The 72,089-nt window shown below is 32.8% G+C and overlaps 4 protein-coding genes across 6 annotated transcripts; 3 read left to right on the forward strand and 1 right to left on the reverse strand.

The window, feature by feature from the left end:
* The first annotated feature begins 16,526 nt into the window (after nucleotides 1-16,526).
* Nucleotides 16,527-20,214, forward strand: LOC139871570 (mitochondrial carrier protein CoAc2). The gene is made up of 7 exons (XM_071859274.1): nucleotides 16,527-16,871; nucleotides 17,692-17,774; nucleotides 17,869-18,076; nucleotides 18,356-18,482; nucleotides 18,977-19,161; nucleotides 19,280-19,402; nucleotides 19,765-20,214. The coding sequence occupies exons 1-7, from the start codon at nucleotides 16,737-16,739 to the stop codon at nucleotides 19,921-19,923; spliced, it is 1,020 nt and encodes a 339-aa protein (XP_071715375.1). The 5' UTR covers nucleotides 16,527-16,736; the 3' UTR covers nucleotides 19,924-20,214.
* LOC139871569 (pentatricopeptide repeat-containing protein At2g15690, mitochondrial-like) lies at nucleotides 20,199-21,723 on the reverse strand. The gene has a single exon (XM_071859272.1). The coding sequence runs from the start codon at nucleotides 21,679-21,681 to the stop codon at nucleotides 20,341-20,343; it is 1,341 nt and encodes a 446-aa protein (XP_071715373.1). The 5' UTR covers nucleotides 21,682-21,723; the 3' UTR covers nucleotides 20,199-20,340.
* Nucleotides 21,724-21,904: 181 nt separating this feature from the next.
* On the forward strand, nucleotides 21,905-26,333 carry LOC139872108 (probable acyl-[acyl-carrier-protein]--UDP-N-acetylglucosamine O-acyltransferase, mitochondrial). 3 transcript variants are annotated; one of them, XM_071859918.1, is made up of 12 exons: nucleotides 21,905-21,992; nucleotides 22,074-22,162; nucleotides 22,386-22,510; nucleotides 22,823-22,931; nucleotides 23,009-23,101; nucleotides 23,181-23,297; nucleotides 23,361-23,444; nucleotides 23,547-23,651; nucleotides 23,841-23,927; nucleotides 24,065-24,217; nucleotides 25,944-25,979; nucleotides 26,070-26,333. In XM_071859918.1, exons 1-10 carry the CDS (start codon nucleotides 21,905-21,907, stop codon nucleotides 24,182-24,184), a joined length of 1,017 nt encoding a protein of 338 aa, XP_071716019.1. In that variant the 3' UTR covers nucleotides 24,185-24,217; nucleotides 25,944-25,979; nucleotides 26,070-26,333. The 3 variants fall into 3 exon arrangements, with proteins under 3 accessions (XP_071716019.1, XP_071716020.1, XP_071716021.1); XM_071859919.1 differs by having other exon boundaries at nucleotides 21,953-21,992; nucleotides 22,379-22,510; XM_071859920.1 differs by having other exon boundaries at nucleotides 21,975-21,992; nucleotides 22,074-22,157.
* Nucleotides 26,334-28,167: 1,834 nt separating this feature from the next.
* Nucleotides 28,168-30,120, forward strand: LOC139872634 (transcription factor MYBS3-like). The gene is made up of 3 exons (XM_071860547.1): nucleotides 28,168-28,861; nucleotides 29,187-29,383; nucleotides 29,563-30,120. Exons 1-3 carry the CDS (start codon nucleotides 28,513-28,515, stop codon nucleotides 29,902-29,904), a joined length of 888 nt encoding a protein of 295 aa, XP_071716648.1. The 5' UTR covers nucleotides 28,168-28,512; the 3' UTR covers nucleotides 29,905-30,120.
* Nucleotides 30,121-72,089: the final 41,969 nt, after the last annotated feature.

The raw sequence follows: 72,089 nt of genomic DNA on the forward strand, positions 1-72,089 counted from the left end.
AAAAAAAAATCTCAGATCATTACGGTTGCTGATAAGTTTACAGCTAATGTGGTGAGATATGAAAGGTTCCCCGGTAACAATGGTGAAAGGGCAACATTTTTATCAAGATTATGATAAGGCTACTCCGATTGAAAAATCGAAGTTGTCTTGCCGGAGCTATGATAGAATTTGTTACTTTGAAAAAGGAATTGCAAAGTTATTTTTGCTAATAAATACCAAAGGATCTGACACAGATATGTGTTGAATTATGACTTTGGTTTCGAGAGCTTTTTAAGTACATAACTATGGGTAATATGTGGTTGGATCATCATCTCGATTGCTCATTAATTGAAGTGTCTTCAGAAATTTTTGAAGGGTTTGAACACAGATTGTAATCGTTAATATACATTTGATGTTCTAACACAGTTTTAAAGTCAAAGTATCGCTTCGAAAGATGTAGGAATCAAAAAGTGATGGTACCGGTTATATCTCGAATTGAATTCTGAGGTTTCAAAATCAAAATATGTAATTGGGTTTGAATGAGTATGGTTGTTTTGATTTCTATGAAAGAATGTATATTCTTGTGAAAGTAGGAAGTATAGTTGATAATTTGCTTAATCTGATTTGAAGAATGTAACATATCAATTGTGAATATATATATATATATATATATATATATATATATATATATATATATATATATATATATATATATATATATATATATATATATATATCTCTCTCTCTCTCTCTCTCGGGTATTACCTACCCGTTAAAAAAAATTTCACAATTAATATTTTGTACATAAGAATTTTATTACAGTCTTTATGAAAATATATATGTATATATTCTCTTCAGATGTAACATAGATTTTAATGAGTTAATACTAAATTAAACTCATTCGATTTACGGTTGGAACTAGAATTGAATAATCCCTTGAAGGCTTTAGAGATTACATAAGTATTTCTTCAATAATATTGAAATTATGAATCAATACTTCGTTATTTGTTGAGGCGTGATGTTGGTTTTTGTTAAATTCTTGTGAACTTCGCAAAGTACGAATGATGTTATCTGAAAAGTTTCGGTTACATCAATGATGAAGTGTAAAATCAAATATATACTTGATTTATTAGGAATTGGAATTTGTTGAATTGAGACAGAGATTGTAGTTAACGCTGGTTAAGTTGCGGCCGAAGGACGTACATTATTGCATATTTGTAATATGAATTAACCGATTAGTTAAGATTCACACACAATAGCTTAGCACGGAAAGATTTATTATTATTTTTTTAAAAATATATATATAAAATATACATATAATTTCTTCAGAAGGAATGAGTTAATTCTTCATAACTCGTTGATACAATATACGCGTTATTGATTCGTAATGATGTCCATAGTGATTCTTGAACTGACGGAGTTTGTGATGTTATAGGTGTTGTTGATTCTGATGTTAACTGTACTGGCGATGCTGGTGAGGTTGACGGTACTGTTGATGCTGTTGGTAAAATAAGTTTAACTTGTTAATCACACACCATTTTTGTCAGGATTTCTACTCTTCCTTCTATCATTTTGGTTCGCTTAAATGATTTATGGTTAGGGCTAGATTAGATAATCTCTAAGACTTTAGAGATTATATAACCGCTGCGGAATGTTTCTCCAATGAAGTTATGAATTAATATTTCATCAGTTATTGTTGTTGGTACTCCTTGGTATCTATGGTGCGTATGACGTTGATGCTCGTGGGACAGATTGTGAAGTTGAGGTTTACGACACGGTTGTGGTTAGAGGGGGTAATGGTACTGTTGGCATTGATGATGATGGTACTGGTTATGCTGCTGGTGCTGCTGCTGGTGTTTGTAACCTTTGCACCATATTCTCCAAAGCCACTACCCTAGCGCGAAGCTCGTTGACTTCTTCTATTATACCGGGGTAATTTTCGGTTCGGACGAGCGGATAAATAAAATCTAGAATTTGATGTAGTATATAATCGTGGCGAGATACTCTGGAAATGAGAGAGAAAATGGTGTTTCAGACAGGTTCGCCGGTAAGAGCTTCAGGTTCTTCGTCAAGAGGGCAATGTGGTGGATGGAAAGGATCGCCTTCTTCTTGTTTCCAATGATTGAGGAGGCTACGAACCCATCCCCAATTCATCCAGAATAGGTGATGACTGATTGGTTTATCCATTCCGGTCACACTGCTTTCGGAGCTTGAGTGAGATTCTATTTCGGAATCCGAGTGACTTGAACTAACGACGAATTCCATTTCGTACGATTGGATAAAGGATTTTTTGATATAAAGTGATTTTTCTGGCTATCGGGTGGTATTCTATTTACATAGGATATCTATATATATAGATCAAAAGATTTTGTAGATTACGGAGGAATTTGCGGGATATGTCAGGCAAAGTTTAAAGTAACAGATACGATAAGATATGATTTAGCAGATACGCTAAGATATGAATTTTTGTCTGTACACTACTCATGCAATTAATGTAGCAATACGTGTCTAGACTAATAATGATAAATAGGTAATTTTCTAAGGATGATAAGCAGATAATTTCCGACTAGAAATGATAAGCAAAACTTTTGACATGCAGACACGGTCGAAGTCCAGACTCACTAATGCATCCTATCGACTTATCAGTTAGACACACTAATGCAGGTCTGGTTTGCTAAGATCACCTCTCTGATACCAACTAAAAGGAACCGTTCATATACATTATAAACGATTCACAATAGTTGATTACATTGCGAGGTATTTGACCTCTATATGATACATTTTACAAACATTGCATTCGTTTTTAAAAGACAAACTTCATTTTCATCAAAATTTGACAGGCATGCATACCATTTCTTAATATCCACTATCCAACTATAAGTTGACTTAATAATAATCTTTGATGAACTCAATGACTCGAATGCAACGTTCTTCAAAATATGCCATGAAAGACTCCAAGTAATATCTTTAAAATGAGCAAATGCACAGCGGAAGATTTCTTTAACACCTGAGAATAAACATGCTTTAAAGTGTCAACCAAAAGGTTGGTGAGTTCATTAGTTTAACATAAATAATCATTTCCATCATTTTAATAGATCACAAGATTTTCATTTTCATTTCTCATAAATATACGTCCCATGCATAGAGACAAAAATCATTCATATGAATTGAACACCTGGTAATCGACATTAACAAGATGCATATAAGAATATCCCCTATCATTCCGGGAAATCCTTCGGACATGATAAAAACAACATCGAAATACTAAAGCATCTGGTACTTTGGATGGGGTTCGTTAGGCCCAATAGATCTATCTTTAGGATTCGCGTTAATTAGTAGATCGGTTTACTAATTCTTAGGTTACCAAGCAAAAAGGGGCATATTTGGCTTCGATCATTCAACCATATAATGTAGTTTTGATTACTTGTGCCTATTTCGTAAAACAGTTATAAAAGTAGCGCATATATTCTCAGTCCCAAAAATATATATTGCAAAAGCATTTAAAAAGGGAGTAATGAAACTCACCTAATGTATTTCGTAGTAAAAATACATATAACATCATTGAACAAGTGCAAGGTTGGCCTCAGATTCACGAACCTAAATTAATTATATATATTTATATGTTGGTCAATATTTGTCTAACAAATTAAGTCAAGTCATAGTGTACCACAATCCTAATGCTCGAGACTAATATGCAAAAGTCAACAAAAATCAATTTGACCCAAAATGATTTCCAAAATCCATACATGATTATTATTTAACTTAAATATATTAAACTTATATATATTTAAATATATTTATTAGATTTTGTTAAAGTAATTAAGAAAAGTCATTTATTAATAAAAGTTTATATTAAAATAAGAATATACTTTTATTTATTTTAAGTAAATAAATTTATAAAGTTCATTTAATATCATAGAAATATAATGATAGGTTTTATTCAAGTAATTATATTACGTGTAATAAAATATCTTTGTATTATATATTTATTTGATAAAATAATATCGATAATAACAATAATAATTATAAGTTGTATTATTTTGTAATAATAGTTATTATTGTTCTGCTAATAAAATATTTATATTTATATTTACTAAAAATGATATTAAAATGATAATTTTTATTAATAACAGTACTAAGCTGATAATAATAATGAGTTAATACTAAATTAAACTCATTCGATTTACGGTTGGAACTAGAATTGAATAATCCCTTGAAGGCTTTAGAGATTACATAAGTATTTCTTCAATAATATTGAAATTATGAATCAATACTTCGTTATTTGTTGAGGCGTGATGTTGGTTTTTGTTAAATTCTTGTGAACTTCGCAAAGTACGAATGATGTTATCTGAAAAGTTTCGGTTACATCAATGATGAAGTGTAAAATCAAATATATACTTGATTTATTAGGAATTGGAATTTGTTGAATTGAGACAGAGATTGTAGTTAACGCTGTTTAAGTTGCGGCCGAAGGACGTACATTATTGCATATTTGTAATATGAATTAACCGATTAGTTAAGATTCACACACAATAGCTTAGCACGGAAAGATTTATTATTATTTTTTTTAAAATATATATATAAAATATACATATAATTTCTTCAGAAGGAATGAGTTAATTCTTCATAACTCGTTGATACAATATACGCGTTATTGATTCGTAATGATGTCCATAGTGATTCTTGAACTGACGGAGTTTGTGATGTTATAGGTGTTGTTGATTCTGATGTTAACTGTACTGGCGATGCTGGTGAGGTTGACGGTACTGTTGATGCTGTTGGTAAAATAAGTTTAACTTGTTAATCACACACCATTTTTGTCAGGATTTCTACTCTTCCTTCTATCATTTTGGTTCGCTTAAATGATTTATGGTTAGGGCTAGATTAGATAATCTCTAAGACTTTAGAGATTATATAACCGCTGCGGAATGTTTCTCCAATGAAGTTATGAATTAATATTTCGTCAGTTATTATTGTTGGTACTCCTTGGTATCTATGGTGCGTATGACGTTGATGCTCGTGGGACAGATTGTGAAGTTGAGGTTTACGACACGGTTGTGGTTAGAGGGGGTAATGGTACTGTTGGCATTGATGATGATGGTACTGGTTATGCTGCTGGTGCTGCTGCTGGTGTTTGTAACCTTTGCACCATATTCTCCAAAGCCACTACCCTAGCGCGAAGCTCGTTGACTTCTTCTATTATACCGGGGTAATTTTCGGTTCGGACGAGCGGATAAATAAAATCTAGAATTTGATGTAGTATATAATCGTGGCGAGATACTCTGGAAATGAGAGAGAAAATGGTGTTTCAGACAGGTTCGCCGGTAAGTGCTTCAGGTTCTTCGTCAAGAGGGCAATGTGGTGGATGGAAAGGATCGCCTTCTTCTTGTTTCCAATGATTGAGGAGGCTACGAACCCATCCCCAATTCATCCAGAATAGGTGATGACTGATTGGTTTATCCATTCCGGTCACACTGCTTTCGGAGCTTGAGTGAGATTCTATTTCGGAATCCGAGTGACTTGAACTAACGACGAATTCCATTTCGTACGATTGGATAAAGGATTTTTTGATATAAAGTGATTTTTCCGGCTATCGGGTGGTATTCTATTTACATAGGATATCTATATATATAGATCAAAAGATTTTGTAGATTACGGAGGAATTTGCGGGATATGTCAGGCAAAGTTTAAAGTAACAGATACGATAAGATATGATTTAGCAGATACGCTAAGATATGAATTTTTGTCTGTACACTACTCATGCAATTAATGTAGCAATACGTGTCTAGACTAATAATGATAAATAGGTAATTTTCTAAGGATGATAAGCAGATGATTTCCGACTAGAAATGATACGCAAAACTTTTGACATGCAGACACGGTCGAAGTCCAGACTCACTAATGCATCCTATCGACTTATCAGTTAGACACACTAATGCAGGCCTGGTTTGCTAAGATCACCTCTCTGATACCAACTGAAAGGAACCATTCATATACATTATAAACGATTCACAATAGTTGATTACATTGCGAGGTATTTGACCTCTATATGATATATTTTACAAACATTGCATTCGTTTTTAAAAGACAAACTTCATTTTCATCGAAATTTGACAGGCATGCATACCATTTCTTAATATCCACTATCCAACTATAAGTTGACTTAATAATAATCTTTGATGAACTCAATGACTCGAATGCAACGTTCTTCAAAATATGCCATGAAAGACTCCAAGTAATATCTTTAAAATGAGCAAATGCACAGCGGAAGATTTCTTTAACACCTGAGAATAAACATGCTTTAAAGTGTCAACCAAAAGGTTGGTGAGTTCATTAGTTTAACATAAATAATCATTTCCATCATTTTAATAGATCACAAGATTTTCATTTTCATTTCTCATAAATATACGGCCCATGCATAGAGACAAAAATCATTCATATGAATTGAACACCTGGTAATCGACATTAACAAGATGCATATAAGAATATCCCCTATCATTCCGGAAAATCCTTCGGACATGATAAAAACAACATCGAAATACTAAAGCATCTGGTACTTTGGATGGGGTTCGTTAGGCCCAATAGATCTATCTTTAGGATTCGCGTTAATTAGTAGATCGGTTTACTAATTCTTAGGTTACCAAGCAAAAAGGGGCATATTCGGCTTCGATCATTCAACCATATAATGTAGTTTTGATTACTTGTGCTTATTTCGTAAAACAGTTATAAAAGTAGCGCATATATTCTCAGTCCCAAAAATATATATTGCAAAAGCATTTAAAAAGGGAGTAATGAAACTCACATAATGTATTTCGTAGTAAAAATACATATAACATCATTGAACAAGTGCAAGGTTGGCCTCAGATTCACGAACCTAAATTAATTATATATATTTATATGTTGTTCAATATTTGTCTAACAAATTAAGTCAAGTCATAGTGTACCACAATCCTAATGCTCGAGACTAATATGCAAAAGTCAACAAAAATCAATTTGACCCAAAATGATTTCCAAAATCCATACATGATTATTATTTAACTTAAATATATTAAACTTATATATATTTAAATATATTTATTAGATTTTGTTAAAGTAATTAAGAAAAGTCATTTATTAATAAAAGTTTATATTAAAATAAGAATATACTTTTATTTATTTTAAGTAAATAAATTTATAAAGTTCATTTAATATCATAGAAATATAATGATAGGTTTTATTCAAGTAATTATATTACGTGTAATAAAATATCTTTGTATTATATATTTATTTGATAAAATAATATCGATAATAACAATAATAATTATAAGTTGTATTATTTTGTAATAATAGTTATTATTGTTCTGCTAATAAAATATTTATATTTATATTTACTAAAAATGATATTAAAATGATAATTTTTATTAATAACAGTACTAAGCTGATAATAATAATGATATTTTATAATAACAATGATATTTCTATTAAAAATGATAATTTTAGTAAAAATGATAGTTTTAATATTAATAATTCTTTTAATGAATTGATAAAAATAATAAGAACGATAATTTTATCTAATTCAATATCTTATAATATTTTAATTTCATCATGATACTCATAATCATTATTTCCTAATCAATTTGTAAAATATCTTTTAGTCATCTTTTATATCGCATTCATAATAATGATAATAATATTAGTCATAATGGTTAGATGATACTAATATCAATTTTTAATGATAATAATACTAATAATAATTATTATCATAATGATAATACTAATAACTATTTAAATTTTTTTTTAATCATAATGATAATATTAATAATGATAATAATAATAATAATAACAAAAAAAAAATTCTTTTACTAATTATACTTAAAAATGATAATATTATTAATCATAATAATAATAATAATTACTAGATAAAAAATAGTAACGACGATAATAGCGACGATAGTAATAATAATCATTTTAACAATAATACTAAAATTCAATTGACTATAATTTCTAATCTGTTCATCGAAATCATTCGAGTTCTAAATGAAAAGTTCTTAATTTTTCGCTAGTTTTCCAATGACATGCATATCTTATACCTTACCTCAACCGCATACTTAACTAATTCAAGATTCAACATATTATATCTAATGGAAATATCAAAAGTACAAGTATGCATAATCCTATATTTTCGAGCACTAGTCAGGGATACCCTATTAATATATAAAAGTTAATTTATGAGTACTCACGTATCAATATTGAGATTCAATATTGCAGGAAAGGTACGTAGACGCAACGGAGATGAATTGACCTTGCGAGCATACCTATGAACCATACTCATCACCTCCATAGCTATAACCCATAATTCCCTTAGCCCTATCCCACTCACAAAACATGTTTTGAGCTAACTCGCGCGTACCTCTTGTCGTAGTATTTTATGTATAATACTAAAAATATCGCTCCTAATAATATTAATACTAATAATAATAAGATTAATATTAATAATCTTAATATTAATAATAATAATAATATTAATAATTCATATAATTATGTATAGAGAGATATCGAGAGAGGTAGAGTGCACCAGAGAGCCAGGAATCAAGTTAGTTTTATAGATGAAATTTGGCACTGACACCCATGCGTAATTGTATCCAGCTTTCAATTACTCAAATACACGTAACACATGTTTTTATTAATATAATCTATTTAATTCTTCTAATTATTTAAATATTATATTATATTTACGAGCAAGGTAAAAATATAATTTTTACTAAAATGAATCGTACGTTGTCACTTGACTCATGTACCACTTTCGGTTTTTCGAGCGCACTTTCGTACGTTTAGAAAAATAGCCTTTTACGTTACGTGTACCCTTATAAATAAATTAACTTACTCATCAATAAATTACCTTATAAAAATGTAACTTTATAAAATTGAGCGTTGTGGTCATTTGCTTCTATAAATCAGTGGCTCGTTATTTGTCAAAATATTTTATTTTAAATCAGGACGTTTTATGACTAAGTTTATATATATATATATATATATATATATATATATATATATATATATATATATATATATATATATATATATATATATATATATATATATATTTAAAATTGTAAATTTGTACATAATATATATGTTCGAAATACTTATCTAATGATATAATATTTAGTCTTTCAAAACCAATTATATTTCAAAGTTCATTTTATATAATTTAACTCTTTTTAAATATTAGTAGTTATTCTACTAAACAATATTTTTAATATGAAAAACTAAATGGTTGGTTTATCAAGAGACACTAGTTAATCAAAGTAAAGTACACTTTTGAAATTTAAACGGAAATGATTACTAACTTTTGACTAACTCTTGTAAATGACACTTTTGTAAATCATTTTTACCAACAATTCCGGATACCGTTAAAAAGGAAAGGTTTTCTAAATCAAAGTGGACCTCTCAATAGGGACTCGTAATCATAATTCAATGTATCTGATAAATCAATTATTTGATATTATCTTCTAATTCCATCGCTAATCATATTGAAACAAATACGTTCATTTAAAGTATTATACGTTTAATATTTTGTTAACATTCTCAAACTGTTATATATACATAAACCTATACATATTCATATTCAATTAAATAATAGTTCGTGAATTGTCGTAATTTGGTCGAGGTTAAATGAATGTATGAACACCGTTTAAAAATCTTGAGATTCAACTTACAAACTTTGCTTATCGTGTCGGGAATATATAAAGATTAAAGTTTAAATTTGGTCGGAAATTTCCGGGTTGTCACAAATAAGATACATGGTGATGATTTTGTGAATGCAAAGTTTTCTCGAATAAAGCATGTATGACTACATGCACATAGCTTGTATAACGTATAAGCAAACAGTGGAAGACTTCTAGGAACCTGAGAATAAACATGCTTAAAAGTGTCAACAAAAAGGTTGGTGAGTTCATAGTTTTAATGTTGCGCATAATCTGTATATAAAGGTGGATCACAAGATTTCAGTTGTTTCATCCGAAACGTTTATCAAATTATTCTACAAGATTGAGCACCCTGGTAACTAAACTTTAACGTTATAATAAGTGCCCCTGTTTTAACATACATGCAACCAACATGTACAATACACGCAATCCAACGTGTATTAAACTCAAATAGCATACGTCTCTTTTATAGTTCAAGCTAGGGTTTCTAAACCTGGAACAGACGGGGATGTCAAGCCCTATGGATCCATATATAACTACTCGCGCCCACCAGTTCTTATAACTGGCAGTTACTAGTTACCAAAGCTAAGGGATTTTTGGTTCAAACTCGGTGTAGAATTTAGTATGTACTTGTATCCATTGCGTTTAAAATAAATTGCATGTATTCTCAACCCAAAAATATTTAAAGCATTTTAAAAGGGATCTATAAAGTTACCTTAGCAGCACATAAGGTCATTCACCGAAATGTGACCGAAACTCAGAATGCAAAATAACCGTAGATCTCAACCTAGAGAACATATGTTGGTCAATACATGTCTAACAAGCTAGGTCGGGTCATAGTGTATCACAATCCTAATGCTCGAGACCGACATACAAAAGTTAACAAAAGTCATCTCAAAAGTTAACCTGACCCAATATGATCTTTAAATCTCTACATGTTTATTAACATAGTATAAGTCTTGATAATTGAACGAATTTATAGTTTATCAAACTCAAAATATTATTTATTTCAGGAGCTGTATTATATTTGAATTATCATGGCAATAGAAAATATTTTATTATTTCACATAGTTTTCCAATACTTGTAAAATCAGATTATAGTGTTTATAAAACTTTAAAACATGATAAGACAGTAAACCTTGACAATTGTTCAACAAAACGAGACGTGCTTTATATAGAAATTCATTTACTCGATTAGTAATATTTGAAAATCCAATTTATCAATCTCATAGACAAGTTGTTTAAATATTAATTTACAGTTTCAAACACTATTTCAATTAACGTTAACCATAATTCAGTTGACCATATCTTTTAATCCGTTCATCGAAATCACGCGATTTCTAAATGAAAAGTTAATAATTTTTCGCCAGCTTTTCAAAAACATGCATATCATATACTTTATATCAGTAGCATATGTATCAAATTCGCGATTCATCATAAACTATCTAACGAAAAATTAAAGCATACAAGCATGCATAAACATATATACTCGAGCACTATACATGGATACACTATTAATATATAAAAGATAAGATGTGAATGCTCACGTATCAATATTGTGATTCAATATTGTAGGAAAGTACGTAGACGCAACGGAGATGATAAACATTAGTTTGATCTCACGAGCAATACCCCCAAACCATACCCATCACCTCCTTAGCTATAACCCATAATTTCCTTAGTTCTATCCCGCTCGAAAAAACCCGTTTTGAAATAATACGCTCATGACCTCGTCGTAGTATTTTATGTATAATACTAATAATAACGGCAACGATATATGATAATACTAATACTAATAATAATAAGATTAATATTATTAATCTTAATAATAATAATAATAATAATAATAATAATAATAATAATAATAATCATAATAATAATAATAATAATAATAATAATAATAATAATATAAATAATATAAATAATAATAATACAGAGAGAATGAGATAAGAATATGTGTGTGTGCCTGCAACCAGAAATCGACGAGCTTTATAGACTTGTCCTGAAAATCAACCCCATGCGATCGCATGGGTTTCATGCCCATTTGCCATGCGATCGCATGGCCAGCTGGTACGCACCCAATGTGTTTTGTTTTCTTGTTTGTCGACTTATTTTTTCACTGTAGCAAATAGGGTTCCAATGTAGCAAATAGCGTTTACTGTAGCAAATAGTGTTTACTGTAGCAAAGTTGTTTTTAATGTAGTAAAGTCGTTTTTACTGTAGTAAATTAGTGTTTTACTTGTTCATCTTAAACGTTTTAGTTAACTTATCTAAATATCAATCGAATCAATAAACGAATGTTACTATCGTTTACTAAGTAAGTTGAAATTATATATATGTATATATCTTTATTTAATATACATAAATCAGTTTTTAAATACACATTGCAAGTTATTTATGAATAATTAATATTCCAACTTATTATATATATATATATATATATATATATATATATATATATATATATATATATATATATATATATATATATATATATATATATATATATATATATATATATATATATATTTACAAATAGATGTTCGTGAATCGTCGGTCAATAGTCAAAGGTTAACTGAATATATAACATTAGTTCAAAAGTTTGAGAATCAATATTACAGACTTTGCTTATCGTGTCAGAAACATATAAAGATTAAGTTTAATTTAATTAATTTATTTTCATTATTAAAAATTCGGTCAACATATATCCATATATCCGTTACCAAAATATATCGTTACATTTGAATCAGCCAATCTCAAATCTCCACGTTACCTGGCACGCGAGCTTCTTCCCCGTGCCAACATCCAGCACGCCGCAGCTTAAACCCACCAACACGCCGCGTTAGCCACGTGTTGGTGGCGTGTTAGTGGTACCCATCGCCTGAAAACGCCACGTTAGAGATGGTCTAATGGATGATGGGAGTGTTGATGGGTAAAAATGGGATCCTTGATAAGCGTGCTAGTAAACTGATAAATAATGGGTGACGTACTGAGTTGCATGTTAATGGTAGAGGCGGGTATTTTTAATTTTTTTTATTTTTCTTATTATATAAAATGATTTTAGTTTTTATTTTGTTTAATTAATTTAATTATATTATTATTTTATAGTAATAAAAAAGTATATTAATAAAACACACTTAAAATTAAGCAAACAATTACAATAATTTAAAAATTCCTAAATACATTATTAAAAGTCTCATTACTTCGAGGCTCCTGATTCGAAACTACTTCCATAATCGGAAGGGGCCGGATTAATTTTCCACATGCTTAAATCCATAACATACAATTGAATTCAATTACCATTTTCACTGGCTCATTTTAAGCTTATTCCATACGTCATTACACAGGAACATCACTTCCATCTTCTCTTCGTCTAAATACCAAATACTTGAAAATGGGACCGATATTTCTTTTTTGAGTAACTTCTCCAACTCTAAAAATCAAAGTCATTAATGTAGAAGTCGATAAATTCCATTTTCGTTCGGCCAACGTATAACTTCCAGTCGCTCGTTGTACCTCCAAAATGAACGTCGAACGAAGCCCTCATCGGTGCCATTGATGAAGTTGTGTATGTAGCAAAATGTATATGTTTGTGTATGTATCTAGCAGAATGTATATGTATGTGTACATATTAGCAGATCAAGATCAAGGGGGTATATATGTTGGTTATATATTTGAGCTGTTACAATTTAAATTAACATGTATTATATATATATATATATATATATATATATATATATATATATATATATATATATATATATATATATATATATATATATATATATATATATATATATATATATATAATACATGTTAATTTAAATTGTAACAGCTCAAATATATAACCAATATATCATTGCCACGTACACACAACGCCACAACTTTCTCTGTGCCATCTTCCAGCACGTCACCGCCGCAAACCACCAACACCTCGCATTAGCAGCGTGCTTCTGACGTGTTGATGGCACATCACCTCTAACACGGGCGCGTTAATGATGGTCTTAATGGTAGGGCTATAAACAATTTTGGTCAAAAAACATGTTTTAATTTTTATTAACAGCAGTTCGGGATCACACAGGGGAGTAAACCACTCATGCGTTCATCTCCCGAAGATGCACAACCCGCCCCCAACTGCTGCCAGGAGGAAACCTGACCCAATCCGCGAATATGGGCGGTAAAAACCCCCTCCCTCACTGCCTCCGCAACGCGATATACGGAAGACACCCTTGGGTGAAATTCAAGAGTTAAGGGGACAACCTTGTGTGCAATGTTGCACCGCACGGGAGTCGAACTCCCGACCTCTTGTTAAGAGAGGTAGACCACTACCACATGACCTACATCGTTCATGTTTTAAGTAAGATATGAACTCATTATTAACATAAAAGTTTATTCAACCTTTTAGTTATGATCCTTTAAAATGACGAAGAGCTAGAGGAAAAACATGTCAAGTAGATTAGATGATGTACTTCATGATCCATATTGCTATTGAAAATAAGTATAAAATGTGTATAATGCAGTATGAGTATAAATTTTGCCCCCAAAAACTTCACCGCTAAATAAAAGTATTTGAATGTTAGGGACGTAATTAATACAAGATCTATGCATGTCGTACAACCCTTTTTGGCATGCTCAATGTCTACATCATGTAAAAGCATTATTACTCCATATTTTATTTACCCTCACGCCTAGCTGAGTTAAAATAACTATCCAAACATGCCAAGAATCTATAGATCTATAGATTCGATATTTGAGATGAAAAAGGTTAGATCGGCGGGGAACCTCTAACCCCGTGCACCCTTTGGATGCCAACTGCCTACCGGGTCGTGTGCAGTCCCAGGCAAGTGTGGTCGGAACCAACCCCTGTTCCAGCGCCAAGCACAAATGGTGGCCGATTCAAGAATCGAACCTTCGCCTTATTTGAGATGAACAGCCATTTGACTTGGTCAACTGGACGTTTGCGGGGCACCCTGGCCACCCAGGCTATGCCCGGATGGTTATCTATAGATTCGATATAATATAAACTATTTCACAGTCCTTTACATGATGTTCTAAGAGGGCTAGATGTCACTGGGTAATTTGATTATATCACGTACATTTGACCAAAAATAACCGTTTCTTTCCAGATAACCGAAAAGAGAAAAACTTGTTAGGTATTCGGTAATGGACCCTAACAAGAGCTCGTAATTTACAACAATCACACAATTCACAAGCGACAAACGAATATTAGCGTAAACGATAAACATAAAGATAAACGACACGAGTATTATACTTGGTTATATCCCAAATCAAAATACAGAGAAGGCTTTACTCCACAGACGTAAATCAGAGAAAATATTCTTTATTTTGGTGCACGCAATCAGAGGTTACATATGGTTGTATAGAGCAAAACAAAATAAGGATACTAAGAAAATAGACTTCCTGCCTAAGTAAGACCTCGCGTTTCGTGACTAGTCCCCGCGTTTCAAGAGATCATCCAAACTCGAGATTCTGATCTCAAACGCGAGATTTCCAGCTTCCAGAATGTTCGATCCCTGCCAACTTTCTCGCGTCATGGACATGCATCTCGCATTCTGCGAGATTTGATGTTGTTTCTCTTTCACTGTAAATATTATTATTTGTGTTATATAATATTTGATAAAATTATATAATGAAAACACATTTATAACTCAAGTTATTCATATAATCTCTCATCAAATATTATAGAGCACAAATAAAAATATTTAAATTTAAAATTGACAACAAAAACTTCAAAAAGTTAATAATGAATACTAATGGTTGAGGATGACAATGACCACCCGATCAACCCGACTATTAATGGATATAGATGGATTTATATGGATATAGATACAGATATGGATGAACCTAAATTAATATGGATATGGATGAACCAAATGGATATGAATATGGATATAGATGAAAAACTTACATCCATAGATATATCTATTAATACCCAAAATACATATAAAAATACATACATATTGACAGTCAAGTCGCCAATAAATTGACGCTTGAATTTTCATTATATATGATTAATGGAAAATTTAACAAATGGTGCTTTATCTTTGACAAAGTTTACACGTTCTTATAAAAGAAATGTAATAATAGCATGTTAGTTTTGTTGTTATATTATGGTTTGTTTTCATTACTTATCGTTAAATATTATTTCTTCCGTTCTATCATAAGTGTCCACAATTCTTTTTTAGAATGTCCCATTGAAAATGTCCACTTTGTATTTCAACCATTGAAAAGAGCTTATTCTGGAGAGAGAAAATTCTGATTGGTAGAGAATGGAGTTAGTGGAATTTTCTAAAACTGTGTGCAAAATGTAAGTGCACACTTGTAATGAGACGGAAGGAGTATAACATTTCTTGAATATTCAATGGAATCCATTAACCTGTTTAATTCAGCGGATAATTGATAGATCAACTAAAATTAAATAAATATTGATATAAATAGAGATGAACAAAAATTAGATAAATGTAAATATATACTTAACATCATTCGATCCATATCCGATTTATTACTATCCTTAAATTAGATAGGACATACTAAAAAAAAAACCCTACCAACTAATGGAATTATAATGAAATTTGTGACATCTCAAAATAACAACCCAACCAACACGATAAAATTACAAAACAACACCCCAAGATTCACAACCAACTAACTAAATTACAAACCAACATACACGGGCTAAAGATATAGAAAAAAGAAAAACAAAATTGTTGAGTATTCATTAAAAATGATAAATAGTAAATAAAAATTAAATAAATAATAAATAATAAATAATAAATAATAATAATAAATAATAAAATAAAATAATAATAAAATAAAATTATACGCATTCTGACGCCGTCGACTCCACCAAAAGAAAAGGGTCTCGTTTCGTGTCTTTCTTCTTTCTTTCTCTTTTCTGATTCCCTCCAATTTCCGTTTATTTCACGATTACAATTACAATATTGGAGTACGTAATTTAACAAACAATTGTAATAAAAAAAAAGATACGGTACTTTTCTTTTTCTTTCTCTCTCTAGATTCTAGAGAGAGAAAGCTGCGCTCTCCAACGCCATGGCAGGAAATAATGAAACGACGCCGTTTGAAGGTATTCCTTTATTTGCGAAAGAATTAATCGCCGGTGGCGTCGCTGGTGGTGTTGCCAAAACCATTGTTGCTCCTCTTGAACGTGTCAAGATCTTATTTCAGGTCTACCTATTTTTTATTAAGTTTGTTAATTCATTATTATGTTGATTGATTAATGATTAATTAGTTAAATGCAGATAGCCGTTCGTTATGATGATATGATTTTTTTTTATATTTTCTGTTCCTGATTAGGTATTACTGAATTATTCCTATTTTTATTAAGTTAGTAAAATTAGGTATATAGAGCTGTGGAATTAGGTTATGGAGATGAAATTGGGGGTTAAAACTGGTAATTTATAGAATTTGATAGCGAATCTTGACAATGTGATGGATAGAATTTGAGATTTCCCCTTTTAGTCAAACAAATTGCACTAATGCTATATTGCCTTTAAAAAAAAAAAAAAAGAAAAAAAGAAAAAAATGATACATTGCTACCTCCCACATAGATGTATCTTAAACATACAGATTTGGCTGGTTAGTTAGCTGTCGATTAAGGGTGTAATCGAGCTTATTCGAGCTCGAATCTTTTATTTTTAGAGAGCTAGAATTGGAGAACTGGCTCGTTTTGAGCCTTATGTGTAAAGGTAGAGCTCGACTGTCGTTGGATTCGTGTGTGTGTGTGTGTGTGTGTGTGTGTTTATTCTCGACCATGATGGATGCCCCAGTTTATGCTATTCATACTTTTATCTGGAAAAGGTGTATTCGTATCGTTTCAAATGTTTGTTCCTGATGAAACACGAATGATATATAGATAAAAATCAGACGTTCTATGATAAGTCTTTGAATCCAGTTTTCGGCTTTTTTATTCTTGGATCTATATGTACTTCCACCCATTTTATATATCAAGTAACCAATGTGTTCCTTTACTATTATTATATTACAGACCAGAAGTGAATTTCACAGTATTGGATTGTTAGCGTCTTTCAGAAGAATTGCAAAGACGGAAGGACTTATCGGGTTTTACAGGTTGGAGGCTAAACCTCTGCTGCTCAATTTTTACCCTAAGGTTTTTTAATAATAACTAATATGTTTTATTTTTTTGGGTATGCGGCTGACTCAGGGGAAATGGAATTAGTGTTGCTAGAATCGTTCCTTATGCCGCATTACATTACATGGCGTACGAACAATACAGAAGGCATATCAATTACAACTTTCCTGGCATTGGGAATGGTCCAGTTGTTGATCTGTTAGCAGGATCATTATCTGGAGGAACTGCTGTTCTTTTTACCTATCCGCTTGATTTAGTTAGAACTAAATTGGCTTACCAGGTATACAATCATCTTTCACAACTTAATCTGAGTATCGTTCTCTTTTTCACTGTACAAATCTGTATCTAAACGTTGCCCAACACTATGTACTGAGTACAAAAACTGGAGGTTGCAAGATGGTCAGGGCAGGGTAATGAGTCTGCTTGAAATGGGTCACTCTTGCACAGTAAAAATGCATTATGTGACACATTGACTCACAACAAAATCAACCCTTTTGTAAGTAGATTGATTGTAATACTAATACATGCTTGCCAAAATTTGTCTCATCTGATTGCACAGGTTGTGGATAGTCCCAAATTAAATATTAAAGGAATGATGACGAGTGAACAAGCTTATAAAGGAATTAGAGATTGTTTTTCAAGGACTTATAAAGAGGCTGGGATGAGAGGTCTTTATCGTGGTGTAGGTATGAATACTTACTCCTTTTGCTATAGATGTGACAAAATGGGCAGGTGGGCGGGTTGGATTTCGAATGTATTTAGCTCTTGTTGAAACTGGGGGTGGGGGTGTTGTAAACCTCTTTTTGTCCAAATTCTAACGGCGTTTTCTATTTCTTCCAACAATATACGTAAGGTTAATAACAATAGCCATAAGGATTGCATTATTTTTTTATGGAAGATTACAAAACAATAATGTTAAAAGAATATGTGTTGTATTAACAGTAATGTAATATGTCAAAAAGAATGACTAGGGGGTTTTATGAATTAAAATTATACTTTGGGTGACTTTCAACTCGTTTCCTTCTATGCTTTTTCTTCTTTAAGTTGAGGTAAAACGTAATCTGTATCTACATCTGATATAGCCACATCTAGATGTGGGAACTCTCTTTCATCATCTAGCTTAGTTACAATGCATTTAGATATAAATTTTAGTTTTTATTAACTTTGTATCTTTGTTTAGCTCCATCACTATACGGAATCTTTCCTTATGCTGGTTTGAAGTTCTACTTTTATGAAGAAATGAAAAGTCGTGCACCTGATGATTACAGAAAGAACATAATGGTCAAACTTGCTTGTGGCTCTGTTGCTGGTTTACTTGGTCAGACTTTTACATATCCTTTGGATGTTGTGCGTAGGCAAATGCAGGTAATCTTTCATGTTTGGTCTTGTTTGTATTATATATGTGAGTATACATGTATGTATGCTTGCAAACTGTAGTATGAAATAATTAAGAATGAAGATGAATTCTCTTAAATTATCACAGGTTCAGCGGTTACGGGCTTCAAACAGCATACAGTTGAAAGGAACAATGGGAACTCTTATTATGATTGTCCAGAAAGAAGGATGGAAGCATTTATTTTCGGGACTTAGCATCAACTATCTGAAGGTGAGATTTTCCAAATAAACCATACACAATCCAGTTTAGCGGTGACATGTTGGGCAGGTTAGACGGGTTGGGCGACATCGCTCAAAATGATCACTTGAAATGGCTAATCTTTTAGTACACGTCAAGACGATCCGAGTTGGGTTGACTTGGTACACTTTTCTTGTCAAAATTTCTGAATTAGTTTTGGGATGAAGTCCCTAAACTTTGTTCATGCATTCATTACCTTATAAATGAAAGCATTCTGTTTGGCTCGATCAAGTCTTTAAAAATTGATAAATAAAAACCTTTCTAATGAGTTTTGTCAACAATTTATGAATAAATGCATTCTGATCATTCCTTTGGCAATAATTCAATTTTTTCAGGTTGTGCCATCAGTCGCGATTGGATTTACTGTTTACGATGTTATGAAAGCATACTTGAAGGTCCCACCACGAGATAAAGACATCGAAGAAGTGGCGACAACCAAAAGGGAGAGCCAAAGCCAAACATCAACATTGCCTTCTTCACAATCTGTGTCCTAGTATTTTCTATAATATGATATTCTTTTTATCATTAGTAAGTAATTAGTAAGTATTCAAGCCATTAACAATTGTACTGTGGGTTCTTATGTGACCCATAGCCTAGGTTCTATGAGAGTGTACATATTACAGATACAAATTATCTCTCCACTAATTTGGTTGAGGTGAACAAAAATTCTCATTGCTTAGATTGAGAATAATGCAGGGTATATGTTGCATGACAAGATACAAACAATGTACATAACAATAAGATTTGTAAATTACTTTGTAATATCTATTCATCAAGTGTATTTTGATTCGAATGAAGTGTATTTTGAGTTTCATAACAAACATGTACTATACACTACTGCTGATGAAGTAAACATCTGCTGAAGTTTATCTACTAACAATAGCTAAGTTTACAAAATATGAAATAAAAAATTACCAGTAATCTCCACATGAGCATTTACCATTCTTAAAATGATGAAATCTCTTGTTGTCCCTTACAATGAGCTCCCTACCAACAATCTTTGACATAATCTTGATAGCATTATGACAATCACCACATATCCTAAGATTCTTGATGATCCTTAGAGTCGTTCTCGCAGGTGTACTAATTAAACCATATGCAATTGCTAATCGCTCACTATGGTACATCAACGCCTGCTCTTTCGCCTCTTGGTCAATGTCATGAAGCACATAACGTGTGTCTGGCACATACCCAGCATCTCTCAGTTGACCATTTAATCCTTTCAATTTATTATAAGCATCTTCCCTATAAGGATCTGCATTTCTGTATTCATTCACTTTATTCTTCCCTTCAAGCATATTACTTGCAGACTGTATCCCTGCTACTAACCGAATCTTATCAGATATCCCTATCGATGGAATCGAAAATGCTTTCGCACGGTCTTCAAGCTCAATATCACCATGGATTCTAGCAGAATTTATCAAAGATTCCCAAATTTCAGCTGAAGGTTCAAATGGCATACTTTCAATGAACTCCACAGCTTCGTTCAAATGCCCTGCTTCCCCTAAAACATCTATAACCCTTGAATAATGTTCAATCCCAGGAACTATATTATACTCTTTCTTCATCGATTTGAAGTGTTTTAAACATTCTTGAACTGAATTAATACCAGCACAAGCCAATAAAACTAATTTAAAAGTCTCCCCAATGGGAGTCAAACCTATTTCTTTCATTTTCTTATATAACAATAAACTCTCATTGGCTTCATTATTCTCTACATACCCTTTTATCATCAAATGCCATAAGGTTATATCCTGTCGTTCACGCATTCGATCAAACACCCTGCGTGCATCCCTCATACTGTTACATTTTACATACATTGCCACTAGCTTAGAGTTCAAATTCACATCACCATAGTATGGTGATCGAATTAGAAGTTGCTGAATTTTCTTTCCTAATTCAAGATCATCACACAAATCCAAAACAACCTCAAAAACATCGTATCCTGCGGGCACACCTCGAGACATGAACTCAACTGTTTCTTTAATCAATCCATCTTTACATAAAGTCGATAAATTTACATCTGGGGATGGAGATTTGGTATTGGGTGTTTGGTTTAGGTCGTTCTTTTTGCGAATAAATGGTGGTTTTGTTGATGAGGTAAGGCGGCGATTGGAAGTTCGTGTGGTGGCGTCATTTTGTGATGCGGTGCAGAGGTGTTTGGTGGCAGGTTTTGGAAGGTGAAATGAGGATTTGGGTTGTTCTGAAGTTATGCGAAATTTAAATTGGATATAAGAGAGAGATGACGCCATTGGTGAAAGTGTGAGAGCTGATGATAATAAGAGGAAAATATCTATTGGGTGAGTTGCATACTGCCCCCTTGCCCCTGTCCTCTCCCCAAAATATTACCGCACATGTAAAATTCATCAATTTTTAGAGGTTACATAAGTATTTATTAAAAACTTTAGGGGGTAAAAGTGTAACTATTTGTGTAACTTTAAAACTCGTCTCCAACAAATGGCCCAGTTTTGAGAAATGGCAGCTTCGCCCCTCAGAGCACCGCGGGAGGTCGCCGTTGGTCTACTACGGTCAGTTTTCCGACGAAGGATCTCTACCGTCAACTGTAAACTTTAGCTCTCTCTATGTGCTATCGATATATCATATTTTTTGTGGATTTACAGATTAACTTGTAACTGATGTGCAGATGTAAGGAAAGACAATAATGAAAATGAAACAAACCCTAGCTTCATACATACTTCTTCTGTTGTTCATCCTAATGCGATTATAGGTCAGGTATGTTTATATACTAACTATGTAAATAATAAGTAATATATAAATATATAATATACATGAATGTATGATTCGTGCTTGCTTACAGCCATTGAATTTAGCTTTTATTTACTTTGACAAAAGTCAACAAAGTGTACTTGGTAACAATTGTAATTCATATATATCCAGAGTGACAAGAATTAGTAATCATTCATATACATAGTGATAGAAATCTATTAGCTTGTAGGGTGTATCGATTGGCCCGTTTTGTACAGTGGGTTCTTCAGTAGTGTTGGGAAACGATTGCAAACTACATCCTGCAAGTCACATTTGTGGGAACACCGAATTGGGAGATAAATGCACGTTGATGAGGTTATTTACGATCCTTTAGTTACATTGATTCATAAAGACGAGAGTTGGCAAGTGGGTGGGTTGGATAACTGTCAAAATGGGCAACTTATATTGTTTCAGTAATTGAATAAATATTTTGAATAATGTGATTTAGGACAATTCATGCATTTAAAATACACATTATGTGACTTAAAACCCGTTTCCTTTTGAGGTTTTTTTTTCCCGTTTTGCCCGTTAGAGTTAAACATCACTAGCAAATGGGTTTGAATGGCCACCTCTACTAATGATTGTTCTTGTAGCCTTAATTTATATCTGTATGCTATGATCCGACAGTGGGGCGGTCGTTGGAGATAATATTCCTGGGCAAACAATAATCGGTAACAATAACGTTATTGGTCATCATGCTGTGGTTGGGATCAAATGCCAAGACATGAAGTATAAGGTAGATTATTGATGAACAAATATCATATAATCTTATAGACAAGTATTATCGTGGTTCAGTTCAATCATTTTTTTCAGGCAGGTAGCGAATGCTTTCTTCAAATTGGAAATAACAATGAGATCAGAGAACACGTTTCTATCCATCGATCTTCAAAGCCTTGTGACAGAACAGTATGTAAATATCTTATATCTTCTTGATATTTACAAACTTAAGTTTAGCGTGTTTCTGAATTGAAAGATTGATAACTAGGTTATAGGTGATAACAATCTTATTATGGGATCTTGTCATATAGCCCACGATTGCAAAGTGGGTAGCAACAACATCTTTGCAAATAACACTCTTTTAGCAGGCCATGTATTGGTGGAGGTTAGTACTCTGTTTGTGACCCATCAACAAAGTTATAGTCTAACTTTACGAGTCTACATGTAGGACCATGCACACACAGCTGGAGCCATCGTCGTTCATCAATTTTGCCATATAGGTGCCTTCTGTTTCATTGGTGGTGGTTCAGTGGTAATAAATTTTTGTTTTTTTTTTTTCTCTCATGAAAATCATTTTCTTGTACATCTCTTTATCAAAATTTGGTAATGTAAATTCTTTATCTGTATATATAAGGTTTCACAAGATGTTCCCAATTATACGATGGTGGCTGGAGACAGAGCAGAGTTACGTGGTTTGAATTTAGAAGGTCTGCGACGAGGTGGCTTTTCAGTTACTGAGGTTAGCATCTGGTTATAGTCTCATAAACGCATCTATTTTACCACGTCTAACTCTAATGATCTGTAGTCTTTTCAACGTATTGGATTTGATTCTGGTTAAAGATCTATGTAATGGATGTATTTATCTGTTCAGTCATACGATTTGGGCTACTCTTACAATAGTGGTAATTCGTGCCTACTAATCATATAGATCAGGAGCCTGAGAGCAGCTTACAGGAAGATATTCATGCCCACAAATTCGAACATTGGTGGTATTGAAGACCGTCTTGCTGAAGTGGTACTACGTTTTTTTTTTTTTTTTAGCAGCAGCTGCAGCTGCAGCAGCATACATTTCTCTGATGTATTGTTGGCATCCATCAACATAACATATCCGTATCTTTGTACTATATGGAAACAATAATGTAAGTAATGCAGGAATGTCATGAAGACTTGTCACATGTTCCTTGTGTGCTTTCCCTGGTGCAATCCATACGTGAATCTCTTCAAGAAGATCGTCGTGGAATATGCAAATACAGATCTTGGAGTTTTTCCTGACCGTATATTAATCTTCGTCTTTATCATCTTGTGGTAAGTTCTCTTTGGGTTCATGACTCTGTTTTTGTGTATTTGCTGCATTTTTCAAAAATAGTATTATAAATATATACTCCTGTTCACAATTGATGCAGAGACTTCATACATTTGAGATAGTGGCTTCATGTAGTGATTCACGTGTAATATAGTTTAGGAACCTAGGTAATAGTATCCCGATCAAAGAGCTGACGAAGGGGATGAGCGGAACAGGGAGTCTACTGGACGCGGAAACGTTTTATTTATTTCATTATTACTAAAAGTCGACGTTAGTCAACGCCCGACTCGTCCTTGTCTCGTGCCCGACTCGACCAACTATTCCCTCCAAGGTCCCGACTGACTCGTCCCTAACTCGCATCTTTTACAACCTTGGGTAAGATTGATATGTGTAATAGACCCTGTAGCTGGCAAAATAGGATGATCAAATGGTTTTCATAATTGGTCAGAACTTTATTAAGATCTAAAACGTTTTCTTTAATTTAGCTACATTTTTTTATTTTTTCTCTTTTACCATATTAGCCTTTGGAGATCAAATATAAACCTAGTCGGCTTTTTTAACAAGTAAATGGGCTAAAATTACCATTTCTTAGGCATCACCATATAAGTCTTCCAGCTTTCTGTACTCCCAACATCTCAATTTCCGCTCCCAGTCTATACAGATTTGCATCTTTACTTCAATACTTATTTCTAGTTCGTGCTGTATTTGCTTCATATGACTTCTTGCCAATCCCCCATTTTGCTTAGATTTTGTTAGATTTTTAGATTGCAATATTGACAACAATTCTGTAAATACTATTCATTTAAAGTTTGAGACAACTTGCGAGATTTTTCTTGTTCAAGTCCAAATTGTCATTTTCTATTTTACCTTCAACTTGTTACTAATAACATGATATTATAATTTTCTAGATATAAAGTATATATATAAAATGTAGAAATCATTATTTAGTTCGAAGTTTTTGTTCCTTTGGTAACTTGTGGTCCAATTAGCATTTAACTTACATAATCATATCTTTTAGCCTAGTTGCGTATGTTGTGACGCTTATATGTGACCTACACTTACTTTTTTAAAGGCTTCTATAGTTCTATTTCACTACTTGTGTTTTCTTCTCTAAGTGGAAGTGGATGGATATGAGTCATTAAGGCTTTATTTTAATTATATGCAGGATCGTTGAACAGTTGTATTTTGTAATTTTCTATGTGTGATTATATATAGTAAAGATGCATCAAATTACAAAAAGGTTGGAATTTAGTTTAGTTTTAAAATGGTTTTGTACATCGTTAGAACTAATAATAAGATCAAAGTGCTATTTGTTTGTGCTTCATTAAAAAGGTCCTAGTAATCGAGTATTAGTGTGTTTTCGCAGCTGATATGCATGAATCCTAGTAGTATAGTCACAAAAGTACCCGGTTTTAGGCTACCGTATCGTTAGTGCTTAAAGATTGTGTACTTTGTACAGTTGTGTTCAGACATATAACGTCAGTTATCAGTCGTGAATGGTTTTACAGTTGTGTTTGGACATAACGTCGTCATACAAGATATCTTGCTAGCTTTGCGTGGTTGTACTTAATGCATTCATAATGGTACATGTGTTTGAAGACTTAGCATTGTTAGAAGGCACCAAATTGTTAGTTAAAAAAACTGAAGTTGGCAAGTTGCTGTTTAAATTATGTTATTTTCATTATTTCATACGATGTCAACCTCACCCAAACTTTATGATTTGTGCAGAGTGGAGACTATCTTGTTTGGCCAATATGATTTAAGGTAAGAATTATTATATAGTTTTTCGAACACCTAACCAATGTTTTGCATGTTGATATATTTACCTAATAATAAGATATCTTCAACTTGTAGGATAATTATGACAAAATAAAAATATGCAATATTTTGTCATGGAAAGACTTGGTCAAAGAAGGTTAATTGGGTTTCATATCTGATGGTAATGAAGATTCCTTGTTATAGTAAAATGCCAATTGCCATATGCTTTTTCGTAGATCAGCCAATGAAGTGATTTCTATGTGTATGGATCTCAATTGCTGTATGAATGCTTTTTTAAAAATATATATTAGTAGAAGCAAGCTATTATTTTTGTACAGTAATATATATAGGTTTAATACTATGTAGTATATAGTTATATAGTTATTACAATTAGTATTGGTTTCCTTTTGTTAGTACTATCTCCGTCCGATTTAAAAAGCTCACCTTTCTATATTTTGTTCTAATATAAGTGTTTATTTCATATTATAACTATTCAAAAAAGGAAATAAAAAAAAAAAAAAAAAAGTAGAGAATGATATGATATGTAATTGGTGAAGTATTTTTTTGGCAAACTAAATGTCCACCAGTGGAGACTTGAATTCACAGTTAATAATGAAAACATGCATGTCAACATGTGCATACAACTTCAATTAGGTAAATGTAAATATTCTAACTAGGTAATCATTTAGTTTAATTTAGGTTAATTTACATTACATATAACGTAATATATAGACGCCGCCGGCTGTTAGTGCAATATGAGGCTCACGATCCAAACTTGTTTTAATTGTCTATTATATACAATTACAATTCAATATTATATTATAATTATATATGTATGAATATATTGACCAAATACTTGCCAAAAGTTTTAGAAATCAAATATTCCTCCGTCCCAAAAAAAAAACCAACCGCTTTGAATTTTTATTGAATTTAGTAATAATGAATAGTCTAATTTGCCTTTCATGTAGTTATAAAGAGTAACTAATAAATTAATTCATATATTTAAAGTTAAATTTCCAAAATTAAAATGGACATAATTGAAACTTTAATAATATTTAATGGTTATGTAGCAAAAGAGACAATATTTTAGGACAAACAAAAATAAAAAGGTGGACAATCTTCTTTGGGACGAAGGGAGTACATAACTAGGTTTTTTGGAACGGCAAACACACACACCCATTAAATAGTCAATGACAGGACTCAAACTCACAACTTCAAAGTTGAGTTATTTCGATACTGTTAGACAACCCATTAAATAGTCAACGAGGGAACTTTAACTCACAACCTTAAAGTTAATTAAAGTTAATGATGTGCATCGATAATGTTACGCAATAAGCTCTTTGATTATAAGGGGACCCCCATCGGTAGTGTCCTCCTGCCCGCCCAGATCTCCGCCCAGGAAGATGTCGATGGCAGCAAAAGCGCCCAGGTGCTGCCCAGGAAGCCGCCCTAGCTCCAGTTCGTCTCTTCATTCGTGCTTTTTTGACATATTTGAGGACGGAGGAAGGTGTATATTATGTAGTACTATTTGCTTTTAAACTTGTACATTTAATTAATTAATGGAAGGCAGAAGTGTCATGGTTGGAAGTGTTTAGTCCTGAATTTAGTCCTGGGAAGGAAGTGGGAAGGAAGCGCTGATGTGGTGCTGAAGACTTAGATGGAGGAGTGTCTCCATTGGGAGCACTCTAAGGGGACTCCCATCGGTAATGTCCTCCCCCCCCCCCCCCCCCCCCCCCCCCCCAGGAGGATGATGATGGCAGCAAAAGCGCCCAGGTGCCGCCCAGGTGCCGCCCAGGAAGCCGCCCTCCAGTTCGTCTCTTCATTCGTGCTTTTTTGACATATTTGAGGACGGAGAAGGGGTATATTATGTAGTACTATTTGCTTTTAAACTTGTACATTTAATTAATTAATGGAAGGCAGGAGTGTCATGGTTGAAAGTGTTTAGTCCTGAAAAGGAAGTGCTGATGTGACGCTGATGTAGCGCTGAAGACTTAGATGGAGGAGTGTCTCCATTGGGAGCACTCTAACTAGTTACTCAATATTTTAATATGGCATAGTCCCAAAAGGACAATAATAATGTTTTACTCTTTAAACCTATTATGTGTGTGCAAATTAATCACAAACTCACCATATCCTATCTTCTATGATAGCCCTTTTAGATGCCAATATAATGCTTCAAGAATCTTTTTTTTTTTTCTTTCCGTTTAGATAATGATTTTCTAGAAGATAACTGATTCTAGTCATAAAAATGTTATCTTTTTTATGTTTTAGGTAACAACCCAAATTGTTAAAAGGAATATCCATCCAATCATTTATTCTTAAGTTTGCATCCATTTTTGTTAAAAAAAACCCACCTCCCACCACACATATATCATCATCATCATCATCGTCATCATCATGTACAATTTTGCTAAACGTAACACTTCTATATCTATCTCACTTTAGGTGTGCTTTTTAGTTGTTGTTGGGCGATTGTGGGTCACTCTCATTCTTTCTTTTTTTTTTTTTTTTTTTTTTTTCAAAAGAAGTTTGAACACAAATGGGTAGAAAATGCTCACATTGTGGAAACATAGGCCACAATTCAAGAACTTGCACTAGTTATAATAGAGTCAATATGAATAGCACAATTTTGGTAGGAGGCAGTGGTGGAGGAGGATTAAGGCTATTTGGAGTTCAACTTGATGCACCATATTCAATTGCCATGAAAAAATGCCTTAGCATGGATTGTTTTCCTTCTTCTTCACCATTACCGGCTTCAGCTTCAGCTTCACATTCGCCTTCATCTTCTTTATCTCCTTCTCGAGTCTCCTTCAACGACTTCAATTCCAATATGTCGACTGGTTATCTCTCCGACGGCCTCATAGCAAGAGCTCAAGAAAGGAAAAAGGGTATAGCATATATGCGATAATAATTGTCTATTTCGTTAGTTTTTTTTTTTTTTTTTTTTTTAGAAAATCAACTCACAAACCTCAAAACCAGTTTTTTCAAGAATATATACATACCGTCCACCCCCAGACTTGAACCAGTAACCTTGGAGGGGCGTCTCGATAGACCCTTTGGTTATATCATGCAGTAGCTAGTTAATTACTTAGCTATATCATGCAAGAATACATAAAGTTATCTTTATGTTTATGTTACATCGTGTGTGACATGCATGTTTACAAAAAAATGAAGGTTTCAATTATATACTCCATTTAAGTGGTTATTTTATAGGTCAACCATGGTCAGAAGATGAGCACCGACGTTTTCTAGCCGGACTTGAGAAGCTAGGAAAAGGTGATTGGAGAGGGATTTCTAGAAACTTTGTGACAACAAGAACCCCAACACAAGTTGCAAGTCATGCTCAAAAGTACTTCCTCAGGCAAGCGAGTCTCGTCAACAAGAAACGTCGTTCGAGTCTCTTTGATTTGGTAAATCTTATACCATGTGCATTAACAATTGTACTATTCATCGTCGTTAGGTTACATATATGGCCAATGTGTATAAAGTATACAACTTTCACCTGAATGTATTATGGGATTCATTCAATTGGCCTTACAAAATTGAAACATGTGCTTAATTAATTGAATTACTTTATTGGTGTTTACAGATGAGGGGGAGTAACAAGAATGCAGTACAAAACATAGATCATAATTGCAATTTAAGTCAAACAAGCTCAATTGATGAAGACCATCAAGATCACAGTGAGAGTATTTCTTTGATAGATTTCAGTTCATTAAATCAAGAAAAAGTGTATTACAATACAAAGGTGAAATCCTATGAAAGTGCATCATTAATATGTTCACAAGTGCATGCATCTCCAAGTGGTACTATTGGCTCCAAAAGTGGTACTCTTGATTTAGAACTTACACTTGCAGCACCAAAGCCAATTGACCAAAACAAGTCTTCTACTACTTCCCTCCAACTTGGACCAATCATTAGCGTAATTTAGTAGTTAATTGTGAGTATTAAAATTGCAGTGCGTTTAAATGTAATCATCATATATCAAAATGTACCTTGTAGATAGTTTCTTGAATTTAATTTAAAACCTTTGACCTGGGGTACGGTAATTAATTAATTCAGTTAGATTAAGATAGTTTTGTAACTACAAAGATTATTATTATATGTGTATATGTATATATATATGTCCCTATTAATTCATTTAGGACATAGTAATAAATTCTAGCATTTTTACACGTCTACATGCTTTAGAATTATGGATTTATATTGTCTAATCTAAACTCACATATAATTAACATATAGGATGACGTTAATCTTTTTATGATTCTATTTATTTATTTATATATGCTCATTAGAAAATGTTGTTATCCTTAATATAAAGTCATATTGACTAATAAAGTAAACCTTGGTTGATTTTGATGATATGTACACAACCTTTTTTGTTATGTACACAACTAACATACTTTACAGTGTTGTACTGTACAAAACTATAAAGCATATTGATTGTGTACATAACAAAAAAGGTTGTGTATATATATCACTTCCCTTTTATTATACTCGGTGCCCCTGTACATAAAATAAAAAAGACATATTTGCCGTGTTCATTGGATTAAAGTTAATTAAATTACAAATATTATTGTAACTATTGAAAAGTTTAATTGTTTATATGGATCGCTGTTAGATGGTCATAAGTTATGAGTTAGAGATACGGTGTATAAATAATTCCAGATTTGTTAACTAAAAATAATAATAATAAATCTTCCATAATGAAATCCTTATCATGAACCATATTTTAACTGGAAAAGGATCCCATCAGTGTCAATACCTAATTACCTTTCCATTTACACACACAGAAAAGAAAAAAGATTATGCAAAATGATGCTAACTAAAACGTGCATAATAATAATAATAATAAAAACGTCCTATCTTAAGTATTCACGGTTGACTTTTCAAAGTCTTTCTTTGTCAACTTTGACCGTAAATAATTTTATTTGTGCTATATAATATTTGATGGAAATTATATTAACGAATTGAGTTTTAAATGTGTTTTCATTCCATATAACTTTTATCAGATATTATATCACAAATAAAGATATTTACGGTCAAAGTTGACAAAGACAGACTTTGAAAAAGTCAACAGTGGACACTTAAGATGGAATGGAGGGAGGCATTAGTTATTACTGGTACCTAGATAAAGATTTTTAACTTGTACTTTATTGTTCAGTACAATGTGAATAATACCCGAAAATATCACTCAAAGCTTAGAAATTTTTCTGCAATAAACAGTTGTTGAAAAATACAAAATCATGAAAAGATGATACAATGTAACAAACGTACATTTTGAGTCCTTGTATTAGACACGAGTGTTTGGATGTCATTTGCCACAACTTGGACCACGTTCCAACAAGGAGTTGTATACTTTGCATCATAATGTGTACATTAATATCCTGCAAACTATAAGGTATTGAGATTAAGACTTAAAAATTTTAATGTGGACCTTTTTATAGAATGAAGACAAGATGGAAAGATTCAATCAATCTGAGAAAAAATATTAGATAGGTCTAGAGAGCTTTATGATTCAAGGTTTGTCTCCTTATTCTTCAATTCAACCTACAGATGTGCAAGAATTAAAGGAAAGATAGATTTTTGGGAAGATCGATCTTTTTTCTTTTGTTTAAAAACTATGGATGTACCTAATTAACCTAGACAACTTTCTTGATTTGCATCATCTATTTATACCATCTGGGTATTTCAATATTTGATCAGAGGTATCTTAGAGTATAAATATAAATCCCTATTTCTAATCATTTTGATTGTTTAATTCAGTCATTTGTTACCGAACATTATTGTAACCGTACATTGACTTTTGGATAGTGTTTGTTTACGTTATCTTGATAATTGTGCATGATTTGATATTGTTGTAAAGAATTAGGTAACGAGACTGTTAAAGATTTAAATCCAAAGTTAAACTGACTTATTGTCGACCGACAGACAGAGTCTGTCGATTGACTGAAGCCACTGTCGATGGACAGAGCTAAGTCGGTGAAAGTTGATAACGACTGAGGAAGTTAGTCGACATACAGGCAGAGTATGTCGATCGAATGTGTCGATCGAATGTAGCTACAGAGTATGTTAATCGACTAAGAAGTTGCACGAACTCTAGCCTCGATTTCTCTCTGGTTTTCGGTCCCAAACATACCCAACACGAATAACAACTCTAGTTGTCGACCTAATCTTGTTAGATTTGATTCTTCGATCTCAAAAGGTTAAGTATATTCGTTTATAGCATGATCTAGTGATTTCTGAATCTAGATCGAGTCTACGTTTGGTCTAAGATCCTGTTAGTGCATATTTATAATCTCTAGTTCTATGAACGTTATTGTGTATTTTATATATATAACCTTGAATATTATGTTGTGACTATTGAACGTTTGTTATTGTGCGTGAATGTATTAATAAATAGTTAAACTGACTAGACAGTTGATCGACTATCAGAGACAGTCGACCAACTGAAGACACCGTCGGTCGACAGTATAAGGTTGGTGTAAGTTGATCAACGATCGAATAAACCAGATAGTCGAACGACTGACAAGGTCGACTGTCACTGCAGACAGTATATAAACGAGTTTCGATTTTCATTGATTGTTTACACACTCCATCAACCCTAATCGTGCCTAAAAATGAAAAATCCTGAAAATGAGTTGCTTGGTCTATATGTTGGGAGATGATTGCATTACTGAACTAGCCTAATCGTGCCTAACTGGTATGCTATCGTCTCCTACCTCCAACCCACCGAATAACACATTCTAGGTGCAATTCTAATCTAGATTTAGGTCTAGGTTTGACTTATTTGTTATTCACCAAAATAATATATCATGCTATACAACAACACATACACAACTATATGGTTAACCATAAACGCGTCATGGTGCTACCGGCTCCGTGGTTCACACCATACGTAATGCTATGATGCTACCGGCTTCGTGGTTCACGTCACTACGCATTTGAGTCATACCCGTTTATAGTGCTACCTGCTCCGTGGTTCACACTCCGGTGCTACCGGCTCCGTGGTTCACACCTCATTTTATAGTGCTACCGGCTCCATGGTTCACACTTTGATGCTACCGGCTCCGTGGTTCACATCACAACTCGAGTCATACTCTTTTATAGTGCTACCGGCTCCGTGGTTCACACTTTAACGACTCATGCTATAGTGCTACCGGCTCCTGTAGTGACCCGAACTTTTCCATGTTTATATATTAAATGAAAACTATATTTACATGATTAAATGTTTCCAACATGTTAAGCAATCAAACTTGTTAAGACTTGATTAATTGAAATGAGTTTATGTAGACAATTGATCACCCCGTTTGCCTGATGATTCACGAACGTCATAACTTATGATAATTATATAATCATTTTATTTTTTTATGATGTAAGTTTTTATTATATATATATATATATATATATATATATATATATATATATATATATATATATATATATATATATATATATATAAGAAGAAATAGAATTAAATCAAAGATGTACAAGTAAAACACTATTTGCTACAGCAAAAAACTATTTGCTACAGTAAATTTTCGCTTTGCTACGGTAAAATACTATTTACTACAGTAAAATACTATTTGCTATAGTAAAATACTATTTACTCGTATTCGTACTCGTACAATATCCTGCCTCTAGACGTATATACTATTGGTATATACACTCAATGATCAGCTCCTTAGCAGCCTTAATGAGTCATCAAACATGTGGGAACCATCATTTGGCAACTAGCATGAATGATTACACTAAAAATCAAACTAATGGTGCCTATATCTTGACTCCATATTCACGTTTTCTTTCACCCACCACAAACACATTTTTCAATCCAACTTTTCTGCATCAAACACATCTCTCTCAAGTTCTCTCTCATTGTTCTAAGTGTTCTTCATCATCTTCATCAGAATCTACATCAATCTAGCTCATAAATCCATAGATAAACCAACTTACAAAACGACAACTCAAGAACACATCAAGAACACTTTCAAGTTTGCTAGCTTACTTCCAATCTCGCAAATCCATTTCAAGTGATCATCCAATCTCAAGAAATCTTTGTTATTTACAGTAGGTTATCTTTCTAATTCAAGAACTTTCAAGCCATCCAAAATCCTTTGAGCTAGATCATTTCTTGTCACTTTCAGTAGGTTTACCTACTTAATTTGAGGTTCGTGAATCGACCGTGGCCAAGTCTTATTTCCTACGAAGTAAAAATCTGTGAAAGTGAGTTATAGTCCCACTTTTAAAATCTAATATTTTTGGGATGAGAATACATGCAGCTTTATAAATGTTTTACAAAATAGATACAAGTACGCGAAACTACATTCTATGGTTGGATTATTAAACTGAATATTGCTCCTTCAAGTCTAGTAGCCTAAGAATTAGGGAAATGACCCATAATTGACACGAATCCTAAAGATAGATCTATGGGCCTAACAAACCCCATTCTGGAATTTGGAATGCTTTAGTACTTCGATTTATATGGTGATTGTGATTGCCAATTTATGACATACTTGCGAGTATGCGGGGAATATTCTATATGCATTAAAGTTAATGTCGGTTACCAGGTGTTCATCATATGAATGATTTTTATACACTTGCGAGTGTAAGATTATTGAATAAATGAAATCTTGTGGTCTATTATTACGATTTGATAAATATATAGGTTAAACCTATAACTCACCAACATTTTGATGACGTTTTAAGCATGTTTATTCTCAGGTGATTATTAAGAGCTACCGCTGTTGCATGCTAAATTAAGGACAAGAACTGGAGTCAGCATGCTTGTAAAATATTGTTTAAAAACTGTATTCGGAGATTTAAATCGATGTGTAATATTATTGTAAACCATTATGTAATGGTCGTGTGTAAAACGTTATATTTTAGATTATCATTATTTGATAATCTACATTATTCTTTTATACCATTGTCGATAAAATAAAGGTAATGGTTTGTTTTAAAAACGAATGCAGTCTTTGAAAAACGTCTCATATAGAGGTCAAAACCTCGCAACGAAATCAACTAATATGAAACGTTTATAATCAATATGAACGGGACATTGCAGTTGGTATCCGAGCGTTGGTCTTAGAGAACCAGAAATTGCATTAGTGTGTCTTATCGAGTTTGTTAGGATGCATTAGTGAGTCTGGACTTTGACTGTGTTTTCTTTAAAAACGATTGCTTAACACTTTTTGTTGGAAACTACATATTGTTAACATGTAAATATTATGTGATATATTAATCTTTTAACGTGTTTGATATTGTGTGATAGATGTCTACCTCTAGTACAAATCCCATCGACTCACCTAATAATAATGAAGAGTCGAATATATATTGGGAAGACTCACAAATTTCGGAAGAAGAAGAACCGGAAGAAGAGGAACCGGAAGAAGAAGAACCGGAAGAAAAGGAACCGGAAGAAGAGGAACCGGAAGAAGAGGTTCCGGAGGAGGAAATATTAGGAACCACAGTAAAACAGATAAATAAAAGGAAATCCTCAATCAATGGGCCAAAGTTAAAAATGGTCAATTGTGTTTCCGCCGAGGAAGCAAAATATTGGAAAAATTACCAATTTTCTGATAAATCGAATCCCGATGAGGATTCTGATGATGTTATAGAAATTACCCCAACCCAATTTGAAAAAGTAAAAGAAAACAATAAGGAAAAAGGCATCAAAATAGAGAAACCTATTTCCAATCCCGATGAACTCTATGTTAACATGAAATATCCCGATGGAAAATATCGTCAACACCCGTATTTCTTAAGTTTTAACTATAACCCGGGGACATCTAAACCACCCGGTTTTTCTAAACCATTTGTGAAAACAACGGCTCGTATTAGAGGAACACCATATATCCCTAGGAAATTAGCGAAACGAACCAAGTTCGAAGAGGAAGAAACAAGTGAGTCGGAATGAAGAGTAGTAAACATGTTGTGTAATATATGTATTGTAGTGTGCTTGTACTTTTATGTTATGTAAAAATTACTTGTTTTGTTTGTTAATTATTTTTTTTTATGAATCTAATCCTCGTCTATTTTACAGTATAAAAACACACAATGGATGTTAAGGATAGACAACCGAATACTTTAGAAGACCTACCCAGGGACATGATTGATGAAATCTTGTCCAGAGTCGATCAGAAATTATCGGCACAATTATTTATGGAAAAATTAGTTTGTCAAACATTTGAAAGACGTTCCAGGCATGCCTTAGTTTATAAAAGGCTTTCCTTTGAAAGATGGGGTATATCACATTGGGGAGACTTTAAGTTACACCGTGTTTTCTTTAAAGCATTAAGTGCGGAGAACGCAAATGCAATTTTTCGCTACGGGTTGAGAGCCTATTTTGACTCCACATATCCCAACATAGGACTTCGTTCTTTAGAAAGAGCTTCCAGCATGCAATTTAAAGAAGCATGTTATGTTTACGGGTTAGTGATGTTCGCTTCTCACCAAATTGAGAAAAAAACATCGGTTTACAACTGCTAAATAAAACATTCCCACAAGTGATGGATTCAGTAGTTGGGGTGAGAGACAAGGTTTTTAGATTGTTACGGGGCTGTTGGGCATTACGTAACCCTCATCCTTTTGATGACGTTACAACATGCTGCCTAGCCAACGGTTACCACGGTTATTTCCCACAAGAACAAGGATGGGAAATAATACTAGTAAAACCCGAATGCATGACTTGCTTCTGGACTTATGAATTACGTGTCTTTATTGCCTTTGCTGAACGACTTGCGTACTAGCTAGAATTATCTTCACAACTACCTTGTATCAAAGTTATTGTGTGCTATATTTCATGCTATATGTAAAAAAGCGGTATTGTAAGTTTGTAAAATATTGTATAAAAGTTTGAATGAGAAATATTAATGTAATAAGTTTTTCATATAGAATTGTAGTAGTTGAATTGTATGTTAGCTACTAAGTATGAACTTAACGAGTAGGTACTACCCGAATGAAAAATTATAAAACGCTAATATGAAGAAAAAACTTTTATAAATAAGTTCATATTATGCTACAAAATACTATTGACTACTCTTAAAAATTCTATGTGATTAACTCAATTCTTTTGGCTATTTTTGAAGGAAATGACACCGACGACTCATCAGAACTTGAACATGAGCGAGGAAGACTTTCGTGTTTTCCTTGCAGCAAACAATAGCCGCAGTACAAGCTGCAATGCAAAACAACAATAACTCTGAATCCAACAATGGAACTAATACTACAAGAACTCGTGTAGGATGCTCCTACAAAGAATTCACTGCCTGTAAACCTCTAGAATTCAATGGAATCGAAGGACCAATCAGATTGAAGCGGTGGACCGAGAAGGTTGAATCGGTGTTTGCCATAAGTAAGTACACTGAAGAAGACAAAGTAAAGTACGCTACGCATACCTTCACAGGTACTGCGTTAACATGGTGGAACACCTATCTCGAGCAGGTGGGACAAGATGCTGCTTACGCACTACCGTGGTCAACATTCAAATACTTAATGAATAAGCAGTACCGTCCCAGAAACGAGGTCAATAAGCTCAAGGTAGAGATAGAGGGTTACGAACACAAGGGTTTGATATTACCACATACGAACGACGATTCACAGAGTTGTGCCTATTGTGTCCGGGAGTGTTCAAAGATGAAGAAGAGAAGATCGACGCATTTGTAAAAGGGTTACCAGAAAGAATTCAAAAAGATGTAAGTTCACACGAACCCGCCTCCATACAAAAGGCAAGTCGAATGGCTCATAAACTCATAAATCAGATTGAGGGAAGAATTAAAGAGCAGGCGGCCGAAGAAGCCAACACGAAACAAGTCAAGAGGAAGTGGGAAGAAAACAGTGACAAGAGTCACCAATACAACAATAACAACAACAATAATCGCAATTACAAACGCAATAACTACCGCCACAACCGCAACTTTAACTGCAACAACAATAACAATCCCAACAACAACTACAACAATCGTTCCAACAATAACAACAACCGTAACAACAACAATCCCAACAATAACAACCAGAGGCAGAAACCATGCCAGAGGTGTGAAGGATACCATCCGACTAGGCTTTGTACGACATCGTGTACTAAGTGTAATAGAAAGGGTCATGGTACGACGAAGTGTGAAGTTTACGGACCAATGGCTAACAAGAATAAAGGAACAAATAATGTAGGAACAAATAATGTCGGAACAAATAATACCACCTGATAATGCTAAAAACGAACATATATTTCATAGCATTATCCCTCAAGAAAGACAAGCTTTTAGTTGCAATTGTTCTATTTACAAGTGATATTCGTTTAAATAATAAAAGGTAAAGACAAAAGACAGATTCGACGATTTGAAGACGCAAACGACCAAAAAGCTAAAAAGTACAAAGTACAATCAAAGTGGTTCAAATTATTGATGAGAAACGTCTCAAAATTACAAGAATACAAGACGCAAAACGCAAAGTACAAGATATTAAATAGTACGCAAGGACGTTCGAAATTCCAGAACCGAGACATGAACCAACTTTCAGTGCGCGACGCAACGGACCAAAAATTACAAGTCAACTATGCATAAGAATAAAATATAATATATAATTAATTATATATATTTTTATATAATATAATTTTACGCAACCCACGTTTTGGATCTTTTATGTGAGCTGTATTTCAGACCTCCGCACTCACGGAGCTATGAGGAAGAAAACCTCTGCACTCGCGGAGCTGCACAGTAAAATGTGGGCCTATAAAAGCCATCGAATTCTGCACGAAAAATACACATATTTTTCTCTTCTCTATCTCTCAACATAATATATATATATATATATATATATATATATATATATATATATATATATATATATATATATTATAATTTTAATTTTAATTTTAATTTTAATAATAATAAGGGTATGTTAGCGAATGTTGTAAGTGTGTAAGTCGAAATTATGTCCGTGTAACACTACGCTATTATTAATCATTGTAAGTTATGTTCAGCTTTTTTAAATTAATGTCTCGTAGCTAAGTTATTATTATGCTTATTTAAGCCGAAGTAATCGTGATGTTGGGCTAAATATTAAAGACGGGGTAATTGGGCTTTGTACCATAATTGGGGTTTGGACAAAAGAACGACACTTGTGGAAACTAGACCATGGGCTATTAATGGGCTTTATATATGTTTAATTAAATGATAGTTTGTTAATTTAATATAAAGATTTACAATTGGACGTACCTATAAATAACCACATACACTCGATCGGACACGATGGGCGGGATATTTATAAGTACTAATAATCGTCCATTTAACCGGACACGAGAATGGATTAATAGTCAATGGACTTATTAAAACAGGGGTGAATTATATACAAGGAAAATTGGTGTAATTATAGTTTAAGTCCCCAATTAGTTGGAATATTTGACTTCAGATATAAGGATAATTTGACGAGGACACTCGCACTTTATATTTATGACTGATGGACTGTTATGGACAAAAACCAGATGGACATATTGAATAATCCAGGACAAAGGACAATTAACCCATGGTAATAAACTAAAATCAACACGTCAAACATCATGATTACGGAAGTTTAAATAAGCATAATTCCTTTATTTCATATTTAATTGCACTTTTAATTATCGCACTTTAATTTATTGTCATTTTAATTATTGCACTTTTTAATTATCGCAATTTTATTTATTGTCATTTTATTTATCGCACTTTAATTTATCGCACTTTAATTATTGTTATTTACTTTACACTTTAAATTAAGTCTTTTATATATTTAATATTTTACATTAGGTTTTAACTGCGACTTAAGTTTTTAAATCGACAAACCGGTCATTAAACGGTAAAATTCCCCTTTTAAAATTCCCCTTGAGCGTTGCTTGGCTAGCTCCCTGTGGAACGAACCGGACTTACTAAAAACTACACTACTGTACGATTAGGTACACTGCCTATAAGTGTTGTAGCAAGGTTTAGGTATATCCACTCTATAAATAAATAAATAACTTGTGTAAAATTGTATCGTATTTAATAGTTTTTCATAATAAATATATAACTATTTCGTATACACCTCTACGCACATCAAGTATTTTTGACGCCGCTACCGGGGAACTGCTTAAACGCCGAAAGCGAAACGCTATATATATATAAAAAAAAATTAGTTTTTAAGTTATTTTTTTTACATAAGTTTTAAATATCAAAAATATAAAAACATAAAAAATATATATCTTTAAGTCCTTAAAAAATATATATATATTTTTAGTTATAAAATACTAATAAGTGATTTTTATTAAAAATATAAGTTTTAGTTATATTATAAAACATTTTCTATAAAATAAAAACAGAAAATTAAAAACAAAACAAAAAAGGTAAAAAAGAAAAAAAAAAATATATAACTGAACCTGTAATTTTTCGACCTGCACTTCAACTGAACCTGCATCCTTCGCACTCGCGGAGTTTTTGAACTGAGGATATCCGCACTCGCGGAGGTCTCTGACATGTCAAACATTGCAGCATTAATTACGAAATTAGGGTTATTTAATTAATTATTATTATTAATTAGGGTTTAATTAAAATATTAATTAGTTTTAGTTAATTAAATTTGTATTTTTAAGTTTTATTTAGTTTTATTAATATATAAATTACTACCTCCGTCTCATTCTAATAGGACAGTATTCAATTTTGGGCTGTCCCATTCTGATAGTCCACTTCCATAAATAGAAAGAAAAGAAGATATTTCATTGGTGGATCTGGAGAGAGAGAAGATATTTCATTGGTGGAGAAATGAAGTTAGTAGGATTTCCTAAAACTGCGTGTTTTTTTTCTGTGGACTATTGGAATGAGACGGAGGGAGTAATACTTTTATAAAATATAATATAAAAATAATATTTTTATAAAAATTGTATTTTTATAACTTTAAGTTCATTTTTATTTTGTATTTTTTTATTCGTAATTTGTATTATTATCGTTCGTAATTAGTTTTAAGACTAGTATTTGCCGTAGTTATTTTTATTTTTAGATTCTTAGGATTTGCCGTAAAATCCCTTAAGTGCTTTTTCTTTAGACTAAGATTTAGGTGCTTTAGAATTTTGCGACGCTGTTTATAAATTTTAGTATTTTTTTTAAAGTTTCGACGCGCTACTCTATTTTTATTTTTCGACGCCTTATTTTTCGACCTTTTATTTTTTGACGTTTTTCGACGCACTCTTTTTCTTTCTTATTTCTCACCGCTCTAGTTTTTAGGACATAGAATTTTCTATTTCTTCTCTAAAATTTCTTTAAACTTCGACGAAAATTTATTTTAAGTGGTTAAATTGATAGACATCCAAAATTTTCTGGTTCGTAGTAATAGTTGGATTTGTTAGTGGCGAGTTGTGGGCTTCCGATTTAAAGGGTCCTGGCTACCTGCTGCATCTATTGGCTATTCGAAACGTGGGCAAAATCAGAAAAGTCTATTAATTTGATAACTTATATAATTTTTATCTTTTATAACTAATATGATATTCTGTGAATGCACCGAGCAAAATGTTCACCACCTTTTATACGTTCACCACCTGTAACCAGATCAAGACATCTAGCCAATATTGTCGCCGTTGATTTTTCTTTAGAATCGTCATCTAGTCAACCAAGTATTTCAATTCAAATTTTCGATAATCTATTTTTGAACCCGACCTCACAATTGAGAATCCGGAGGATATTCAGGGACAATTCAGAGATCCTGAACCATTAATCTTTCTTCCGGAACCACCAATCATTCAAACAAAGATTGTCGAGGAAGAAACCATTAAATCAGAATCCCTTAGTGATTCAGATTCAACAAATTCAATCATGGAAAATCTAGAACCTCTAAGTATGAAAGACCGAATGAGAGCTAAACGCACTGGCCAAGGTCACGCAATTACTCAACCAGACATTAATGAGCCAGATTATGAAATCAAAGGACAAATCCTACACATGGTAACTAATCAATGTCAATTTAGTGGTGCGCCGAAGGAAGATCCAAACGAACATTTTCGTACCTTTAATAGGATCTGTACTTTATTCAAAATCAGAGAAGTTGAGGATGAACAGATATATCTCATGTTATTTCCCTGGACTTTAAAGGGAGAAGCCAAAGATTGGTTAGAATCGTTACCTGAAGGGGAGATTGATACATGGGATGTCTTAGTTGAAAATTTTCTTAAACAATTCTTTCCGGCATCTAAAGCTGTGAGACTTCAAGGAGAAATTGTTACGTTCACACAAAAGCAAAATGAAACTCTATATGAGGCACGGACAAGATTTGGAAAGTTATTGAGAGGATGTCCGCCACATGGTTTAGACACTTATCAAATAGTACAAATATTCTACCAAGGATGCGACATCACTACAAGAAAAGACATCGATATAGCAGCTGGTGGTTCCATTATGAAGAAAACCGCAACTGAAGCTTATAAAATTATTGATAACACTGCTTCCCACTCACATGAGTGGCATCAAGAAAAAGATATCGTTAGATCATCTAAAGCGGCTAGAGCCGATTCTAGCCATGACTTTGATTCCATTTCTGCAAAGATAGATGCTGTCGAGAGACGAATGGAAAAGATGACTAAAGATATTCACTCAATACGAATTAGTTGTGAGCAGTGTGGAGGACCACATTTGACAAAAGATTGTCTCAGTATTGAACAAACAATGGAACAAAGAGAGAATATTTCATATATAAACCAAAGACCTGGAAATAATTATCAGAATAATTATCAACCGCCAAGACCAATCTACAATCAAAATCAGAATTATAACCGAAATGTTCCATACAACAACCAATAAGGTCCTAGCAATCAACAAGTATCCAATAATACTTACAATCATCAAAGACCTATTTTTCAAAACAAACCACCACAAATCGATGATAAAAAGCCAAATTTAGAAGACATGATGTCAAAGCTAGTTGAATCTCAAACTCAATTTTTCACATCTCAGAAACAAACGAATGAACAAAATGCTCAAGCATTTAGAAATCAACAAGCTTCTATTCAAAATTTGAAACAAGAAGTAAGTAACCTAGCAAGGTTGATAGGTGAAAGAAAACCGGGAAGTCTACCTAGCGATACAAATGCTAACCCCAGGAATGAAACAGCTAAAGCCATTACCACAAGAAGTGGTATTACACTTAAACCACCTGAAATACCTGTAATTTCTGATGACACTATTCCTACTCCACAAGAACCACAATCTGAGCAAGATAAGGAAACAGAACCGGTAGTTGAAAAAGTTAATGAAGATAACACAGTTAAGGTAAAACCTTATGTTAAACCATACCGACCACCACTTCCTTACCCGAGTAAAATGAGAAAAGAAAGACTTTAAGCCGAGCAATCCAAATTCTTGGATATGTTTAAACAAATAAATGTCAATCTTCCTTTCATTGATGTGATTTCAGGAATGCCTAGATATGTGATAATGCTAAAAATGAACATATATTTCATAGCATTATCCCTCAAGAAAGACAAGCTTTTAGTTGCAATTGTTCTATTTACAAGTGATATTCGTTTAAATAATAAAAGGTGAAGACAAAAGACAGATTCGACGAATTGAAGACGCAAACGACCAAAAAGCTCAAAAGTACAAAGTACAATCCAAGAGGTTCAAATTATTGATGAGAAACGTCTCAAAATTACAAGAGTACAAGACGCAAAACTCAAAACGCAAAGTACAAGATATTAAATTGTACGCAAGGACGTTCGAAAATCCGGAACCGGGACTAGAGTTAACTCTCAATGCTCGACACAACGGATTAAAAATTACAAGTCAACTATGCACATGAATATAATATAATATATAATTAATTCTTAAAATTATTTATATATTATATATATTTAATAAAACTGTCGTCAAACAAGAAAACAAACGAACCTGAGCTGGAATCCCAGGCCATGCGATCGCATGGCCAGGAAGTAGAAAAACCATGCGGTTGCATGACCCCAATTTGAGGGTCAGGTCCTATAAATTTCGCAGTTTTGGTTGAACAAAAACACATCTTTTTCTTTCTCCATCTCTCAAACGTGTGTGTGTGTGTGTGTATATATATATATATATATATATATATATATATATATATATATATATATATATATATATATATATATATATATATTATAATTTTAATTTTAAACGCCGGAAGCGAAACGCTATATTAAAAAAAAAAAGGATTCTTAGTTTACTTTTGTAAAAATACGCTTTTGTAAAAATAAATTTTAATTATTAAAAATACAAAAATATAAAAAGAAAAACAAAATTTATATATTTTTAAGAATTTGTTAAATATATATATAAAATATTAAAGTTTCTTTATTTTAGTTTTTTTAAAATATAAGTTTTTATTTATTTATGTAAATATTTTATTTAATATTAAAAACAGAAAAAAAATAATAAGTATAAGTTTTCGGGCCTTGTACTGTAGCAGCCCATATTCTGGCCTGGAACCATTAACCATGCGACCGCATGAAATTATAACGTAAAATCCATGCGACCGCATGGCCTGTCTGACACGCCACATGTGAGCCTGGTACAACAATAATTACGGTTATTATTAATTATTATTATTATTAAACCCTAATTAGGGTTATATTTTATATTAATTAGTTTAGATTTATTTATTTAATTTGTATTTTTAGTTCTAATTAGTTTTATTAGTTTTAAAACTAATACTTTTATAAAATAAAAATATAAAAATAATATTTTTATAAAAATTGTACTTTTTACAACTTTAAGTTTATTTTTATATTTCGTATCTTTTTAATCGTTAAAGCATATTTTTGTTATTTTTCGTTCGTATTTAGTTTTAAGTCATAGTTTTTGCCATAGTTATTTTTATTTCTAGATTTTTAGGCTTTGCCGTAAAATCCCTTAAGTACTTTTTCTTTAGACTAAGATTTAGGTGCTTTAGAATTTTGCGACGCCATTATAAGATTTTAGTACTTTTTAAGTTATTACCGTTTTGGATATAGTATTCCTTTTAAGCTTTAATACCTTTAGACGTAACTTTTAATTTTTAGTTTTTAGACTTTTAAGTTTCGACGCGCTACGTTCTTTTTATTATTTTTCGACCTTTTATTTTTCGACGTTTTTCGACGCGCTCTTTTTCTTTCTTATTTCTCGACGCTCTAGTTTTTAGGACATAGAAATTTCTATTTCTTCTCTAAAATTTCTTTAAAATTTGCCGAAAAATTATTTTAAGCAGTTAAATTGATAGACATCCAAAATTTTCTGGTTCGTAGTAATAGTTGGATTTGTTAGTGGCGAGTTGTGGGCTTCCGATTTAAAGGGTCCTGGCTACCTGCTGCATCAATTGGCTATTCGAAACGTGGGCAAAATCAGAAAAGTCTATTAATTTGATAACTTATATAATTTTTATCTTTTATAACTAATAGGATATTCAGTGAATGCACCGAGCAAAACGTTCACCACCTTTCGTACGTTCACCACCTGTAACTCGATCAAGACATCTAGCTAATATTGTCGCCGTTGATTTTTCTTTAGAATCGTCATCAAGTTGACCAAGTACTCCAATTCAAATTTCCGATAATCCATTTTTTGAACCCGACCTCACAATTGAGAATCCAGAAGATATTCAGGGACAATTCAGAGATCCTGAACCATTAATCTTTCCTCTGGAACCACTAATCATTCAAACAGAGATTGTTGAGGAACAAACCATTAAATCAGAATCCTCTAGTGATTCAGATTCAACAAATTCAATCATAGAAAATCTGGAACCTCTAAGTATGGAAGACCGAATGAGAGCTAAACGCACTGGTCAAGGTCACGCAATTACTCAACCAGACATTAATGCGCCAGATTATGAAATCAAAGGACAAATCCTTCACATGGTAACTAATCAGTGCCAATTTAGTGGTGAGCCGAAGGAAGATCCAAACGAACATCTTCGTACTTTTAATAGGATTTGTACACTATTTAAAATAAGAGAAGTGGAGGATGAACAGATATATCTCATGTTATTTCCCTGGACTTTAAAGGGAGAAGCCAAAGATTGGTTAGAATTGTTACCTGAAGGGGCGATTGATACATGAGACGTTTTAGTTGAAAAATTTCTTAAACAATTCTTTCCGGCATCTAAAGCCGTGAGACTTCAAGGAGAAATTGTTACGTTCACGCAAAATCCAAATGAAAATCTATATGAAGCGTGGAAAAGATTTGGAAAGTTATTGAGAGGATGTACGCAACATGGTTTAGACACTTGTCAAATAGTACAAATATTCTACCAAGGATGCAACATCAGTACAAGAAAAGACATCGATATAGCAGCTGGTGGTTCCATTATGAAGAAAACCACAACTGAAGCTTACAAAATTATTGATAACACTGCTTCCCACTCACATGAGTGGCACCAAGAAAAAGATATCGTTAGATCATCTAAAGCGGCTAGAGCCTATTCTAGCCATGACCTTGATTCCATTTCCGTAAAGATAGATGCTGTCGAGAGACGAATGGAAAAGATGACTAAAGATATTCACTCAATACGAATTAGTTGTGAGCAGTGTGGAGGACCACATTTAACAAAAGATTGTCTCAGTATTGAACAAACAATGGAACAAAGAGAGAATGTTTCATATATGAACCAAAGGCCTGGAAATAATTATCAGAATAATTATCAACCGTCAAGACCAATCTACAATCAAAACCAGAATTATAACCGAAATGTTCCATACAACAACCAACAAGGTCCTAGCAATCAACAAGTATCCAATAATACTTACAATCAGCAAAGATCTATTTTTCAAAACAAACCACCACAAACCGATGATAAAAAGTCAAATTTAGAAGACATGATGTCGAAGCTAGTTGAATCTCAAACACAGTTTTTCACATCTCAGAAACAAATGAATGAACAAAATGCTCAAGCATTTAGAAATTAACAAGTTTCTATTCAAAATCTGGAACAAGAAGTGAGCAACCTAGCAAGGTTGATAGGTGAAAGAAAACCGGGAAGTCTACCTAGTGATACAAATACTAACCCCCGGAATGAAATAGCTAAAGCCATTACCACAAGAAGTGGTATTACACTTAAACCACCTGAAATGCCTGTAATTTCTAATGATGCTATTCCTACTCCACAAGAACCACAACCTGAGCAAGATAAGGAAAAAGAACCGATTGTTGAAAAGGTTAATGAAGATAACACAGTTAAGGCTAAACCTTATGTAAAACCATACCAACCGCCACTTCCTTACCCGAGTAAAATGAGAAAAGAAAGACTTAAAGCCGAGCAATCCAAATTTTTGGATACGTTTAAACAGATAAATGTCAATATTCCTTTCATTGATGTAATTTCAGGAATGCCAAGATATGCTAAATTCTTGAAAGATCTAATTACAAATAGAAAGAAAATGGAAGAACTCTCGGCTGTTACTATGAATGCTAATTGTTCTGCAGTACTATTGAATAAGAAACCAGAAAAATTATCTGATCCAGGAAGTTTCACAATTCCATGTTTTCTGGGTAGTCTTAGTTCAATAGAAGCATTGGCAGACTTAGGTGCTAGTATAAATCTAATGCCGTATTCACTATACGCTAAACTAGACCTTGGAGAATTGAAACCAACACGAATAAGTATACAACTAGCTGATCGATCAGTAAAATATCCTAGAGGGATAATGGAGAACATGCTAGTTAAAGTTGGTACTTTAGTATTTCCAGTAGATTTTGTTATTCTGAATATGGAAGAAGATTCTCGAGTTCCTTTTATATTAGGAAGAGCATTCTTAAACACAACTAAAGCAATAATAGACGTGTCCGGCAAGAAACTGACCCTAAATATAGAGGACGATAGTGTCACCTTTTCTGTTGATAGAGACATGCAACAACCGCAATCTGCAGATGATACATGTTATTATATTCAAACTATAGATTCACATGCAGAATTGTTAGAAGAATTTCCAGAATTACAAGGAACAGGAGAATGTTCTTTAGGAGAAGGAACTGAACCAATTCATGAAACTGAAATATTAGCTACACTTATGGCTAATGTATATGAACCAACAACGGAAGAAATTCAAATGCTAAAAGAAGAAGACAGATATCGATATAAATCATCGATAGAAGAACCACCGGCATTAGAGTTAAAGCCACTTCCAAACCATTTGGAATATGCTTATTTACATGGTGAATCTGAATTACATGTAATAATATCGTCTTCTCTTACTGAAAATGAAAAATCTCAACTCATTTCTGTGCTAAAAGCTCATAAACCAGGTATTGCATGGAAAATTCATGACATTAAAGGAATAAGTCCTTCGTATTGCACACATAAAATCCTTATGGAAGAAGGTCATAAAACGTATGTGCAATGCCAACGAAGACTAAATCCTAATATGCAAGATGTTGTTAAGAAAGAAATTATTAAACTGCTTGATGCAGGTTTAATTTATCCAATCTCTGATAGTCCATGGGTAAGACCAGTTCAATGCGTACCTAAGAAGGGTGGCATAACTGTCATCACAAATGAAAAAAATGAGCTTATTCCTACTAGGACTGTAACAGGATGGCGTGTTTGTATTGATTATAGAAAATTAAATGACGCCACCAGAAAAGATCACTTTCCCTTACCTTTCATTGATCAAATGTTGGAAAGATTAGCCGAAAATAGTTACTATTGTTTTCTTGATGGTTTTTCGGATATTTTTAAATCCCAATAGCACCCGAAGATCAAGAGAAAACCACGTTCACGTGCCCTTATGGTACTTTTGCTTACAAAAGCATGCCATTTGGACTTTCCAGCGCCCCTGCAACCTTTCAAAGGTGCATGATGGTGATTTTTCACGACATGATAGAAGAATGCATGGAAGTTTTCATGGATGACTTTTTAGTCTTCGGTGATACATTTGAATCATGTCTAGTTAATCTTGAACGAATACTTATTAGATGCGAACAATCAAATCTAGTTCTTAATTGGAAAAATGCCATTTCATGGTTAAAGAAGGCATCGTTCTCGGACATAAAATCTCAAAGGAAGGAATTGAAGTGGATAGAGCTAAAGTAGATGTAATTGCTAAACTTCCACATCCCACCAATGTTAGAGGATTTAGGAGTTTTCTAGGGCATGCCGGTTTTTACCGACGTTTCATAAAAGATTTTTCTAAAATTGCCACTCCTATGAATAAACTCCTAGAAAAGGATGCTCCATTCATCTTTTCAGATGAATGCATCAAATCTTTTAATATTCTTAAAGAAAAACTCACTAATGTGCCGATTATGATAACTCCAAATTGGAACCTACCGTTTGAACTTATGTGCGATGCAAGTGATTTTGCAATGGGAGTCGTTTTAGGATAAAGGATTGAAAAATGATTTCAACCTATTTATTACGCTAGTAAGACATTACAAGAAGCACAAACGAATTACACAACTACTGAAAAAGAACTCCTTGCTATTGTCTTTGCTTTTGACAAATTTCGTTCATATCTCGTTCTAGCTAAAACGGTGGTCTATACCGACCATTCTGCTCTTAGATACCTATTTTCGAAACAAGATGCCAAACCAAGATTAATCCGTTGGATCTTACTCTTACAAGAGTTCGATATTGAAATCCAAGATAAAAAGGGAGCAGAAAATCTCGCAGCTGATCATCTTTCTCGTCTTGAAAATCGTGAATTAGAAGTTCTCAATGAATCGGCCATACAAGATAACTTTCCTGATGAAAATCTATTGAAGATAGATTATAGTGAAATTCCATGGTTTGCAGACTATGCAAACTACTTAGTATGTGAATTCCTTGAAAAAGGGTTGTCGTACCAAAAATGAAAGAAATTCTTTAGTGATATAAAACACTATTTCTAGGAAGATCCACATTTGTTTAAAAGTTGTCCTGATGGAATAATACGCCGATGTGTATTCGGAGATGAAGCTAGTTAAATCTTAACCCATTGTCACACAGGACCAACAGGAGGGCATTATGGGCCTCAACTTACAGCAAGAAAAGTTTACGATACTGGATTCTATTAGCCTACAATTTTCAAAGACGCACACCTTCTTTGCAAATCCTGTGATGCATGTCAAAGGGCCGAAAAAATAAGTCAATGTAATGAAATGCCACAAAATGTCATTCAAGTATGTGAAGTATTTGATGTTTGGGGTATTGACTTTATGGGTCCATTTCCAAAATCTCATAATAATCTCTAAATTCTCGTTGCCATTGATTATGTATCTAAATGGGCGGAAGCACAAGCTCTCCCAACTAATGATGCACGAGTTGTAGTCAACTTTTTAAAACGTCTTTTTGCTAGGTTTGGAACACCGAAAGCTTTAATAAGTGATCGGGGTACTCATTTTTGTAATAATCAACTTGAGAAAGTTCTCAAAAGATACGGAGTAACTCATAAAATCTCAACCGCTTATCATCCACAGACAAGTGGACAAGTTAAAAATACCAACCGAACTTTAAAACGTATTCTAGAGAAAACCGTAGGATCAAATTCGAAGGAATGGTCCATGAAATTGGAGGATGCACTCTGGGCTTTTAGAACAGCCTACAAAACTCCAATTGGAACCACACCTTTCAGACTCGTTTACGGAAAAGCATGTCATCTTCCAGTAGAAATTGAACACAAAGCATTTTGGGCTTTGAAGACGTGTAATCTTGATTTACATGAAGCCGAACGTCTACGGTTAAGACAATTAAATGAATTAGAAGAAATAAGACATGAAGCATATGAAAATTCGTTAATCTATAAAGAAAGAACGAAGAAATGGCATGATAAAAGAATCAGAAGTTCAAAAGAATTTAAAGAAGGAGACAGAGTTCTTCTTTTCAATTCACGATTCAAGCTATTTCCTGGAAAATTGAAATCAAGATGGTCTGGACCATTCATAGTCAAAAGAGTTTTCCTATACGGAACAGTAGAATTAATAAATTCAAATGGGGTTGAATTTAAGGTTAATGGTCACAAAGTTAAACATTACATAGATAATCCAAAGGAAGTTGAAGATGAAGTTAATCACAATTTCGACACCACAGCTAACTAAGTGTGGAAAGTTTCGAATCTTTTTAGGGTAATATATATTTTTGTTAGAGTTAGATATTCTGTTTTCGTGTAGTTCTCGAGAATGGAATCCGTATGGTCTTTCCCTAGCAGACCCTAAAGAACTAGTCTTCTCCCCTCATTCTGAATTTTTATTTTTTTTAGGTTTTACGAGATGAAGAATTCCTTTGATCTGAACCATGGTCTAATGCTACACGCTTTGATTACTAAACGTAATAATGACACACTTCCGAGTGACTTGGTGTCAGTAATAAGAAGCAGATGTGATGAAGTAAGGAAAGAACTCAGAAAAGATCATCATAAGATACATTTTGGTAAAGGAAAATCAAAATCCGCAACAAAAAGAAGAGCACGACACCTTGAAAGATATTACAAATGCAGAAAATGGTCACACGAAGGTAAATGTTCAAATAATCAAACATATTCAAATACCGAATTTGTTACTCTATGCAGAGAAGGACCGTTTATATGTTTAGAAGAAAAGATATTGAAGATTCGAGGTTATGCTTACGTAGCTATGGAGAACCAAATCACACGACTCTCCTATGAGTCGGCTAAAGCAGGTCTCTGAGAATTCTTTCTCACAGGTAAGTATGTACAGTTTTTATTTTTATTTTTAATTGCTTTTAACCTTTTGATAATAAACGCTGAATCGTTCGCTATAAAGTATTAAATTGGTATTCAATAAAATTAGGTATGCGTAACCGAAATTATTGATATCATACAAAAATTTATTACATCACTGCGAAATTTCCGTTTATTCTTAAGGTATAAATATCTTTAATCAATCAACCCAAAATATTTCAGAAATTCGTCAGGAGTAAAACTAGGTCGTTGAACCGAAATTACTTTACTGAAAAGAGGGGCGTATATTTTTGATAATATTTGATTGATTAAAGTGGGATAAAAGAACAAAAAGATTTTTAATTTTTATTTTTATTTTGTTTTTAAAATTAATATTAAATTAATATTGTAAACTTTTTAAAATCAATATATTTAAGTTTTTAAATATTTGAAAAATTAATATTTTTAATATAAGTTTGTATGTATAAAAACAAAAATATAATATGAATTTGGTGTGAATATTTAATAATATGAATTTTTAATTTTATGCATTTTAAATTAAAGTTTGGTGTGAATTTAAAAACAAAAATGTACTCTATTTCATTAAGTTAAAAATGTGATTTCTAAAAATCCGTCGTGAGTTGAAAACTAGGTCGTTGAACCGAAATTGCTTTACCCAAGGGAGGGACGAGAACTTTTATTATCATTATTTTTAATCTTATTGAATTAAAGTAAGCCAAAAACATTAAAAAAAAATCAAAAATCTTTACTTTTAAAAACGCGCTTAAACGTGACAAATTTTTAAAATTTTGTCAAGGGACGGACTAGGACAACGATCTGAAATGCCCTCATCCTAAAAAGAAACAAAATTTTAATTTTTAATTAATTATATGTTTGATTAGTAATGGTTTTTATAAAAAAAAAAAAAAAAAAAAAAAAAAAAATTCGGACCCCATGCGATCGCATGGGGTTTTGCCTTCATTTCCATGCGATCGCATGGAGTGAAAATTCTGGTCAGATTGAAAAGACCAGCTCGCTGTTCTGCTGCTTCAGAAACACACACACATACACGAACCTACACCCAAAATCCTCTCAATTTTCATCAATTTTTCACCAAAATCTACCAAATTTCTTGCTATAATCTGCTCTAATCATGAATTTGATAAGAAGTTTATCAAGAAGGGTAACACTTACACCCCTAAACCTCTTTAAATTTGATTTTTATTGTTCTTGAGCTATATTTTACCTAATTTAATTTTGTTAATTTCTAGTGTAATTAGAGTTAAATTGTTAGTATATTATGCATGTATAACCTAGATTGATGCTATTTAACATGATTTGAAGCCAAAAACTTCCAAATTTTTAGTAATCTAGGGTTTGTATTCTTGAGCAATTTGAGGCTTTTTGATATAAACAGGTTATGGCCGATTTTTTTCATGAATTATTGCTAAATTAAGTAGTGTAACATGTTTAGGTAGCTAAATGATCCAAACTTTGATCCTAAACATGTTTTTTGAGAATTAAAGTGGACTTTTTAGGTATAAAATTCATGAACTTGATTAAATTGATGTAAATGCCATTTGAAACTTGTTTAATTGCTAGTAATGGTTATTTTAACATGTTATTTGAGTTGAATGCTTATGAACTTTGTAAAAAATTTCATATATGCTTATTTGAAAAAAGTGTAGAATTGTAAAAATTGTGAAAATGTGTATAAGTTTAATTTTGATTGAACATGTTATTGTAATTGTGTCAAGTTGTTATTTTGCTAACACTAATGCATATTTGGATGCACAAAATTTGTGTTTAATGTGTTTTGCAGAGATTTACTAATAGATTTACTAATACTGATGGTGCATCATCATCATCTAGACAACCTGCTCCAGAACCTGAACCAGAAATGCAATATGAACCTGAACAGGAGCAACAACAGGAACAACAACAACAACCTGATCAACACGTACCTTATTATGATCCGCAATAAGAATATATTTATGCCTACGTAGTATTTCCGATGCATCCGATAGTAGCTCACCCAACGATTCACGAAGAACAGTTGCATCTGAATTTTAGATTTGATCGGAGTTGGAGAGATTACCCGACATATCAAAGTAACAAATTCAAATTGGTAACGAAAAATGTAGAAGTGCCGAGGGTAATCGATTGGGAGCCTTTGGAAAGGGTCCAACTTGCTAACTCAGTTAAACAGCATCTGATCCAAAGGTATGGCAGCTCTTTTTTTCCCGATTGGGAACGTTTATTCACCATTCGTAGGCCTGTATATAAGGAATGGTGCATTGAGCTTATGAGTACTATAGCATTAAATGCGGATGTAGTTAGATTAGATGATAGAAGTTTTCTTAGATTTATACTTGGCCGTAGGATGTACAGGATGTCCATGCTGGACATGGCCAGGGCTTTACAGATATATACGCCCGCTGAATTACTACTACCCGATTGTATGAATTTGATTTATCATGGTGAAAGGGTAGATAGGAATTTTGATGCTAACGCCGTCTGGAGGCATATGTCAGATTATAATGTTTTTGGGCGGGCAGGAACACACTCCTACTTACATATTCACAGAGCCGAGCTTCGTATAATTCATAGATTTCTGGCTAACTCGATTACACAGAGAGGTCACAACAAGGAGAAAATGACCTTACATGATTTATTCTACCTTAAGTGTATTCGAGACCCAAGAGGCTTTGTTAATATCCCCTACTGTGTTGGTTTTTATTTGTCTAAGATAGTGGAAGGAATACAGGAAGGAGGAATAATAGGAGGAGGTATTTTTGTTACTCTCATTGGAGAGTATTTGGGTGTAGATAGGGATCAAGGGGTCCACTCTTGGTTTGTAGGGAACAGGATGATACTTTAGGATTGAAGGTCTATCATGGTGCTAAGGTATTGAAAAGCAGACGCAATCAAGCAGTACCCTATGTTGGTCATCATCTACAGATAGAGAGAGGTTCAGATGAGGAAATGGAGGAAGCAGATGACATTAGGGAGGCTATGACTGACGTCTACCAGCGTATAGATGAGGTAGAAATGACAAACGGGGAGAGACATAGACGGTACGAGCAGTGGCAAGCCCGGAATGAGTACGAGCATTCCAGGTAACGACAGCATGATAGATGGGACTATTTTCAGCGTCAGATCATGAGTCGGCTATCACCTCAGGATCACTACGTACCGACCCGACCCGCTTACTATCCTCCACACCAGCCCGAGATGAGACCACCATTTACTCTCTACGGCCCTAACCAGGCCTATCAGTACACCTATCACCAACCATGGAACCCGACTGACTACATGAACTGGAACCCCTATCCAGATTGATATAGTTCCCGTTGGTGATTTCTTTAATTTTTATCATTTTTATTTATTTATGTTTAAACATATAAAATTGTGATACTTTTATGTAAGTTTTAATATTTTTATTATGTTGTACTAATATTTCATATTTGATTTGAAAGTGGGATGTTAAGTCCCATTTCAAATTACCATGCATGTTTATATTTGTATGTATGTATATTGTCAATTGTACACAACAGGGTAACACAGCGCATTTTCAAAGACTGGCATTAAGTTCAACAAAAGCTACTAATTTTGACGACAAAATGAAAAACAAATGTGATGTAACAACAAGACGGAATGAACAAATGATGTGCACCATTTATCATTCAACAAACAAACGCCAATATGTTTGGAAACTTTAGTAAAATTTAATCATTTTTCTACGCTAATCACCCTCAATAATTTAAATTGTTACTGATTTCTTACAAATGAGGGCATTGCAAGATCTTAAGTGTGGGAAGGGGTTAAATTCTTTTGGATTTTTAAAAATTTTAACTTATACACTTGGTTACCATTAAAAATACTAGTAACGCAGTAGTTGTATTAGAATCTAGTGCTCTCTGATAATAAAGAACAGCCCTAGTCTTATATACTAACTACCATATTCTAGTAAAAATTTTCAAAATTTTCAAATAAATGAATTCAAAATCATGTTTATACATATTTATGAACGATAAAACTAGGTGTTAACACCGAAATTATTGTTACCTCGTAAAGGAAATAAATTGAGAAACAACCCAAAATGTTAGAATTCATTTAAAATAGAATAGAGGAGAATAAAAAGGCAAAGAAAGGAAAATAAAAGCCAAGTGTGGGAAAAATTTACCAAATTATTTAAAACATATATCACATATTTTTATACAAATAATTGAAGATACTTTTGTTTTGGACAAAATTAACCGTTTTACCCGGTAAATTGTAATATATTTGAAAGAAAGATGGATCTACACAATGAATCAATTCCATCATTAAAAGGAAGTAAAGTCTTCCGAAAAAGAAACGCGCTTCTTGATTTAGGTCAGGAAGTTGTCGTCCTGACCAGTTGTAGAGTCTACAAAAAACCTTGAAAAGTTTTCTCAAAAATCAGCTAGAAATCCACGGACCTCAGCATTAAACAGGGTCGCCAAGTGGTCAGACTTATCCTAACCATGAGAGGATCTGTCTTGTAAAATGGGGAGGGCTCCGTGCAAATTAGCTTGATAAGACTAATGAATCAGACCCCCATAAAAGGATAATCTCCTTAAAAGATTAAAAATCAGCTTTTAAGACTGATATTACTCAATCCTAGAGATTGAATTTTAAAGATTGAGAATTACAAACTCATGGAATTCGATGATATCTAAACTCGAGCTTGAACGAGAAAATATTTTGATCAATATTACAAACCGATTTGTTTTCTGAAAACTCTATTTTCAATGCGTTCATTACCATTGAACGTAAAATCCTAGGAATTCACCTGGAATTTATTACGTCGCCTGAACCAAATCGGGTGTCAACCGTAAGAACGGTGGTTGCATAGCATGGTCAAAGACAGGACCTTGTTCCAGACGGAAAAACCATAAGGGTGAGCTTTACTATAGCTCCTACAAAGGATAGTAATTGCATCCGACATGATATAGACCATAATTAAAAGAATGTCACGAGACATTACCTTAACAGTTGCTTGTTCAACGCTTTCCTTTACAACCGGACGGTTGTTTACCGAAAGGTAATATACGGAACAAGTATACTGGACGTGTTGCTTTCTCAATACAAGGTTAGCAAGTGGGTGACACAAAACCATAAGTTTTGAGCTAAAATTTTTAAATCTGAAACCCACCAAACTCACAAAAACATTTTGCAAACACCGGTGAAGGGTTATTCCGGAAAACTTATCTAGTGTAAAAGCTAGATTGAATTTTCAAAAGATCAAATGTTTTCATAAAGATTCAATTTCCTAAAGGATCTAAATTTTCATAGTCATGTGGGACTGTAAACCACATCATTACTACCATTGTTCATATCGCCGTATAGAAATCACTGATGTACAAAGTGTGAAGAATAAAGAAGTGATTCTAGTATTTGTATTTCAAGACTATAGATTCACATGCAGAATTGTTAGAAGAATTTCCAGAATTATAAGGAACAGGAGAATGTTCTTTAGGAGAAGGAACTGAACCAATTGATGAAACTGAAATGTTAGCTACACTTATGGCTAATGTATATGAACCAACAACGGAAGAAATTTAAATGCTAAAAGAAGAAGACAGATATCGATATAAATCATCGATAGAAGAACCACCGACATTAGAGTTAAAGCCACTTCCAAACCATTTAGAATATGCTTATTTACATGGTGAATCTGAATTACCTGTAATAATATCGTCTTCTCTTACTGAAAATGAAAAATCTCAACTCATTTCTGTGCTAAAAGCTTATAAACCAGGTATTGCATGGAAGATTCATGACATTAAAGGAATAAGTCCTTCGTATTGCACACATAAAATCCTTATGGAAGAAGGTCATAAAACGTATGTGCAACACCAACGAAGACTAAATCCTAATATGCAAGATGTTGTTAAGAAAGAAATTATTAAACTGCTTGATGCAGGTTTAATTTATAAAATCTCTGATAGTCCATGGGTAAGACCAGTTCAATGCGTACCTAAGAAGGGTGGCATAACTGTCATCACAAATGAAAAAAATGAGCTTATTCCTACTAGGACTGTAACAGGATGGCGTGTTTGTATTGATTATAGAAAATTAAATGACGCCACCAGAAAAGATCACTTTCCCTTACCTTTCATTGATCAAATGTTGGAAAGATTAGCCGGAAATAGTTACTATTGTTTTCTTGATAGTTTTTCGGATATTTTCAGATCCCAATAGCACCCGAAGATCAAGAGAAAACCACGTTCACATGCCCTTATGGTACTTTTGCTTACAAAAGCATGCCATTTGGACTTTCCAGCGCCCCTGCAACCTTTCAAAGGTGCATGATGGTGATTTTTCACGACATGATAGAAGAATGCATGGAAGTTTTCATGGATGACTTTTTAGTCTTCGGTGATACATTTGAATCATGTCTAGTTAATCTTGAACGAATACTTATTAGATGCGAACAATCAAATCTAGTTCTTAATTGGAAAAATGCCATTTCATGGTTAAAGAAGGCATCGTTCTCGGACATAAAATCTCAAAGGAAGGAATTGAAGTGGATAGAGCTAAAGTAGATGTAATTGCTAAACTTCCACATCCCACCAATGTTAGAGGATTTAGGAGTTTTCTAGGGCATGCCGGTTTTTACCGACGTTTCATAAAAGATTTTTCTAAAATTGCCACTCCTATGAATAAACTCCTAGAAAAGGATGCTCCATTCATCTTTTCAGATGAATGCATCAAATCTTTTAATATTCTTAAAGAAAAACTCACTAATGCGCCGATTATGATAACTCCAAATTGGAACCTACCGTTTGAACTTATGTGCGATGCAAGTGATTTTGCAATGGGAGTCGTTTTAGGATAAAGGATTGAAAAATGATTTCAACCTATTTATTACGCTAGTAAGACATTACAAGGAGCACAAACGAATTACACAACTACTGAAAAAGAACTCCTTGCTATTATCTTTGCTTTTGACAAATTTCGTTCATATCTCGTTCTAGCTAAAACGGTGGTCTATACCGACCATTCTGCTCTTAGATACCTATTTTCGAAACAAGATGCCAAACCAAGATTAATCCGTTGGATCTTACTCTTACAAGAGTTCGATATTGAAATCCAAGATAAAAAGGGAGCAGAAAATCTCGCAGCTGATCATCTTTCTCGTCTTGAAAATCGTGAATTAGAAGTTCTCAATGAATCGGCCATACAAGATAACTTTCCTGATGAAAATCTATTGAAGATAGATTATAGTGAAATTCCATGGTTTGCAGACTATGCAAACTACTTAGTATGTGAATTCCTTGAAAAAGGGTTGTCGTACCAAAAACGAAAGAAATTCTTTAGTGATATAAAACACTATTTCTGGGAAGATCCACATTTGTTTAAAAGTTGTCCTGATGGAATAATACGCCGATGTGTATTCGAAGATGAAGCTAGTTAAATCTTAACCCATTGTCACACAGGACCAACAGGAGGGCATTATGGGCCTCAACTTACAGCAAGAAAAGTTTACGATACTGGATTCTATTGGCCTACAATTTTCAAAGACGCACACCTTCTTTGCAAATCCTGTGATGCATGTCAAAGGGCCGGAAAAATAAGTCAACGTAATGAAATGCCACAAAATGTCATTCAAGTATGTGAAGTATTTGATGTTTGGGGTATTGACTTTATGGGTCCATTTCCAAAATCTCATAATAATCTCTAAATTCTCGTTGCCATTGATTATGTATCTAAATGGGCGGAAGCACAAGCTCTCCCAACTAATGATGCACGAGTTGTAGTCAACTTTTTAAAACGTCTTTTTGCTAGGTTTGGAACACCGAAAGCTTTAATAAGTGACCGGGGTACTCATTTTTGTAATAATCAACTTGAGAAAGTTCTCAAAAGATATGGAGTAACTCATAAAATCTCAACCGCTTATCATCCACAGACAAGTGGACAAGTTGAAAATACCAACCGAGCTTTAAAACGTATTCTAGAGAAAACCGTAGGATCAAATTCGAAGGAATGGTCCATGAAATTGGAGGATGCACTCTGGGCTTTTAGAACAGCCTACAAAACTCCAATTGGAACCACACCTTTTAGACTCGTTTACGGAAAAGCATGTCATCTTCCAGTAGAAATTGAACACAAAGCATTTTGGGCTTTGAAGACGTGTAATCTTGATTTACATGAAGCCGAACGTCTACGGTTAAGACAATTAAATGAATTAGAAGAATTAAGACATGAAGCATATGAAAATTCGTTAATCTATAAAGAAAGAACGAAGAAATGGCATGATAAAAGAATCAGAAGTTCAAAAGAATTTAAAGAAGGAGACAGAGTTCTTCTTTTCAATTCACGATTCAAGCTATTTCCTGGAAAATTGAAATCAAGATGGTCTGGACCATTCATAGTCAAAAGAGTTTTCCTATACGGAACAGTAGAATTAATAAATTCAAATGGGGTTGAATTTAAGGTTAATGGTCACAAAGTTAAACATTACATAGATAATCCAAAGGAAGTTGAAGATGAAGTTAATCACAATTTTGACACCACAGCTAACTAAGTGTGGAAAGTTTCGAATCTTTTTAGGGTAATATATATTTTTGTTAGAGTTAGATATTCTGTTTTCGTGTAGTTCTCGAGAATGGAATCCGTATGGTCTTTCCCTAGCAGACCCTAAAGAACTAGTCTTCTCCCCCAATTCTGAATTTTTATTTTTTTTAGGTTTTACGAGATGAAGAATTCCTTTGATCTGAACCATGGTCTAATGCTACACGCTTTGATTACTAAACGTAATAATGACACACTTCCGAGTGACTTGGTGTCAGTAATAAGAAGCAGATGTGATGAAGTAAGGAAAGAACTCAGAAAAGATCATCATAAGATACATTTTGGTAAAGGAAAATCAAAATCCGCAACAAAAAGAAGAGCACGACACCTTGAAAGATGTTACAAATGCAGAAAATGGTCACACGAAGGTAAATGTTCAAATAATCAAACATATTCAAATACCAAATTTGTTACTCTATGCAGAGAAGGACCGTTTATATGTTTAGAAGAAAAGATATTGAAGATTCGAGGTTATGCTTACGTAGCTATGGAGAACCAAATCACACGACTCTCCTATGAGTCGGCTAAAGCAGGTCTCTGAGAATTCTTTCTCACAGGTAAGTATGTACAGTTTTTATTTTTATTTTTAATTGCTTTTAACCTTTTGATAATAAACGCTGAATCGTTCGCTATAAAGTATTAAATTGGTTTTCAATAAAATTAGGTATGCGTAACCGAAATTATTGATATCATACAAAAATTTATTACATCACTGCGAAATTTTCGTTTATTCTTAAGGTATAAATATCTTTAATCAATCAACCCAAAATATTTCAGAAATTCGTCAGGAGTAAAACTAGGTCGTTGAACCGAAATTACTTTACTGAAAAGAGGGGCGTATATTTTTGATAATATTTGATTGATTAAAGTGGGATAAAAGAACAAAAAGATTTTTAATTTTTATTTTTATTTTGTTTTTAAAATTAATATTAAATTAATATTGTAAACTTTTTAAAATCAATATATTTAAGTTTTTAAATATTTGAAAAATTAATATTTTTAATATAAGTTTGTATGTATAAAAACAAAAATATAATATGAATTTGGTGTGAATATTTAATAATATGAATTTTTAATTTTATGCATTTTAAATTAAAGTTTGGTGTGAATTTAAAAACAAAAATGTACTCTATTTCATTAAGTTAAAAATGTGATTTCTAAAAATTCGTCGTGAGTTGAAAACTAGGTCGTTGAACCGAAATTGCTTTACCCAAGGGAGGGACGAGAACTTTTATTATCATTATTTTTAATCTTATTGAATTAAAGTAAGCCAAAAACATTAAAAAAAAATCAAAAATCTTTACTTTTAAAAACGCGCTTAAATGTGACAAATTTTTAAAATTTTGTCAAGGGACGGACTAGGACAACGATCTGAAATGCCCTCATCCTAAAAAGAAACAAAATTTTAATTTTTAATTAATTATATGTTTGATTAGTAATGGTTTTTATAAAAAAAAAATAAAAAAAAAATCGGACCCCATGCGATCGCATGGGGTTTTGCCTTCATTTCCATGCGATCGCATGGAGTGAAAATTCTGGTCAGATTGAAAAGACCAGCTCGCTGTTCTGCTGCTTCAGAAACACACACACATACACGAACCTACACCCAAAATCCTCCCAATTTTCATCAATTTTTCACCAAAATCAACCAAATTTCTTGCTATAATCTGCTCTAATCATGAATTTGATAAGAAGTTTATCAAGAAGGGTAACACTTACACCCCTAAACCTCTTTAAATTTGATTTTTATTGTTCTTGAGCTATATTTTACCTAATTTAATTTTGTTAATTTCTAGTGTAATTAGAGTTAAATTGTTAGTATATTATGCATGTATAACCTAGATTGATGCTATTTAACATGATTTGAAGCCAAAAACTTCCAAATTTTTAGTAATCTAGGGTTTGTATTCTTGAGCAATTTGAGGCTTTTTGATATAAACAGGTTATGACCGATTTTTTTCATGAATTATTGCTAAATTAAGTAGTGTAACATGTTTAGGTAGCTAAATGATCCAAACTTTAATCCTAAACATGATTTTTGAGAATTAAAGTGGACTTTTTAGGTATAAAATTCATGAACTTGATTAAATTGATGTAAATGCCATTTGAAACTTGTTTAATTGCTAGTAATGGTTATTTTAACATGTTATTTGAGTTGAATGCTTATGAACTTTGTAAAAAATTTCATATATGCTTATTTGAAAAAAGTGTAGAATTGTAAAAATTGTGAAAATGTGTATAAGTTTAATTTTGATTGAACATGTTATTGTAATTGTGTCAAGTTGTTATTTTGCTAACACTAATGCATATTTGGATGCACAAAATTTGTGTTTAATGTGTTTTACAGAGATTTACTAATACTAATGGTGCATCATCATCATCTAGACAACCTGCTCCAGAACCTGAACCAGAAATGCAATATGAACCTGAACAGGAGCAACAACAGGAACAACAACAACAACCTGATCAACACGTACCTTATTATGATCCGCAATAAGAATATATTTATGCCTACGTAGTATTTCCGATGCATCCGATAGTAGCTCACCCAACGATTCACGAAGAACAGTTGCATCTGAATTTGAGATTTGATCGGAGTTGGAGAGATTACCCGACATATCAAAGTAACAAATTCAAATTGGTAACAAAAAATGTAGAAGTGCCGAGGGTAATCGATTGGGAGCCTTTGGAAAGGGTCCAACTTGCTAACTCAGTTAGACAGCATCTGATCCAAAGGTATGGCAGCTCTTTTTTTCCCGATTGGGAACGTTTATTCACCATTCGTAGGCCTGTATATAAGGAATGGTGCATTGAGCTTATGAGTACTATAGCATTAAATGCGGATGTAGTTAGATTAGATGATAGAAGTTTTCTTAGATTTATACTTGACTATAGAATGTACAGGATGTCCATGCTGGACATGGCCAGGGCTTTACAGATATATACGCCCGCTGAATTACTACTACCCGATTGTATGAATTTGATTTATCATGGTGAAAGGGTAGATAGGAATTTTGATGCTAACGCCGTCTGGAGGCATATGTCAGATTATAATGTTTTTGGGCGGGCAGGAACACACTCCTACTTACATATTCACAGAGCCGAGCTTCATATAATTCATAGATTTCTGGCTAACTCGATTACACAGAGAGGTCACAACAAGGAGAAAATGACCTTACATGATTTATTCTACCTTAAGTGTATTTTTTTAAAGACCCAAGAGGCTTTGTTAATATCCCTTACTGTGTTGGTTTTTATTTGTCTAAGATAGTGGAAGGAATACAGGAAGAAGGAATAATAGGAGGAGGTATTTTTGTTACTCTCATTGGAGAGTATTTGGGTGTAGATAGGGATCAAGGGGGTCCACTCTTGGTTTGTAGGGAGCAGGATGATACTTTAGGATTGAAGGTCTATCAGGGTGCTAAGGTATTGAAGAGCAGACGCAATCAAGCAGTACCCTATGTTGGTCATCACCCACAGATAGAGAGAGGTTCAGATGAGGAAATGGAGGAAGCAGATGACATTAGGGAGGCTATGCCTGACGTCTACCAGCGTATAGATGAGGTAGAAATGACAAACGAGGAGAGACATAGACGGTACGAGCAGTGGCAAGCCCGGAATGAGTACGAGCATTCCAGGTAACGACAACATGATAGATGAGACTATTTTCAGTGTCAGATCATGAGTCGGCTATCACCTCAGGATCACTACGTACCGACCCGACCCACTTACTATCCTCCACACCAGCCCGAGATGAGACCACCATTTACTCTCTATGACCCTAACCAGGCCTATCAGTACACCTATCACCAACCATGGAACCCGACTGACTACATGAACTGGAACCCCTATCCAGATTGATATAGTTCCCGTTGGTGATTTCTTTGATTTTTATCATTTTTATTTATTTATGTTTAAACATATAAAATTGTGATACTTTTATGTAAGTTTTAATATTTTTATTATGTTGTACTAATATTTCATATTTGATTTGAAAGTGGGATGTTAAGTCCCATTTCAAATTACCATGCATGTTTATATTTGTATGTATGTATATTGTCAATTGTACACAACAGTGTAACACAGCGCATTTTCAAAGACTGGCATTAAGTTCAGCAAAAGCTACTAATTTTGACGACAAAATGAAAAACAAATGTGATGTAACAACAAGACAGAATGAACAAATGATGTGCACCATTTATCATTCAACAAACAAACGCCAATATGTTTGGAAACTTTGGTAAAATTTAATTATTTTTCTACGCTAATCACCCTCAATAATTTAAATTGTTACTGATTTCTTACAAATGAGGGCATTGCAAGATCTTAAGTGTGGGAAGGGGTTAAATTCTTTTGGATTTTTAAAAATTTTAACTTATACACTTGGTTACCATTAAAAATACTAGTAACGCAGTAGTTGTATTAGAATCTAGTGCTCTCTGATAATAAAGAACAGCCCTAGTCTTATATACTAACTACCCTATTCTAGTAAAAATTTTCAAAATTTTCAAATAAATGAATTCAAAATCATGTTTATACATATTTATGAACGATAAAACTAGGTGTTAACACCGAAATTATTGTTACCTCGTAAAGGAAATAAATTGAGAAACAACCCAAAATGTTAGAATTCATTTAAAATAGAATAGAGGAGAATAAAAAGGCAAAGAAAGGAAAATAAAAGCCAAGTGTGGGAAAAATTTACCAAATTATTTAAAACATATATCACATATTTTTATACAAATAATTGAAGATACTTTTGTTTTGGACAAAATTAACCGTTTTACCCGGTAAATTGTAATATATTTGAAAGAAAGATGGATCTACACGATGAATCAATTCCATCATTAAAAGGAAGTAAAGTCTTTCGAAAAAGAAACGCGCTTCTTGATTTAGGTCAGGAAGTTGTCGTCCAGACCAGTTGTAGAGTCTACAAAAAACCTTGAAAAGTTTTCTCAAAAATCAGCTTGAAATCCACGGACCTCAGCATCAAACAGGGTCGCCAAGTGGTCAGACTTATCCTAACCATGAGAGGATCTGTCTCGTAAAATGGGGAGGGCTCCGTGCAAATTAGCTTGATAAGACTAATGAATCAGACCCCCATAAAAGGATAATCTCCTTAAAAGATTAAAAATCATCTTTTAAGACTGATATTACTCAATCCTAGAGATTGAATTTTAAAGATTGAGAATTACAAACTCATGGAATTCGATGATATCTAAACTCGAGCTTGAACGAGAAAATATTTTGATCAATATTACAAACCGATTTGTTTTCTGAAAACTCTATTTTCAATGCGTTCATTACCATTGAACGTAAAATCCTAGGAATTCACCTGGAATTTATTAGGTCACCTGAACCAAATCGGGTGTCAACCGTAAGAACGGTGGTTGCATAGCATGGTCAAAGACAGGACCTTGTTCCAGACGAAAAAACCATAAGGGTGAGCTTTACTATAGCTCCTACAAAGGATAGTAATTGCATCCGACACGATATAGACCATAATTAAAAGAATGTCACGAGACATTACCTTAACAGTTGCTTGTTCAATGCTTTCCTTTACAACCGGACGGTTGTTTACCGAAAGGTAATATACGGAACAAGTATACTGGATGTGTTGCTTTCTCAATACAAGGTTAGCAAGTGGGTGACACAAAACCATAAGTTTTGAGCTAAAATTTTCAAATCTGAAACCCACCAAACCCACAAAAACATTTTGCAAACACCGGTGAAGGGTTATTCCGGAAAACTTATCTAGTGTAAAAGCTAGATTGAATTTTCAAAAGATCAACTGTTTTCATAAAGATTCAATTTCCTAAAGGATCTAAATTTTCATAGTCATGTGGGACTGTAAACCACATCGTTACTACCATTGTTCATATCGCCGTATAGAAATCACTGATGTACAAAGTGTGAAGAATAAAGAAGTGATTCTAGTATTTGTATTTCAAGACTATATTGCTTGAGGACAAGCAACGCTCAAGTGTGGGAATATTTGATAATGCTAAAAATGAACATATATTTCATAGCATTATCCCTCAAGAAAGACAAGCTTTTAGTTGCAATTGTTCTATTTACAAGTGATATTCGTTTAAATAATAAAAGGTGAAGACAAAAGACAGATTCGACGAATTGAAGACGCAAATGACCAAAAAGCTCAAAAGTACAAAGTACAATCCAAGAGGTTCAAATTATTGATGAGAAACGTCTCAAAATTACAAGAATACAAGACGCAAAACGCAAAGTACAAGATATTAAATTGTACGCAAGGACGTTCAAAAATCCAGAACCGGGACTAGAGTCAACTCTCAATGCTCGACACAACGGACTAAAAATTACAAGTCAACTATGCACATGAATATAATATAATATATAATTAATTCTAAAAATTATTATTATATTATATATATTTAATAAAACTGTCGGCAAAAAAGAAAACAAACGAACCTGAGCTGGAATCCCAGGCCATGCGATCGCATGGCCAGGAAGTAGAAAAACCATGCGGTCGCATGACCCCAATTTGAGGGTCAGGCCCTATAAATTTCGCAGTTTTGGTTGAACAAAAACACATCTTTTTCTTTCTCCATCTCTCAAATATATATATAAATATATATATATATATATATATATATATATATATATATATATATATATATATATATATATATATATATATATATATATATATATTATAATTTTAATTTTAATTTTAATAATAAGGGTATGTTAGCGAATGTTGTAAGGGTGTAAGTCGAAATTCTGTCCGTGTAACGCTACGCTATTTTTAATCAATGTAAGTTATGTTCAACCTTTTTAAATTAATGTCTCGTAGCTAAGTTATTATTATGCTTATTTAACTTGAAGTAATCATGATGTTGGGCTAAATATTAAAGACGGGGTAATTGGGCTTTGTACCATAATTGGGGTTTGGACAAAAGAACGACACTTGTGGAAATTAGACTATGGGTTATTAATGGGCTTTATATTTGTTTAATTAAATGATAATTTGTTAATTTAATATAAAGATTTACAATTGGACGTACCTATAAATAACCACATACACTCGATCAGACACGATGGGCGGAATATTTATAAGTACTAATAATCGTTCATTTAACCGAATACGGGAATGGATTAATAGTTAATGGACTTATTAAAACAGGGATGAATTATATACAAGGACACTTGGTGTAATTATAGTTTAAGTCCCCAATTAATTAGAATATTTGACTTCGGATATAAGGATAATTTGACGAGGACACTCGCACTTTATATTTATGACTGATGGACTGTTATGGACAAAAACCGGACGGACATATTGAATAATCCAGGACAAAGGACAATTAACCCATGAGAATAAACTAAAATCAACACGTCAAACATCATGATTACGGAAGTTTAAATAAGCATAATTCCTTCATTTCATATTTAATTGCACTTTTAATTATCATACTATTTAATTATCGCAATTTTATTTTATCGCACTTTAATTTATCGCACTTTAATTATTGTCATTTACTTTACGTTTTAAATTAAGTCTTTTATATATTTAAGATTTTACATTAGGTTTTAACTGCAACTTAAGTTTTAAAATCGACAAACCGGTCATTAAACGGTAAAAACCCCCTTTTATAATAATAATAATACTACTTATATATATATATATATATATATATATATATATATATATATATATATATATATATATATATATATATATATATATATATATATATATTACAAATATAGTTTTAAAAATATAGCGTTAAACTTGGCTAAAGATCCCTGTGGAACGAACCGGACTTACTAAAAACTACACTACTGTATGATTAGGTACACTGCCTATAAGTGTTGTAGCAAGGTTTAGGTATATCTACTCTATAAATAAATAAATAACTTGTGTAAAATTATATCGTATTTAATAGTATTTCCTAGTAAAAATTAATACTATTTCATATACACCTCGCATAACATCAAGTATTTTTGGCGCCGCTGCCGGGGACTGCCTAAACGCCGGAAGCGAAATGCTATATTAAAAAAAAAAGGATTCTTAGTTTACTTTTGTAAAAATACGCTTTTGTAAAAATACGTTTTAATTATTAAAAATACAAAAATATAAAAAGAAAAACAAAATTTATATATTTTTAAGAATTTGTTAAATATATATATAAAATATTAAAGTTTCTTTATTTTAGTTTTTTTTTAAATATAAGTTTTTATTTATTTATGTAAATATTTTATTTAATATTAAAAACAGAAAAAAAATAATAAGTAAAAGTTTTCAGGCCTGGTACTGTAGCAGCCCATATTCTGGCCTGGAACCATTAACCATGCGACCGCATGAAATTATAACGTAAAATCCATGCGACCGCATGGCCTGTCTGACACGCCACATGTGAGCCTGGTACAGCAATAATTACGGTTATTATTTATTATTATTATTATTAAACCCTAATTAGGGTTATATTTTTTATTAATTAGTTTAGATTTATTTATTTAATTTGTATTTTTAGTTCTAATTAGTTTTATTAGTTTTAAAACTAATACTTTTATAAAATAAAAATATAAAAATAATATTTTTATAAAAATTGTACATTTTACAACTTTAAGTTTATTTTTATATTTCGTATCTTTTTAATCGTTAAAGCATATTTTTGTTATTTTTCGTTCGTATTTAGTTTTAAGTCATAGTTTTTGAACGAATGCTTATTAGATGCGAAAAATCAAATCTAGTACTTAATTGGGAGAAATGTCATTTCATGGTTAAAAAAGGCATCGTTCTTGGTCATAAAATTTCAAAGGAAGGAATTGAAGGGGATAGAGCTAAAGTAGATGTAATTGCTAAACTTCCACATCCCACCAATGTTAGAGGAGTTAGGAATTTTCTAGGGCATGCCGGTTTTTACCGACGTTTCATAAAAGATTTTTCTAAAATTGCCACTCCTATGAATAAACTCCTAGAAAAATATGCTCCATTCATCTTTTCAGATGAATGCATAAAATCTTTTAATATTCTTAAAGAAAAACTCACTAATGCGCCGATCATGATAACTCCAAATTGGAATCTACCGTTTGAACTTATGTGCGATGCAAGTGATTTTGCAACGGGAGCCGTTTTAGGACAAAGGATTGAAAAATGATTTCAACCTATTTATTACGCTAGTAAGACGTTACAAGGAGCACAAACAAATTACACAACTACTGAAAAAGAACTCCTTGCTATTGTCTTTGCTTTTGACAAATTTCATTCATATCTCGTTCTAGCTAAAACGGTGGTCTATACCGACCATTCTGCTCTTAGACATCTATTTTTGAAACAAGATGCCAAACCACGATTAATCCGTTGGATCTTACTCTTACAAGAGTTCAATATTGAAATTCGGGATAACAAGGGAGCAGAAAATCTCGCAACTGATCATCTTTCTCGCCTTGAAAATCCTGAATTATAAGTTCTAAATGAATCGGCCATACAAGATAACTTTCCTGATGAATATCTATTGAAAATAGATTATAGTGAAATTCCATGGTTTGCAGACTATGCAAACGACTTAGTATGTGGATTCCTTGAAAAAGGGTTGTCGTACCAAAAACGAAAGAAATTCTTTAGTAATATAAAACACTATTTCTGGGAAGATCCACATTTGTTTAAAAGTTGTCCCGATGGAATAATACGCCGATGTGTATTCGGAGATGAAGCTAGTCAAATCTTAAACCATTGTCACACAGGACCAACAGGAGGGCATTATGGGCCTCAACTTACAGCAAGAAAAGTTTACGATGCTGGATTCTATTGGCCTACAATTTTCAAAGACGCACACCTTCTTTGCAAATCCTGTGATGCTTGTCAAAGGGCCGAAAAAATAAGTCAACGTGATGAAATGTCACAAAATGTCATTCAAGCATGTGAAGTATTTGACGTTTGGGGTATTGACTTTATGGGTCCATTTCCAAAATCTCATAATAATCTCTACATTCTCGTTGCTATTGATTATGTATCTAAATGGGCGGAAGCACAAACTCTCCCAACTAATGATGCACGAGTTGTAGTCAACTTTTTAAAACGTCTTTTTGCTAGGTTTGGAACATCGAAAGCTTTAATAAGTGATCGGGGTACTCATTTCTGTAATAATCAACTTGAGAAAGTTCTCAAAAGATATGGAGTAACTCATAAAATCTCTACTGCTTATTATCCACAAATAAGTGGACAAGTTGAAAATACTAACCGAGCATTAAAACGTATTCTAGAGAAAACCGTAGGATCAAATCCAAAGGAATGGTCCATGAAATTGGAGGATGCACTCTGGGCTTTTAGAACAGCCTACAAAACTCCAATTGGAACCACACTTTTTAAACTCATTTACGGAAAAGCATGTCATCTTCCAGTAGAAATTGAGCACAAAGTATTTTGGGCTTTGAAGACATGAAGCCGGACGTCTAAGATTAAGTCAACTAAACGAATTGGAAGAATTAAGACATGAAGCATATGAAAATTCGTTAATCTATAAGGAAAAAACGAAGAAATGACATGATAAAAGAATCAGAAGTTCAAAAGAATTTAAAGAAGGAGACAGAGTTCTTCTTTTCAATTCACGATTCAAGCTATTTCCTGGAAAATTGAAATCAAGATGGTCTGGACCATTCATAGTTAAAAGAGTTTTCCCGTACGGAACAATAGAATTAATAAATTCAAATGGAATTGAATTTAAGGTTAATGGTCACAGAGTTAAACATTACATAGATAGTCCAATGGAAGTTGAAGATGAAGTTAATCACAATTTCGACACCACAGCTAACTAAGTGTGGGAAAGTTCGAATCTTTTTAGGGTAATATATATTTCTGTTAGAGTTAGATATTCTGTTTTCGTGTAGTTTTCGAGAATGGAATCCGAATGGTCTTTCCCTAGCAGACACTAAAGAACTAGTCTTCTCCCTCCATTCTGAATTTTTATTTTTTTTAGGTTTTACGAGATGAAGAATTCATTTGATCTGAACCATGGTCTAATGCTACATGCTATGATTACTAAACGTAATAATGACACCCTTCCGAGTGAACTGGTATCATTCATAAGAGGCAAAATGGACGGAGTAAGAAAAGAACTCAGGAAAGATCATCATAAGATACATTTTGGTAAAGGAAAATCAAAATTCGCAACGAAAAGAAGAGCACGATACCTTGAAAGATGTTATAAATGCGGAAAATGGTCACACGAAGGTAAATGTTCAAATAATCAAACATATTCAAATACCGAATTTGTTACTCTATGCAGAGAAGGACCGTTTATATGTTTAGAAGAAAAGATATTGAAGAATCGAGGTTACGCTTACGTAGCTATGGAGAACCAAATCACACGACTCTCCTATGAGTCGGCTAAAGCAGGTCTCTGAGAATTCTTTCTCACAGGTAAGTATGTACAGTTTTTATTTTTATTTTTATTGCTTTTAATCTTTTGATAATAAGCGCCGAATCGTTCGCTATAAAGTATTAAATTGGTATTCAATAAAATTAGGTATGCGTAACCGGAATTATTGATATCATACAAAAATTTATTACATCACTGCGAAATTTACCGTTTATTCATAAGGTATAAATATCTTTAATCAATCAACCCAAAATATTTCAAAAATTCGTCAGGAGTAAAACTAGGTAATATAGCCAAAATTACTTCACCCAGAAGAGGGGCGTATATTTTTGATAATATTTGATTGATTAAAGTGGGATAAAAGACCAAAAAGATTTTTAATTTTATTTTTAACTTGTTTTTAAAATTAATATATAAATATTAAATTAATATTATAAATTTTTATAAATTCATATATTTAAGTTTGTAAATATTTTAAAAATTAATATTTTTAATATAAGTTTGTAAAATTAATATATAAAAATAGTAATGATATTAATTTTTAATTTTATGCATTTTAAATTTAAGATT

Source organism: Rutidosis leptorrhynchoides, chromosome 10 (genome assembly GCF_046630445.1).
Source record: "Rutidosis leptorrhynchoides isolate AG116_Rl617_1_P2 chromosome 10, CSIRO_AGI_Rlap_v1, whole genome shotgun sequence".
NCBI classification, from domain to species: Eukaryota; Viridiplantae; Streptophyta; class Magnoliopsida; order Asterales; family Asteraceae; genus Rutidosis; species Rutidosis leptorrhynchoides.

Bases quoted from the DNA above. Each gene is read 5' to 3' on its own strand.
- LOC139871570 (XM_071859274.1), top strand. From the start codon at position 16,737: ATGGCAGGAAATAATGAAACGACGCCGTTTGAAGGTATTCCTTTATTT. The intron at 18,483-18,976 runs GTATGAATACTT...ATCTTTGTTTAG, and splicing joins AGGTCTTTATCGTGGTGTAG to CTCCATCACTATACGGAATC. The intron at 19,403-19,764 runs GTGAGATTTTCC...CAATTTTTTCAG, and splicing joins TTAGCATCAACTATCTGAAG to GTTGTGCCATCAGTCGCGAT.
- LOC139871569 (XM_071859272.1), bottom strand. From the start codon at position 21,681: ATGGCGTCATCTCTCTCTTATATCCAATTTAAATTTCGCATAACTTCA.
- LOC139872108 (XM_071859918.1), top strand. From the start codon at position 21,905: ATGGCAGCTTCGCCCCTCAGAGCACCGCGGGAGGTCGCCGTTGGTCTA. The intron at 22,932-23,008 runs GTAGATTATTGA...CATTTTTTTCAG, and splicing joins GCCAAGACATGAAGTATAAG to GCAGGTAGCGAATGCTTTCT. The intron at 23,928-24,064 runs GTACTACGTTTT...TAAGTAATGCAG, and splicing joins AAGACCGTCTTGCTGAAGTG to GAATGTCATGAAGACTTGTC.
- LOC139872634 (XM_071860547.1), top strand. From the start codon at position 28,513: ATGGGTAGAAAATGCTCACATTGTGGAAACATAGGCCACAATTCAAGA. The intron at 28,862-29,186 runs GTATAGCATATA...GTTATTTTATAG, and splicing joins AGCTCAAGAAAGGAAAAAGG to GTCAACCATGGTCAGAAGAT. The intron at 29,384-29,562 runs GTAAATCTTATA...TGGTGTTTACAG, and splicing joins GTTCGAGTCTCTTTGATTTG to ATGAGGGGGAGTAACAAGAA.